Here is a 65,047-nt window from a genome sequence, read left to right as displayed (position 1 = left end):
ACAACAATTCCCTCTTCTCTGGTGGTGTCCCAGCCCTCACACTGCAATCACCTCCACAGCAGACATGGACATGCCAATACTTACAACAGCAATGGATGGTTCTGTGTCCTGGATCTAAAACCAAAAAGCTTTAAAAATACTAAATGCTGGTGTGCTGCAGAGACCATCATCCATGTTTATGATAATGATGGTGTTGAGATGAGAACAGGATTCTGAAAATAAGGAGATTTGTATCTAACTTGACCATCAAAGCTTGGTTGTGGAGCTTCACATACAAGAGTGTTCAACTTTCACACTTAGTTTTCTTAACAATGAGCTAAGAAATTAATTCCTGGTATGCTTTTGCCTTTCCACCTTGCAGTAAATCAATTATCACTTTGATAAAAGTTTTTGACAAAGTAGACAATAGAAATTACAATATATCAGGGTAAACTTTGAAAATTAGAGCTTTATTTGTAAAATACTTTTGGCATTATAAAATCTGAACTCCACCAGTGCCATTGACAACAGAGAAAGAATCTTGATTATGTAAGGGGAACTGAGGCTTTGATTCAGATGAAGCTATTAAAGTATGCAAATAGTAGCATAATTTTTGGATGTGGAATACACAAGTCCTCATACTAGTTCTTCTCCTGTTGTTTCACTTTGATTGTAGTGGACTGATAGTACAGGATTGCTGTGGCATCCCAAATGGGAAACAAGGGAATGCACTCACCGCAGGAGCAGTGGCTGTGCTTGGATGGCCCCAGGGCAATTTTCAAGTTTATTTTGTTAATAGTCTCCCTATAAAATTCATTGTACTGTCATCCAGTGTGTGGCTGGGAAAAACTTCATTCAGATTGATTTGGCTGCTGTAACTGCCATTTGACATTAACTCAGTGTGAATTGCAAGGATTCTCCAGCTCACAATTTGAGGTGTGGTGTAAGGGCCTCATGATATGGCAAGTGCCAGGTCTCTGGTCTTGGGCACTGATTTGTACTTCTGAGGGACCTGAGTCCAAGTTCTAATGATCAGGTTTATAGTGAGGTAATAGCTTTTAGATAGGGACATCATGAGCTTTAATTGCATTTTAGAACTTGAGGAGATGTTTTCTCAGTAGTAAGTCAGTGTATGACAAGAAAAGTTGATTCACTGGTTATTAGGTTCCAGTGAAGTCCAAAATCTGTCATTGAAAAAATTCATCTGTCATTTTAAAAATTCCCTTTTTCAGTTTGCTTTCGGAAGTGCCTTGAAGAGTAGGACAGCATCCTCTCTGACCATGGTGACCTTGGAATGGGCTTTCTCGTACAATGTCACGTCATCATTGGAACAGGATGAGAATAGTGGAGAGTAGGGCTAGAATAAGGAGTCGAGGGGAGTTGGAAGAGTTGGAAGAAATCCCAAGGATGTTCCAGCCACAAGCCAAAGCACAGCTGAAGTAGATTAGCCCAGTCTTTAAATACGAGCTGTGAAGTTTCATCAAAACACCTGTTTGCTTTTAACCCTCCTCTAACGTGAGTTAGGTAACCCTTGATAGGGAATCCCAGGTGGCACTATAGGGAAACCAGCACAGTGAAAGTGCACAGTCTTTCTGCAGAGGAAAATTCTCCTTGCTCTAGCAGTGCCATGAGTGGGGGAGCACATGAGGAAACACTACAAGACACCAAGAGTTAGGGGGGCAGCAGCAGCACGACTGCAGCCTGCCCACACTGCTGTGTGCTCCCAGCTGCAGCAGGGCTCTGGCACCACAGGCTCCATGATCCAGCACCCCTTGGGTCCTTGGATGGACTTTCCATCCACCAGGCTCTGTGCCTGTCCAGGGAATGCCACTACTTCAAAGCTGATTTGGGTATGCCCTCTCAGGCTGCTGCTACAATGCAGATGTGCTCTAAGGCTGCCCCAAGTCTTCCTTGCACTGCGTTCACTTTACAAAGACCAAGAATGCTATCCCTGCATGAGAGGAATCAGTCTCCCAACTAAGCACTGCTTTCTTCAGTGTTAAATGAAGGCAGCAAAAGCTACCAGTGTTGTTACCAACCACAGCTGGTGAGTAATGCACAGTAGGGGAGCAGGGCTGGGGAAACAAAATGAAAATTGTAAATTACCCATATCAATAAAAGGAATGAAAGGTGGCTGGATAAGTTTTTTAGAGCCACTGGAAAGAAAGACACCCCAATGCTCACTTAGTTCTCTATCCAGACCCAAAGAAACCATGAGCAGCATTTTTATAAATGTGTATGGAAGGCATATCTCACAACTAGGCTTTTTTGGCAAGGTAAGATTTCTTTCATCTTTCTGTTTTGGTCTGGCTACTCCATTTTTCTCAAATATAATTCCTTTGCTTTCATATAGCACAGCCTTTCCTCTAAGGAACAACAAATAACTAATATTACTTAGGATTACTAATTCCTGCCTTTTTTTAATGTTCTTTAACCATTCTCCTTTAAGAAATGTAAGGGTTTGGTTTAGTTTGGTTTGGGTTTTTATTTTTTCTATTCACTGACTTAAACTACTTGTTTAATTTTTTTTTTATTGTGAAGTTACACAACAAAATCATTGAATTCTAGAGTTCTTGTACTGCTAATGAAGTATGACATGTTATAAGTGGATAGAATATGTCTCATTATGGTAATGAGTACTATATTTTCGTTGGTTTCTGTGTAAAAAAGGCTCATGTGATCGTTTTGATTTTGTCTGCTTGTTTGCTTCTCCCCATTCACATGGTAATTTTAAATTTATTGTCTACTGACAGATAGGAAGAAATCCCAAGGATATTCCAGCCACATAATTCTCAAGAAATTTTACACTCAGGAAATGAGGCGGTTGAGGATTTTGTCCCAGAGCTGCACTTACTAAAGGGCTGTAGTTGAGCTCATATCAATTAAATACCAGATAATCCACAAAGATGGGAAAGATTTCTGCCCCCTTTAGTTTAGTTACTCTCTTGAGCAATTGCCAAAGCTGTTTATATCAAAGGGATTTACTCAAACACACTTTGTATCAATCCTTCGCCCCCTGGTTCTGTGTTTCAATGGCAGTGTGCAAAGTGAGTTGTCCTTTCTCTTTTCCTTCTAATTGATTGGAATTAACCCAAAACAATTTCTGATCGCTTATCAGAAACTTCTATTTATTGATAACATCTGTAAAACTTCGTTTACTGAAGTCTCACAAATTGACTTAGTACAAGGGACTTTTGCAATGCCTGATTATTAAAATCCCTGCTTTGTTTCCAGCAGTGTGGCCAGGCACATCAGGTTTTCTTCCTGAAGCAAACTCGGGCAGTCACCGAACACAAAAAGTCCTGAAAACAAACCCAAGCTTCCTCTGACTTCAGTAGCAGCAACCAGCAGCTCAAAACAGCTCAAGTGTGAACGAAAGCCGGAAAATTAATTGACACAGAAGAGTAATGGGAAATCCAATCTGAAAATGAAGTGGTTTTAATTAAGAGACACTCTCCAGAATTATACAGAAAGACACTCTTTCCCATTTAAAATTTGGCTCTTCCTTCCTCAACAAGTACAAATCACCGGTCTATAATTAGCACTGTTGTGGAAGGAGTGGCTGAGAGTCTGGCTGGAGTCAGGCCTGGGACTGTGGCAGGGAGGGCAGTCGCTGTGCTGCAACACATTGCAGCTAGTTTGCCACTTAGCATCCAGTTTCTTACAAACGTTTCTGTTATAATCTGTTAATGTTATCATATTTGTTAAAAATGAAAACAAAGTAAGGGGGAGGGTGCCTCAATTCCCAGCAGCATGACTCCCTGGCACGGTGATTGTCAGCTTACCTGTGAGCAAGTCCAGCTCCAATCCCATGCCAAGACCTAATCCAACACTTTATGTAATGATTATTTAATAAAAATTGCATAAATGCTCACTGGTGGGGAAGTCAGTACCCACATGTCGTCTCTCTACCCTTATTCTGTTTGTGAAGCAAGGTATGTCTCTCACTGTGCTCCTGTAAGAGATTGGTAACATTTCACTCTGCAGCTGTGAGCCCAAAAGCAGATCACAAACGTGATGGAGGGCAGGAAGCTGACTCTGGTCAGCAAATGCAGAGCTGAAATCAATGCAAAGAGGGTGCATTAGGAACCAGTGGGGAGGCAAGGGTTGGAATACACTGTGGTACAGGTCCAGCACCATGTCCTAGGCCTGGATGCTCAGGTGTCTGTTGAAGAATTTGGGTGTCTCAAGAACACCTGCTAAATATGGGCACATTGAATCCAGAAAGGAGTGCACCTCAGGTTTCAAAAGCTGTGGAAATATTTCCTCCAGTCTCATTGCCTTTAAAAGAGCTTTTCAATGCCCTGTCCATGGCATACCTGGACTTGGGAATGTACTTTCCCACCAAGGAATATTCAGCAGCTTACAGGCAGGAAACAAACCCAGGGAGCTTTCTGAGAGATTAACAAATTGAACTGGCTCACTGAGGGGCCAAGGAGGTAGCAGAATGGGAAAAGGAACAGTCAAGACCACATAGCCATGAGTACTTGGTGGCAGTGGTGCCAACCCCTTGATGGAAGTGAAATGTTAGATCAGCTCAGGAATGCTGTGAAAGCTGTCTTTGGCATAAATGTCTGGATGCTTTTGAATGGTGAAGCCCAACCTGATGTAATCACTTTCTATCAGGGCAGAAGAGGATGTATAAATCCAACACAGTAGGCAAGAATAAGGATGCACTTTCCTGCTTGGCATCTCTTATTAGCCCTCTTATGCTAATCTAATGACATGCAAATTTCATTTTAAGTGCCTAACTCTGTAATTTGTTGTTCCTCTTGGTCTTGGATCCTCGCTCCAGCTCAAAATATGTTCTTTGATCCTGTTTTGGTTTGGCTTTTGTGTTCCCACAGCTGTGATGTAATCCAACCAAAAACTTCTTTCATGGGATATTTTCAGTCAAGTTGGTTTCCTAACCTAACTAACAGTACAGTTGCATAATCACTGATTTTTAACTCAGTGGAGGTGGTAGGACTGTTCCTTCTGGTGGATGTGTAAGGACTTTGATCACCTGAGGCAGACCGTGAAATCACAAACTATCACTCTCTGAGTTTTGCAGGAAGCTTTAAACCCCTTTTCAGCACTGAATTCAATTTCAAGCTCTCTTCATTCAGCTTTCTGTGAGGCTGACTGCAGAAAATGAGTTGCTAATACACACTAAACAGCAGGATCTCAGACCTGGAATGCTCTGAGCTGTCTGCTTCTAAAATCATGCTCATGAGCTTGGGGATGAGCACATGGAGGTACAGTGGGGAGACACACCCCTTCCATTTGTATCCTTCTAAAAGAACAATTCAGGGCTCCTTCATGTGTCACTTTTCAAGATATTTGGAACATAAAATTGCACTGCATTTGCCAACAGAAACTGAATTTAATAAGAATAGTTAGAAAACAGTAAGAATAGGGACAGAATGAAAACCTACATTCCCCAGAAGTTGTTAGCAAAGGTTTTCTGTCTGGCAACAAGCAGACACTTGTGCGAAGGACTTTTGAACTGCGGCATATTTCAGGAACTTGCTGCTTGAGTTGAAGTTCTTTATCGGGTTTTTTACATTCCTTTGCATTTTAATCAAAGCATTTTCAAAACGATGATATTGCTGTCTATTTGTTACAGTTTGTTCCTACACACTCCAATTCTTTTAGAAAAACCTTGTCCGTATATTTACTGGTAATGGGCATAGTGGGTTTTTTCCTTTCCTCCTCCTTTGTCTGTATGGAGAGTAAGAGTGACGACTTTTGCTCATTAGCAAAAAAAAGCCTTTCCGGATCTTTGCAAGAATCAATGACTGTCAGCGTCACTGTAAATGGTGAGTAATTAGACCTAGGAAATGAAGAATTAGACGTGGGCTCCAGCTGTAAAGTATTGATTGTTTTTTTAATAATATAGAGTTGCGTCAGTGCTGTGGAGTATCTTGGAACAGGAGACCTCGACAAGTGGATAGGGAAGCACAGCTATTCAAAAAGAGGAACCTTATTTCCTTAGCAAATCCAAGCAAGCAGTCCTCAGGTAGTTTTCCTAGTGGCCTCAAATTATTATTTTTCCATATTGAAAGACATGGATTTTTTTCTCCTCTAAAAATGTAGATACTGTCAATGCGTCGCCGCTTATCTGAACTGACTGAATTGCTTCAGTTAAGCAAAAACTCTACTTTTTATGTATGCTGGGAAAAGGTTTGGCATTTGCGTGTGTAGCTAAAAATCTACTGATAAAAGTTTGAGAAGTGTGGAATCCAGTGGGATTCCATAGGGAGTCCCACAGGAGCAGCATTTTCCCGGCGGGGCCGCACGAGGGAGCCGGGCAGTGTCCGGAGCTGTGCCCCAGCCCTGGGACAGAACCAGAGCTGTGCCCCAGCCCTGGGCAGTATCCGGAGCTGTGCCCCAGCCCTGGGACAGAACCGGAGCTGTGCCCCAGCCCTGGGCAGTATCCGGAGCTGTGCCCCAGCCCTGGGCAGTATCCGGAGCTGTGCCCCAGCCCTGGGCAGTATCCGGAGCTGTGCCCCAGCCCTGGGCAGTGTCCGGAGCTGTGCCCCAGCCCTGGGACAGAACCGGAGCTGTGCCCCAGCCCTGGGCAGTGTCCGGAGCTGTGCCCCAGCCCTGGGCAGATGTCCCGGAGCTGTGCCCCAGCCCTGGGACAGACGCTGTGCCCCAGCCCTGGTGCCCCCAGCCCTGGGCAGTTCAGAACCAGAGCTGTCGCCCTGGGACAGAACCAGCGTGCCCGGGCAGTGTCGGCTGCGGCTTGCCCCAGCCCTGGGCAGTGTCCGGAGCTGTGCCCCAGCCCTGGGACAGAACCGGAGCTGTGCCCCAGCCCGCCGGGCAGAGCCACCCTGGGGCAGCGCCACTGTGGACCGGGTGTGCGAGGCACACAAAGTGCTCGCTGAACATAGCAGTGATTTGTTCTGCCATGCTCCAAGAGTTACAACTGAACACACACACACACAAAAGAAACAAAGCTGGGAAAAAAACCCCAACCATTTTAATGCTTTTCTTACAAGCTTTGTGTTCTGTAGAACCATTTGTGTGTGCATATACATATTTTACTACTGCCTACTAAAAACATGTAGAGCCCGTAAAATTTTGCAGAATTTTATTTTGCTTTGTTCCTTAGTAGATGAGTCAATAGCAATATTCACTCCTTTAGAAGCCATGTGCCTGCACTCTTGTTATTTCAAATTGGAGGTGTCTGGAATAATTTGTATCTCCACACATGATTTCTTTTGTGCCAGTTTTCTGGAAGTTGCAGAATTTGGACTGAACTTGTTCAGGGTGCATGATCACATTTTGAGTAACACAGTTTACCCTGGTTTTGGTACATTAAATATAAAGCTGTAACTACTAAAAGATGGTATGAATAGAACTTTTAAATTATTCCCAGAAGCTTGATTGAAACAACTGATTAGTATCCATTTAAAATAAGCAGAACTCAAGTAATGCCTCTGGTCCTTACCAGAGTGGGAAAGGTACTGGCTGTTTGTGGTGGTGGGGGTTACTCTTCTGCCAGGACTGGCTTGTCCTGCTGCAGTGGGGAATCTGTGTCCTGGGAACTCATTTAGCTCTAGTGCCATGGTTTTCTATCCTCCTCATACTTGTAATCTGATGGGGTGGGGGACAGTGTGGATCTCAAGGTTTTGCTTTGGTTGAAGTGCCTTAGTTGGAGTCCATGGTAAGAGACTACAGCCCTTAGCACACAGTCAGGGACAGGTATTTTTTGCACATAACATGAAAAACAACATCCCATGGAAACCAAGAATATTATTCTACATCCCTTTAACATTAAAGCAGAGAACTTACAAAAAGACAGTAAAATTCTGGATGTGAAGGCCTGCCAACAACGGGTTGACCAAACTACAAAAAGACTACCTAATTAGGATTAATCTTAAAATTAGACTCCTCAGAAGAGTGCAACCTAAGAATGGTATCCTGGTAAGCTGACTTGTGCATTGCAACAAATCCAGTTGCAGAATCTGGTCCTAATGCTTCCGCTGCCCACCCCCTCTCCTGTCCAGTAGTTAAATACTCCACAGTCCTTTACTCGCAGGCTGTTTCTGTAACAGTCAGAGCATAAATATCTGTGTACCTAATGGACTTATCCTTAACACCACAGTGAGGGAGGGAAGCGGCATTAACCTCATTTTGCAGATAAACAGTGGAAGCCCTGATAGCTGTCCTGTGCTTCATCCTATGGAGCAACTGCCTGCATGCAGTGAGTGTAAAATGCTGTCAGCCTGAATGTGGCTTTGGCACATTCTCTGTTCCTCTTTGCTCAGAATACACATACACTAACATTAATTTCTCAGCTACTGATTGCTCTGCCTAGCTTTAGAAGAAGTGGAGGCCGGAGCAGGCCAAAGTGTTCAGCAATGGGTTATGGGGTTATCTCACCAGTGTAGGATGGATGGTGCAGGGGCCTGAGCGAAAACCTGTCTGACCAATGTACAAGAATTCATTAAATTCTTCCTTACTGTGAGATGGGAAATGTCACTAGTCTCTGAATATTTTGCTGGAACACAAAAGGGAAATATTCTTTTAATAAATATGAAAAACTTCTTTAAACAGTCAGAATTGAAAGCAGTCATATAGTAACAGGCCAAGAACAGTACATTTAAGAGCCCAGCAATTCTTAAGTCTAATCATTGCTGTAGTTATATTCAGGCTGATGCTGCGGGCCGGTGCGGGAGAAAGCAGCAGCCCTACGCTCTCCTGCGCTGCCCTTTGCTTTGTGACCCGGCGCCTCCTGAACAATACGCGGGGGCACTTTCGAAACTTCAGGGCGTGCACCCAGCGCGGGCGGCAGCACCAGGAAATGGGATCCGCGCGCTGCTGCCTTATGTAAGCGAACCGAGCGGCGGCAGGGTGACCCCGGGGGCTGCGGCGCGGCCTGCGCGGGCCCGGGCGCTGTCCGGGAGCGCGGGGCCCGGCGGGGCGCTCAGCGGGCCCTGCCGGGGCGCTCAGCGGGCCCTGCCGGGGCGCTCAGGCCGGGCCGAGCTGCGCTGAGGGGCCCGGGCGAGGCCCGGCGCGCGCACCAACGGTCCCTGCCCGCGCGCGCGCACGACACGTCACGCGCGGCTCCGAGCGGGCGGGGGCGGAGCCGCTCTCCCCGGGGCCGTCACGTGACCGCTGCCCCCCAATCCATCCTCCCCCGGCTCGGCGGTCCCGTAGCGGCGGTGGCGGCGGGTGGAGGCGAGCGGAGTTACCGCGGCTTCGGCGGGAGGCGGCGCGGGGCCGGCGGTGAGCGCCTCGGTGGCGGCGCGGGGGAGGGGAGGGGCGGGCCGGCGGCGGGGCAGGCTCGGGAGGCGGCCGCGGCTGTCGGTGGAAACATGGTGCCACACGTGAGGCTTATGTAAAGTGAGCGGCGGCCCGCGCGGCCAATGGCAGCGGGGCGCGCCCCCGCCCCCGCCCGCGCGTCTCGCAGGCGTCACGCGGCCGCGGCCAATGGGGGCGCGGGCGGGGCGGGCGCGCGGCGGCCGGTCACGTTTCTGCCCGTATGAAGCCCGAGCCGGGAGGCGCGGGGCCGGCGGGACACGGCGCGTGCGGTGAGTGGGGGCCCGCCGGGCGCGCTCCCCGCGGCCCGAAGGGGCTGGGGGACCCGGGGGGAGCGACGGGAGGTGGCGGCGAGCGGCGGCCGCGGGGGGCACAGGGGCTCTCCCGCCTCCCCCGCCCGCCGGGCCGAGGTTACATAACCCTCGCGCCGGGGCTCTCCCGTTGCCGGGACGATGCGCGCTCGGGTCCCTCTTGTGCCGCGGGGTCCGTCCCGCTGCCGGCCCCGGCCCGCCGGGGAGGGGGCGCGCGGGGCTCCCTCCGAAGGGCGGCTGTGACACGCCCCCCCCCACTGCCCGTGAAACCGCGGCGAGGGAAGCGGCGGCCGGCTGCGAGTCGCTCCCCGGGGCGGGGTGCGGGGCTGAGTGCGGCACGGCCCCCGCCCGCCTTGGACGGGGAGAGCGTCCGGGCGTGGGGGCACAGACACCCCCAGCGGGGCCGGGCCGGCAGCTGCGCTCTCCGAGGGGGCGGCCGCTGGGGCCGGGCAGGGGCGCGCAGGGGGCGCTGGCCCCGGCCCGGAGCGGGGGAGGAGGCGGCGGGGCCGGACCCGGTCCCCTGGCGGGGCTCCGCTTTGCGGGCTGCGGCCACGTCTGTGCCCGGGGTGCGGAGCGGGGGGAACCGGCGGAGAGCACGCGTGTCCCGGGGCGCTGAGCGGCACCGCGGGGGCACCGAGCTGGGCCCCGCCGGGCGGGCGGGCTGCTCCACGGGGGAAACTGTGTGGCAGCGAGTACCGGAATCTCAGCGCCGCTGAGATGTGCGAGCTACAGGTAGAGTAGGCAACAGGTGCTGTCCATTTGTTTTTTGAGCTGCCTGTAGTTGTAAGGACAGTCTGTTCCTTGAGACGGTGTGGCTGTGCTGCTGTTCACATTAGGTGCATAGTATTACATGCATGATTACAAAACGCTTTATGTAAGTACAGTTTCATGCAAATAGGTGAGCAGCATGGTAACAGTCAAGCTGACGCTTTACATTTGACTTTTCGTAATAGGGTAAGCATTTTCATAATGGAACAGCATTTCTCTGTGTACCATAGGAGCTTAAAAAGGCCTCCCAGGAGGTATGAGGTATTGGGAAACTACAGTGCTTTGTAAGTGTAGTCCAGTGAAAAAGTAACTTGACTGAGACAGTGCATTGGTTTGGATTAAAGAAATAGAACCATTAAGTTTGGAAAAGACCTCTGAGATCCTGAAGTCCAACTGTTTCATCCATATGTCCAAGCTAAATCTACCCTCTTGCAGTTTCAAACCACTGCCTTTCATCCTGTCACCATATGCCCTGATAAGAAGTCTTTCTCCATCTTCCTTGTAAGCTCATATCTTTCTTTTCCAAATGCAAGACTTTGAGATTTATTGTCGTGGACATTTGAGATTGAATAGCTTTCACGAGTAAGGGGAAAGAAGTGGAAATTCTCTAATGATTCTAGTGGTAAGAGTATCTGTCATGTCAGAAGTAGAGTAAAAACCTGATTAGTGTAGTGAGAAAACCTTCCAAGTTGCCAGTATTGTTTCAGCCACAGTTTGATTGATGTTAGGGAGAGTGCCCACATTGTTGCACTATAACATCAAGTTCCTTCTTGCTTATGCTTGTACGTGTTTGAGTGCTTTTATGATCTTTCTGTTTTGCCTTTGTCTCTGAAACTTGCGTTGTTTCTGCAAAGTGAGGAAGTTTCACTGTAGGACTGGACTGTGTCCTTGCTCCATGCAGAGCTAGATGTTAGTCTTGTGATGACAACACTGTCCTGAGGTGTGGAGTTCTGATTCTGGACTGTGCAGGTTGCTCACCTCACTAGTAACATGTAGAGGAAAAGAGATGGCCTTTGGCCTGGAGTAGACGAAAAAAAGTCTACCAAAACTTTCAGGTTTTGTTGAGGTTTTGGCCATTTCAAGTCTGTCTTTCAAGGTAGAAGGAAGATATTGTAGTTGGGTGTCATAAATGTCAAACACCGCAGTGGAAGAGGATGGTCTGTCTCATGAAGAAGTGGTTTGGCTTGATGTTGTTCAGAAGGCAAAGGCATGGAAAGCAGGTTTTTGGCTTTTGGGCACTTCTTCAGATTTGGCAAGGGTTTCTTTTTTTGTTTCATTTATAATTCAAAGAATGCATGGTTTTGCTGGAATTTTTCTTTGTCTATTGGTGGGACTTGTTATAGACTTCCTGTATTCGTTTTAGCAAACAAATTCTGTCGGTGAAAATCCAAGTAATTTTTATGTTTACAATTTACTGTTACTCATTTTGGATTTCCACAGAGAGGCATTAAAGAGGCAGCATAGTCTTGGCATTATACCTTGTCTGCTTTTTCTTCCTCTAGTCATAAGATTAAAGTATGTAACAACACATTTTACTTAATAAACTTATTGAGCCTCTCCTTGAACAATACGCTCTTACATTAATAAGCTTTTCTAGTAAACGGAGATGTTGATGGAGTTTAGTCTCAAAGTATGAAGATAGAATGAAGTGGGGAAAGTGATTGGCAGTAGAGTTCTGGCTTCTTCTACTTCAGACGTTTATTATGACCAGGAAGTGTTTGGCTTAGATACAGACTGATAAACAGTTTTCTTTTTTCCTCAGTGCTTGCCACACCCTTATTTCTCTAACATCTTTACAGGATTAGAATATGCTTTACTGCATTAAAAAAATCTTTTGCTGCATAAAAGAAAAAATCTTTTTTTCACCCCTCAAAGAATAAGGAAATGAGCAAGTTACCATGGGATGAGGTATATTTGTTGTCGTTTAAAAGCAAGAAGATTACTGGTAGCCAGTAGAACAAGTAAATTATCACTAGTCTAGATCAACTGTAGTGTTTTCCATAGGGTTGCTATGGTTGGCCTATGTTAAAACGAACGTCATGTTCTTAGCAAGGCCTTGTGTAATAGCTGGCATGAGTGTCCTGTAGACACTGTATTATACTCATAACATTACCACATCATAATTACCAGATAATCAGGTGTTTCTGAAAAGGAATTTTTGTCTCCAGTTTTGATTGCATGGCCTAGAATTCCTCTGTAAGGATGGTGGATTATTGGGATTTTTAACTGGATTGTCTTACTGCATTCCACATTCAGTTATATCCCTGTAGTGCAAGTTTTAAACTGCTTAAATATTTATTGTGTTAACTTAGCTTGTCAAGCACTGAACAGCAAAGGAGTCAATTAATATCCCTGGTATTCTTTGTGATACTGTTGTATTACTCTGAAGAACTTGTTCTTTTGGTTATGGATGAAGTTGAATGCAGAAAGTGTTGGTCTTGACAGTAATGCTGCTGCTGTTTTGTGTCCTGTGTAAGAAGTGTCTGTCTGCTTGAACTGCTGCCTTAAACTTAACCCCTGCTGTGGGGTCAGACTGCAATACTGTTGGTTAGCAAAGAAAGCTTTTTTAAAGTAGAACTGACTTTTTAAAAGTAGAACCAAAGCTACATTGCCTTTGCTTGTAGAGCTTGGCCTTCTGAAACTTAGAGCTTTGTTTGTGAGGGGATAGGGGTGTTTCTTTTGAGACTTCTCTCTGTGAAGTATTGTGAAAAACGCCAATCACTTGTTTTTAGAATTCTAAAAGTTTAAGAGTAATAAAATGGTTATAAAAATAGTAATATGATTAGAGTAATAATAATTTGGACAATTTGAATTAGGACAATATGAGACAAAGAGTTACGGATGTCCGGGTACCTTTTCTGGGCAGCATGAGCCCAAAAAAGGACCCATGTTAACAAAGGATTAACCCTTAAAAACAATAACTTGTTGCATATTTAAACATCTCATACATGATGCATAAATTCCATTCAAACACAGGATTCTGTCCGATCATCATAAACTTCTTCCTTCTAATCCTAACAGCGCCTTCGAGGTGGGAAGAAGTTTGTTTCTTCTGATAAGAGGGCAATAAATTCTTTTTCTCTGGAAGATTTAGGTGTCCTGTGGCTGCTATCTGGTGCGAGTGCCTCATTCCTTTCTTAAAAAAAATCCCACTAACATAGTTCTTATTTTAACTACAAAAGTTACCTTTTAATTACAAGACTATGTTTATCATATTATTAAAATGTTAATACAGCACTACTAATCAATACATCAAATTACATATGGAAAATATCTGCGTAGAGCCATATAATATGCACTTTTCACAAGTATGTTTAAAGGACATGGGAAAAGAGAAGGTAGAGTCAAAACCACAGTTCAGAGGGTGAGAGGTTTGCTATCTCTTGCGGGGATTTCTTGCGGCCCCAGGCTGCTTTTGTGAAATAGTGTGGCAGAGAAGACCAGAAGGAGAAAGGTGGGATTGGAGTGTCTGTAAAGCGAGTGGAGATGTCTGCAGTGCCTCTGAGCCCGTTCTGTGTGTAGTAGGCAGCAGCGAGCACATGGGACCCCGCATGCCTGGTGGCCACGCCGGGATGTGCTGCTCTAAGTGGCTTAGCACATCGGCAGGCACGCTCGGGCAGCCTGCTCGTACTGCGCTGCTGGGACACTCTCGGGAGCTTGCACTTTATTGCAGCCCCGAGACACGTGAGAGGTCTCTGTTTCAGCACCCACATTCAAAGAATGAGTCGGAGTTCTTCAGTTCTCGGTCTCAGAGTTGTTTATTGTTTCTTATCTATAAAAATTTTTCTCCTGTCCAGCCGAGGTCCACTCAGCAGGACAGACAGACGCATTCTGACTGCTCCCGGGGCTGTGTTATCTCTTTATACTACAAACTACATATAACATGTTTACAATCACTTTCCAATACCTATCACCTATGTTATTCAGTGAACTTCTACTCCAATCCAAAAGTGCCAACATCACAGCAGAAGATGGAGGTAGAGAAGAAAAGAAGAAGAAAGGCTGGACATGCCCAAGTCCCTCCATCTTGTCCCCATAACCCCCATACCTAAAAACCTAAAATCTACCCCTTCACCTAGTGATAATTTTATTATTACACTATCTAAACTTCTGTGGCTTTCAGGTCTTCATACAAAACTGGTAATTTGCTCCACAGGTCATAATCAAACCCACAGGTGTTCTGGGCTGTGTGAACACAGGGGTCCCGGTGACTCTCCACACCCGGAGGGATGCACCGAGTTCCAACAGGACACGGGCCAGCTCTGGGCCTCTGCTCTGTGTTCTGGGGGTACCTTCCAGTGTACATGGGGTCTGTGTCTGAATGGCTGTAGCTGTGATAAACAGGGCCAGGAGAGCAGCTCCTTTCAAAAGGCCTTTATAAAAGAAGACTCTGGGTGGGGAACCCGAGGGGTCGCACTCACTGCTGCGGCTCCCACAGGAGGACACTGAGGAGGAGGAGGAGGAGTGCAGCTTTGTCTCTTGGCAGAGCTGGGGCTTCCATCCTCATGAGAGTCCTTAGGAAGACAATGTTGGCTTGTAGCTTAGGGGTATCCTCCAAGCTGAGTACTATTAAAATTTTAAAAATGAAAATAAAAACTATAAAGCTATTCTGGTGGCAGGATGGAATCCAGCTCTGGTCAAGGGTGGGTGATTTAATGTGGTTCTACTGGGTTAAAATCAAAGTTTATGTGCTGGTTTGTTGTTTTGAGAGGGTTCATATAGTTCCTACAGCCTCTCATTTAAGTTCAGTCCGAGTGAAAGTCCTTCTGGGAGCGGGGGAAGTGGTTCCCGATGGAAAGGGGTACAAACATAGAGTATGACTGAGAGAGATACAAATACAGGGTAAAATAGTAACACTTAATAGCAGCAACTAAAGGCAAGTCCTATGAACTCTAACATTCAATATTTAACAGCAGACCAACACTTCAAATTAAGACCCTATCAACTTCATTAACATCAACTAGCAATCATTGCTCTGAGAAAGAGCTCTCATCTCCAGGGTTTCATATCTCACAGCTGCACTGGGCTTGCACCAGTAGGGAATCCTCTTCCTTGGTCCTCTGTCCCTCTTGAGGGGTTCCCAGGGGACAGCAGCAAGGCACTGGGTTTCAGTGAGCTGCCCAGCTGTGTTCTGAAGTTTTCCTGCTTATCCACGTATGAAAGGGAGGTTAGGTGAATTTGTGTGTGTGAAAGCTTTTGTAAAGTCAAGAAGTTTTTGTACAGATGTTCTCAGCTGCTGGAGATCTGCAGCTGAAGTAGTGTGTGGAAGTCCTAGAGGAGCCTTATAAGTTCTCTGATGTTTTTTGGTAGGCAGCTTTGCTTGTAGAACACAATCAGAGGTGAGGCTAAATTTACCTTCCTCAACATATATAAGCATGGAATTTGGTTTCATTTTTCCTTAATTTTCTTAATTTTCCATAATTTCCTCAGTTTTCTCCCAGTAAGAAGGAAAACTTTATTGAGGATGCTGAAGGGGTAGTGACTCAACATGTGGTTTACATGAGTGTACTGAAATACACAGAAAGCATTTCTTGGGGCAAGAGGATGAGGAGATTCTGCAGATGGTGTGAGCAGGCTGCAGAAGTTCTGTACAAGCAGTACCAGTGTTGATCCTGACAGGATTTGGTGGTGGGAAAGAAACTTCATCTGCATGCCAAAATGTCTGGGAAAGACTTTAGTTTTTCTTCCACCTGTTTTTGAGCATACCATGGAATTCTTAACTCTTGATTTTTCTTACAGGTAGAATAGTTAGAGAAGGGCAGAGATTTCCTGGTGTAGATGGCTTTTTTTAAAGTAGAACTGACTTTTAAAAAGTAGAACCAAAGCTACATTGCCTTTCTAACATCCTGTCCTGAAACAGAGGCAATTCACTGTTAAATAACACCTGCAATTGATTGTAATTGAAGCTTAGGGAGACAAGATGAAGTGGTGAGGATGTCTAGTACTTGTCTTTTTTCTTGATTTCGTTCCTATCCTCCTTATTCCTTGCAGCTTTTGTATCTTAGTACAGTTTTTGTGCTTGACCTTATTACGTGTACTTTTATGTTTCTGCTTAGTTTCTTTAATTGTACAAAGATCTTCAGTGTATAAAAGCACTTACTTGATTCCAGTTACATCTCTGCCATGGTTCTCCTGTGACTTGAGCTCTCATTTCAGTACTAATACATCCAACTCCTAGGACAAGTACATGGTGTTTGTAAGGGTGCTGCACTTTTTGGAGTGGATTACTGATGTGATGGGGACAAGAATTTATTTGGCACAGCATCTTCCAGAAGGGGACTTTGATTCTGGCTGAAATTTTGAACAGGCTGTGAACCACAGCAATGTCTGAAGAGCAGCATTAGCCTGGAACTACAGTAAATGTGGTGCAAGTATGTCCTTTTCTTAAAGGAGAGGAGGAGTAGATATGCAAATGTACTGCTTAATGGGGATGTCAGCAAACTAAAGTTGATGTAGAGTATTGAGATACTTTTAAATCTAGTTTCAGCTAGAATAAAAGGTGAAATATATGACTGGTGGGACATTATAATTTTTCTCTCTTTTCTGTGACAACACTTGGCAATCTCAAATGTATATTTTTTTCTCATTTTTTTCAAAAGGAGCAAGAATTGACATGCTAACTTAGAGTTCTGATTATTGATGTTGTGCTTAATTGTCTCTCCAGTTCCACTTGGGAAGACAGTGACATTTTCTGGTTACAAAGGAAATAAGGTGTTTTTTAAAATTCACACTGCATACAGATAATTTTCCATACCTTTAAGAAGGCACCTTTTTTTAAGACTGGAAGCTGGAAAGAAGGATGTCTAGAAATCAGCATGGGGCATGTGAAGGAGATGGTGTTTAGTGTCTGTAGAAGATGTCTCAGCACAGGCTGCTTTTTTTCTTTTTAATAGCAAATACCCAATCTGTTGGCAATTAAACCTGGCTCTGGGCCAAGTCTGTTATTCAAGGTGAAAGAACACATTTGAGAGACAGTTTCTATTTGTTCTCAGGGATGATCAGTTGAAAGTCACTATGGAGTCTTGAGCACAGGTGGTGGGTTTAACAGCCCAAGGAATACTTACCTGAAAGGGTAAAATAAGCTTTATTTCTGCTCTGGCCGAAATGAGAATTTGGGGTGGTTTCTTACATTTATAAAGGGAGCAGACTTCAGTGGGTAATTATTCTGGGCATTGCTCAAGGAACCAGTTTAGAAGTTAGGTTACAATAATAAATACTTATATCAGTAAAATTTGGTTGCATTTCCTCTCATCTTGTATTTGTAGTTTTTATAATTGTTCTTCACCTGTGGAAGATATATTTTGCATGATTTGACTTCTGTTGCATTATGAAATGGATTTGATTTATCTTTTATAAAAAATTTTTATCTTGCTTACAAAACCTGATATTCTTTTTCTTTTTTTAATAGGAATATATTGATGACACTTTGAGATTTGGAAAGACCATGATTAGTACATTCATTGAGGTGAGTGTTTGATGCTGTACCCAAGAAAGTGATTTGTGATATCAGTTCTTTCTTAATGACTCTGAACTTGGGAGGATGGGAGGTGTCTCTGTGGTTTTGTTATTGCTCTTTTGTGTACTTCCTTTAAAATGTAAGGTCAGAATGCCCAAAAATAGGGATCTTCAGGGCTTTACATTTCCAAAGACCTGTTGCACAAATCATGAAGTACATGGAAATGCTGTGGCTTCTCTAAATCTTTATGAAACTGGAATTTAGTGTAGTGTCAGTATCAAGTGCTGCATCTGCATTGTTTGTGCAGGTGTTTATCAATAGCTTCCAGTTTTTTGATTGCTCTTGCAGGTGGTAAGGAACTTTGAATTATGAGGAAAATTTTAGGGTCCAGAAAACCTCTACTGTTACTTAGATAATCAGGATGATAGCTCAGGCAGAAAAGGGAAAATATTATGCTCCTGAGCTTGAATTTAAAAAAGCAAATCGTAGCTTCCAACAGTATTTTTTGGTCAGTTGTGCTCTACTTTGGAAAGAAAGAAATGTTGATTGTTATTGGAGCAAAAAAAAGGAAACATAATTAAAGGAGTATGGTGGAGGAATGTAATCTGTGATGTGAAGAAAATTTATAATGTGCTTTCATTAAATGTGATCTGATGATGCCAGACCACAGTACTGGCCCTAGACAGGAAAGACAGATGATGTGGATAGTGCTGTAATATTGCAGTACAGATGGAATTGTAACTGAGATTTTGAGGATTAACACTACAATGTCTGTTCAGGCTAAATGGTTGAGGAAAAAAGCCCAAACAATCCTGTTTTTCTGTGGTTGGAAAATGTGATCTGAATGGGTTCTAACGGCTGACTCTTTTCAATGCTGCAGGTGTGACTTCAGTTCTCTGCAGAAAGTGAAGTTGGTTCAGCTTGGTCTGCCTCCCATATCACAGGTGTGTTCCTACAGCAGGGTTTTCACTCCCTTCTAGTATCTGAAGTCTTCTGTGCTTAGAATAGAGATATGTCAGTGTGAAAGGAAATGAGGAAATGTCACAAGTTCTGTCTTCCTTGGGAACTGAACAAATTAGAGTTCCTTCTGTGGAAAACACTTTGCTGGAGATGCCATCTGTAGATGGAGTCTTTTAGTGTTTTGGGACTTGGACATATTCAATCACCTGTACATTTCCTCTGAAAAATAATAGAAAGCAGGTAAAATTGGCTGCCTCTAATTCTGTTTAGACTGTTTAAGTACAAGTCATTCAAACCAGGCATTTTGTTTCTGATAAAAATCCTTTTGGTGTAGATTTGCCTTACTTTCCATTAAATTGCAGAAAGGCTTATCATGAGAGTTTTTAGTAGTTTACAAGGACTATTTTTCTTGATGTTTTAATGTCTTCTTAAATGTGTTAAATACATGAAACCAATATGATACACAATTAAAATGGTACATGCTGCCACTGTGAGTATATCTTCAAACTTAGACTTTTGAAAACCTTTTAAACTTTTTTTATAATTGAAATTTTACAGGGAGTTGAGTTAGTGTAAAGGAATTGCAAGAGCTGTCTTTAAACAGGGATTTAACTGGTGCTGAAAGACATTCCACATTTTCCATGTTCAGGCTAAAAACTGTGGAATCTGCAAGTAGTTCTGGCTACAGTAATTTCTAATGCTTCTTCTGGTCAGAGATAAAGCCTATCATTTAAATCCTGTATTATCAGTTTATGATAAAAACAGAAGCAAAACATTTCAAGAACCAGTGCATACAGATTTCTATCATAATTTGAGTATTTTAGAACTTGTACTGGCGTCACAACGTCACGCAGGACGGAACGTTGTGAATAAATTCTTCCTTTAGTCTGGCCAACACAAGTGTACTTTCAACAGTTGTAACAGTTTGCAGCATGTTAAATTAAGGCATGCTAGCATGGGCTGCCTTCCAGAGTGCTTAGCTTGGGATTTGAACACTGTTCCAAACATTTCTTCTGCGTATTCAGATGAAGCACTTACAATGATGTAATTGTCTGCTACACAAATGTTGGTCTTCTGAACTTCTGATTTTTATTCTACCATTTATTTATGCCACATGGCAGTGGCATGCACCAACAGACTTAGTTTCCTAGATTTCCTAGAAAAACTTTCATTTTTTTTTTTGTTTTTCATCGAAATTCCCAGTGTTTCTCTTGAGAAACTTATTATTAGGAAGAATAATAATGTTAATGGAGTTTGTTAGTACAGACTTCTGACCATAAATAAATAGATTTTTTTACTGTGAGAGGGAGTGAGCACTGGAACAGATTGCCCAGAGAGACTGTGGAATATCCATTTTTGGAGATAGCCAAAAGCCATCTGTTGGTGGTCCTGAGCAGCCTGCTCCTAGGTGACTCTGCCTGAACAGGGACTTGGACAAGGAACCCCCAGAAGGCTCTTTTGATCTCAATCATTGTGTGAACTGAAATTTGATAGCTGCCTGGTAAAATCTGTAATGCTCTTACCAGTCCTACTGTGACAGAGAGCCATAAAATGATATTGCAGCCAGACTTGATGAGCACTTGCAGCTCGTGCTGACCAGAGCACATCAGGCATGTGGCTCTGTGCCCTGCTGGGGAGGCCAGCCCTGTGTTCCCAGTGGCTGTGCCAGCCCATGCAGACTGTACACAGTGTGATACCACGCTGATTGTGAATCCTAAGGGTTATTTTATCTAGTGCAGAACATGCTATTACTTTAAAATTCTTTAAGACCTTACTTCAGAGCAAAAGCGTTTAAAATGTAAATTTGTGTCTTCTTCCTCTGCTGTATGACAGTTTCATGTTTAACCAACATTTATCTGCATAGGAGTGACATAGCTGTGAGCATCTCTCTGGTATCTGTTTGAAGAGGACACTGTTGGGGGGCCCAGGTATTTCTTTTATATTTTATAGTTATAGAGGTGTCCGGACTCTGTAATGGTCAAAGATTTCCAGTAGAAGAGGATGAGACAAGAATTAAATGCATGTGGGAGACTCTGGACCTAGGCACCTCATGCTTTTGATGCTAGCTGGGAGGGAGCTTGATATACACTTTTGCCACCTTTTCGTAGAAAAAACAGGTAAGAAACACACATAATTATTATGATTCATGCTAGTAGAAAGATGCTTCCCCTCCTGCTCCTCTAGAGCTTATGCAGAAAATATATTGTTCTGTGTTTGTTATCTTTAAACTGGGGTTTCAGTCATATGTATGTACTCATTCAGAGCAGTGTTTTGGGTATAAATGGGGAGTTACTTTATTTGAAGCTAAAACATTTTTTAGCCTTAAACCATACTTATTCTTAAATTTAGGTTTGAGTTTCTTCAGCAAGGAAACAGTGTGGTTGGAAGCATCCTCACTGTGGATGCCAGGGCCCTGATCTGATGCTGACTTCTTCCTGTGTAGGTGCTGCTATAAATTCAGGGTGGCACTCGGAAGGTTGTGGAACAAGGCTGTGTCCTGTCAGTTCCCTTTGTAAAGTGGCAGCTGAAAGCAGTGGTTAATGAAGATGACCCTTATAAGGCAAATAATAGTCTCGTGTTCAGGATTTTCTTGAGCTGAAAGGTGAATCCTGATCAAAAAGTTGTGAAATTAATATTGTGAAATTCAGATTTTATGGGAACCTTTGTGGTATACTAGATGTTGATAATTGTATTGACATTGACATCTCATTGCTTGTTTAAAAAAAAGAGCAAAACTTGTTCATGATTACTTGGAGTAAATTAAGTAGTCAACTAAAAAAATTCCCTCTTTTTATTGAAAAAAGTCTTGCAAGAAATTACTGAGCATTTTTCTTACTGTTTCCTATAATCTGAGAATATTGCCATCTTTTCTTTCCCCCCTTCTTAGAAAAGTCCTAGTGAAGGTATTCTGTTCATTATTCTTGCCAGGAAAACACAAACCTCTCAGTGTTGAAGTTGCACAGTTGAACAAGTCACTTCTTGGATTATTGCTTGTTTGCCAACATTTTCTCTTAACGTTTTTTGACTCCTAAGCATTTAATTATTGTCTAATTGCACAGAGAGAATGCATTCATTGTAGATGTTAATTTTTAATCATATCTAGAATTGCGTGATCTGACTAAACCCTTGCTAGTTTTTTGTCATCTAAATAAGAAAACTTTTATCATTTTGCAAAGCAAAAATCCAGAAGACGTTTGGAAGCCCTTGTTGTTGACAAGATCTTCAGTAAAATTTAAACCTGATCATTAAAAATGTCTCCCATAGGTTCTAGTACAGTTAAGAGTACCTGAATATTTACATGTCTTTAGGCATAAAATGTAGTGTGGTTCTTGCTTTTTTGGGAATATTTGGAATAAGTTGATAGTAGTTGCAAATTTAGACTCAAATCATGAGATGTTTGCCCCTTACTCAGTTCTTGAATTGGATAATTTTGATTCTGGATTGTTAGTTTCCTTTATATACCAGTTAGTTTCCTTTATATACCAGTACTAAACATGATAGTTTTTGTGTGAAAAGAAATTTGGAAAAATGTTCTCTGAATATAACCAGATCTCTGCTGAAACAAGATTTTTGGGTTTAATGTTATTATTTCAGGAGAAATCTGCCTCTTTGGTGTTCTACAACCCTTCTTAAGGTTGTTTTTCAAAAACAAGCTCAGTTACTTCTTTCAGCATTTGTCCATACATATTTTGGTGTGGTTTTTTGGCCATGTTCAAGTTCAGGCTGTTTCCTTTGTCTTGCTGTAGAATAAAGGAGCAACTGTAGGTAATGAATAACCAGAAGACCTTTGCTGCATATCTAACCTGGCAAATCAATGCCTGCATTTGTCCTTAGTGCTCAGTGGAATTATGGTGCCTTTCCCACACTGCATCAGGATCTTAGAGAGCTCTAGTCTTTGCCAGAGGCAATAGAATGGGTTTTTGTGAGCCAGTTGCTGTAAAATTAAGCTTAGCTGGTGCCAGTTTAATTTTAAATAGGTTTTTATTTATAGAGTCAAAATAGACATCCCTTAAAAGTTTAGAAGGTGGAGCAGAAAATAAAGAAAAACCTGGCTTCTTTTGATATCAAACCTAAAAGAGCTCTTTGTTGTTTCCATGTTGAGATGCTTACTGCACTTGGTATGGGATGTAATTACCTTCCTCAAACTGGTAACAAGAGAGAACCTCACACTGGGAAAACATGCAAGCTTTTGCCTTTCAGTGTTGTTTGGTTGGTGATTGGGCATTTATTCAAGCATATGAGTGGGATGAATATGTGCAATTTATTATGTCATTTTCCCTGAGATTAGTTTCAAAGATAATTAATCTCTCTGTGCTGTCTGACCGTCTGTGCTCCTGAAGGGTTCGCACAGTGCTGGTGTCTGCATGCAGATGTTCCACTTAAAGGCCTTTCTGTGCTCACAGTGAAGGCTGGCCAGCTGCATCACTTCTTATCTAAATTGCAGAGCGTGGTGGAGCGTTATTGCCAGCCTGAGCTTTTTTCACAGTTACTCCTCTCTCTTCTAAGACAATGTCTCCAAAGTTAGGGCATATATTAACATCACATTATAAATTAAAAAAGCGCCAACATTCTCCCAAAGAGGTAAAGTCTTGTTTTAGAAAGGCTTCCCTGTCTGCAGAAGCTCTTGCAAGTTTATCATAATATTTTTCTTGTTCCTTCCTCTTTACTCTTCCTGTATTCCTTACTCTGGTATGTGCCTCTGGCACTGAGGCTTTTGAGATTTTGAAACTGAAGAAATTTTGTGCAAGACTGACTTTCAGTGACGTTAATCTTCCAGTCTTGGCTAAGAAAACCATTCCAGCTCATGCTGAGCCAGTTCTTTTTAGAACATACCTTTAAAGATGACAAACTTTTGTTTTCTCCATTACTCAAATACTCTTTTTATTTTGGATTTTTTTTTCTTTTCTGGTTTGATTGTCTTTGTGATCCAAATTCTAGTTACTCTAATGTAGTTATTAGGTGTGGAGAAAGCTGCAGAAGTTCTGGCATGTTGTTAGTTAGAACCAGAAGTAACACGACTGAATTGCTTCTTGACACAAATTTCTGCCAGGTATCAAGAGGAAAAAAATTCACATAGTGTCTCCTAAGGGTCAGTATCTATTTATTTTATATTGGTGACTCTCTTAATTTGTACTCATTGCTTAAAATAAAACTGTTTTTTAAAACCCTAAAAGCTTTACTGTCATTGAATCAATCAACTCTTGTTTCAGGAATTACAGGAAATTCCTCAAAAGTTACTGGATAGCTTACAGATTTATTTATTTATTTTGGGGACAATTCTCTCCCGCCTAAGGAAGCACTGCTGAAGTTTCCTACAAATACCTGGCAGAAGCTGGCCTGGGTGTCATGGAAAGAAGGGAGGAGATGAGACAATAGATGATATTTGGAGGTGGAAAAAATTACTCACCAGTGGTTTAACAACTCAGAATTTCAAACTGTAAGACTCTACATGTTAGCTATGGCACATTTTCATTGCCTCTTAGACTTCCAAAGATTACAGAAAATACTTTGGGAAAATAATTTTCCAAGGAAATGTTTGTCAAAAAAGTATTTGTGAACAATTCTCATGGCTGGAAATAGTACAGCACATGTAATCCTCTCTGGCATCAGAATTCAGGAGAAGAGGTTTCTTGTGCCTAAAAACTAAAACACAAAATATTTACATCAGAGTAGGAAAGCTGTGGCACAATCATTGCTCTTCCTATAAGCAGCACAATTTTACTGCACTGGGCTAATTACCTTCAGAGAATTTAGGGTTATTCTGAGGCTCTGTCTTTGGTAGTTCATGCTTATAAACCTATCAGTAGTGATTTACAAAGTTTTCTTTATAGGAGTAAATATAGCAGCCCAAAGTTGGGTTTTTTTTTAGTTTTTTATTTTGTGAGAGCTCTTTTCCCCCATCTCTAAAGAAAACATCATTTCCTAACAGATACAGTGGTGTTTTGATTATGGCAATGTTTTTTTCTCGTGTATCTAAAGCTCTTTGTAAAGTAGCATTTTGTCAGGAAAACAGGAAGAAACTCCAAAGTTGGGTACAGACTATAGGATGAGAAATTGTAGATCTTGCCTTACATTTGTACACCTCAGGCCTCCTTTAAGGTGATGCTGTGAGTGCATTTTTTCTTAAAGCTTCATTTGAACTGTGCTGGGGTTAATTACCTTCACTCATGGAACTCTCCATCAAGCTTTACAACCTGAGTGTCCTCTGAGAAATAACAGGATAAATGACACTGGGAAATGGCTTTGGAGAGTGGCTGCAGTTATCTAAGCAGACATGCTCTGATTTACACAGCAGTGGCAAGAGCATCCCCTGGGTGCAAATGGATCAACACATTTATGTGTGAAATGAATTTGTGGAGAATCCTACAAGATGGCCTTACAAATAGGACTAAATACTTTAGAGAAATATGTGAAAAACGCCAGTCACTTGGTTTTAAAATTTTAAAAGTTTAATAGTAATGAAATGGTTATAAAAATAGTAATATAATTAGAGTAATAATAATTTGGACAATTTGAATTAGGACAATATGGGACAATAAAAACAAAGAGTTACGCATGTCCTAGTACCTTTTTTGGGGCAAAATAAGCCCAAAAAAGGACCCACGTTAACAGAGGATTAACCCTTAAAAACAACAGCCTGTTGCATATTCATACACCTCATACATGATGCATAAATTCCATTCAAACACAGGATTCTGTCTGGGCAGTGTCAGCTTCTTCCTCTGAATCCTGACAGTGTCTTCAGGGCTGAGCAAGGCAGGAAGAAGTTCATTTCTTCTGATAAGGGAGCAATAAATTCTCTTTCTCTGAAAGATTCAGGTGTCCTGTGGCTGCTATCTGGTGCAAGTCCTTTTTTTAAAAAAAGTAGCTTACATAGCATAGTTTCTATTTTAACATTTGTTATAACCTAAATTTATATTCAACGCAGTACTTAAGAAAATTAATACAGCATAACTTTCTAACATAACACATATAATATTCATTTTAATATTTGCAAAAAGCCAGTCATAAAATACGCATTTTTCACAAATAGAACTATCAAAGGTGCGTTGTAGTAGGACTCAAGAGAAGTAATTTTAGTTTATTGGCTTTAAGACATTTACAGCATGGTGTGGATATAGCTGATAGGCCAAGAAAAGCTTATATAGTGTATTTTAATTAAGAAATAGTTGACTTCTGATTGTGATGGCATGAATTATAACATCTGTATTGTCTCACCCTTCATGTTAGACTGAAACTGGAATAAAAATGTTTAAAATGCCTCTCAGTTGCCCCATCTCTGAGTCAGAAAAGAGCTTAATGTGACACATTTCTAGAGCGCTCCTCCCTGTGCAGCACCAGGAGGTTTGTCCGTGCAGGAATTCCTGTGCCACGTTCCATGCTGGCTCTCAGGGCAGCTTTTGGTCCCTGTCCCACCCGGCCAGGCTGGCTGAGCTCAGCTGTGGCACTGCTGGGACAGCCCTGGGCTCGCAGAGCTTCACTCAGTGTCCCCAGAGAGCAGGGCAAGTGTCAGCTCCTTGTGGCACTGAGATTAGATCAGAGATGAACTATCTGACCCGGTTAATCATTGGCCACCAGAGAATGTGCCATTGTGACATAATCCTGCAGTTTCAGCTCAGAGTAAATACTCTTTTATTGCTGTGGTTATGTAATTCTCAAGACAGAAGTGGTTAACCTTAGTCCAGGAAAAAACTGTCAGAGCTCCTGAGGGGTAATTCAGTGCCTGGGATAGAGCAGCATCACAGGAGGTCTGTTTTATCTGCATTAAAATGCCTGAAGGGAATACCTGCCGAAGGAAAAAGTATCTTTTTACTCTACTGAAAGGCATTTTTCTAAGTGAATTATAATAATATAATTATTAATTACATTAATATAATAATATAATTCACTTAGAAAAATACATAATCTATAATATAATATATAAAATATAATATATATAATATATATCTTATATATAAAATAGGCATAAAGGCATTTTTCTAAGTGAATTCTAATATAATTATTAATTATAATACAATTCATTTAGAAAAATATATAATGTAAAATATAATATATAAGATATATATGATGTATATAATATATCAAATATATTTTGTATATGATATAACATATATATGATATACAATATATAGCTTTTCAAGTGAATTATAATAATATCATTCACTTGTGAATTATATACGTCTATAATTATTCACCTGTTATTCACTTGTGAATAAACTTGTAAGGAAAGAAAATTATTTATATCTTTATATCATTACTGATAGCTGAAGTGAATGTCCTTAAACTATACTTTTAAATGAAAGCAGATATCTCGCATATTATTTTGACCAAATGAGGAGACAAGTAGTGTTTTCTGGAAAATGCAAAATAAATGTAAAATGCCTGGAAAAACATCAATTAGAAGGGTAAGAAAATAGCTTCCATGTGGTGTTGCTTTGGAGGGAGTTGAATCATGGTGTGTTTTAAATTACTGTTGTGAATGTTTTCCATTACAGTCTTTTCTTAAATACCTAAATACTTATTTATTTGTGTTTAAGACAAAACTGCTGTAGTTAATATTAACAAAACTTGGTTGTTAATTTTTTTATTCATTGTCATTACTGTCAGAGGTTTATTAGTGAATAATTGTAATGGTGAATATTTTAAAGGAACAAAGAGGAAGGAACATACATGGTTCTGTTGTCTTGAAAACTACAGAGATTCTCAAAAAAGAATCTTTAGTTCATAGTTTTACACTGTTGTTGTCTCTGAGTTGCTGAGATGGATGAGGATGTGAGTCAGATTAAATATGATCTTTTTAAAAGATAAATAAAGTTGAACTGCTCTCCAGTACTTCTCTTTTGATGATACTTCAATATTGGTCTGCCCTTGATTCACCTCTGTATACACTCTGATTGTTGAGCCTGGTGCATCAGAATTTGATTTAAAAGCAGGGATAGAGGGTGTTTTTTGTTTTAACCTTCCTTTTCCAAGGAATTTTTATCATACCCCCCAAATTAGTAGTAATTAGTAGATAAAATTCTTCTCGGGGTTATTCATGCCTTAGAATCTTTGGTGCTGGTGATTAGGTGTGTTTGTGTGTTTAGTTTCTCTGATCCTGCTGTATGTTCTGTCTGCTCACCTACATGGCTTTTGTATAAAAAAAGAAATTAAGAGTACAGTATTGTTCCTTCCCAACTGATCTTAAAAAAAACAAACCCCAATATAAAACAGAAGACCAACCCAAATTACCTCCAAACCAAATAAGCAATGCTCTGATGTCTGAATAGAGTTTTTTTCCTTTATCAAGGTAAACTGAAAGGCAGTGGGATGGTTTCACTGAAAATCATAATAGCTATAATCCAAATCTAGACAGCAATACTGATAAGTATTAAGTAAGGAAATAGAAAACAAGGGAATATGTGATCTTTTCAGGAGTTTTTCCATGTTTCCCTTCAACTTTCTTTCTTATATGTGGGTTTTTACTAAAAAATAAATACCTTTTTCATGATAAAACATTGTGAGATTTTTTCAATTTAACTGAAACATTTCACCATGCAAATGCTGAATATATTAACCATGCATGTCATTTTTTACTTGTTTCAGTCAGTGCAAATTCCAGTTTGTCAGCAAGGCAAACAAGAAAATAATTTTTTTTCTTCCTTCCCTTCCTCCTCAGATTTGTGCATCTGTACTTCCAAACAGAGTTTATACAGAGGGAAAATTCTGAATATGGCTTGATTTGCTCTTGGTCTTGGCAGTGTTTCTGATGAGTGTCCCACGGACTCTGTCAAGTTCTGGGGGTTCTCCTCTAGCCCTGAGGAGCAGAACCCTGAGCAGCAGCCTGGCATCAGTGGAAACCTTTCTCCATCCTTCTCCTTAAAAGAGCAGCTCAAGATGAGTGACTATTCTGGACTTCCCACTGACCACAGCCAGATGATTGCTGAAGACTCAGAAATTCAAGCAAAGCCTGAACACTCTCATGAAGTTCTTCAGGAAGATATTGAAATGAGCAGTGGCTCCAGTGGGAATGACTCCAGTGGGAATGACTCCAGTGGGAATGACACAAATGAAAACTATTCAAGTGGGCATGATTCTCATGGTCATGAATCTGATGAAAATGGGAAGGATTCAGCAATGCTCATGGAATCTTCAGACTGTCATAAAAGGTAGTAGCTGTTATTAAATACATTTCACTTTTATTTTTGCCCCTAAAGACTTTTTACATTTGAATCAATATTTCTGAATAATAACTAAGGTATAAAGCCTCTTCAGCAGGGGGCTGAGTGTGCTGCTTAAGTTGTACTCATGTGGTGTAAATTATGTAGTATAAATCTTAAAGAAGAGATCTCTGGTGTTGGTGTTTGCATTGCCAGCATAATTTGCATCTTTCTTCTCGTCATTGAGTGTTTAACTTGCCTTATTTATTTATTTATTGTCTTGTAAACTAACTTCTGTAATTGTATGTCAAAACCTGTCAGTTAATTCTTATGTGTGAGGGTGCAACCATGCTGTTTTAATCTTTTCAGTAGTAGTTCCCTGGACAGAGCAAAGCTATGTTAAGAACCATCTCTCTAGTAGTCCTGTGAGGACCAGGGTGTTGGGACTCAGTGATCCTTATGGCTCCTTTCCCACTCAAGCTATTTTGTGCTGCTTAGATAAATGTTTGCAGCTTTAGTGCCCATTTGTTGTACCATGCAGAAGCTTTTAAAATTTGGAGTTGGGATTTCAGGGTTTTTGTGTTGGATTTTTTTTGGGGGGAGGGGGTTCATGTTTGGTTTGGTTGGTTGGTTTGGGGTTTTTTTGAGGTAGCCAGTCATTAATAGGAAAGTAAGCTACAATGAACAAAAGTTTTTTGTTAGGTTTTCAAATATTAATCTTTTAATCTTTTTCTTATTCTAGTTCAAGCTCAAATGCATTTAGTCTGATGATTGCAAACTCTGAACACAATCAGTCCAGCAGTGGATGCAGGTAAATTAATGGGCATCTATTTTTCAGTAATATGCTAAATGCTGAAAAGTAAATAATGTCATATTTTGGTTTTTTGTTTTGTTTTGCCTCAACCTGCATGACTACACAAGAAATCCTGTCTTTGATTTCTTCCTGTCCATAATCAGTAGCATCTCATATTAACCACTTGATTAAGTTAGAGTCTTTTGTTGCTGTTCCATGTGAGTTGTGTGGTAACCTTTGAAGTCATGTTACTTTGTTTTGATTTGGTGCCTTAAGTCTGTAATTTTGGTTTTTTTGTGGGTCCCTTTGAATATTGCTTTAGTTACAGTGGGGTTTTGTAGCTTTAAATTTTTTTTTTTTTTCTCTTCAGAATTTAGTCTGAATTTGGTGGTGTGTTAACATCAGAATCCACCATTGAGCTGGGTTATTCCTGGTGTCCAGCAGCTGTATCACCTGCCTCTCCTGTGTTCCATTTGCTGGGATTCAAGGCCCCAGGGAGTAAGGATAAATGATACACAAACCCCAGCTGCAGGAATGAATCCCTCTGTATGAACTCTGCTTTTGTCCCTGGTAGCCTTGAAGAGCCTGGTAGCTTGAAGGCTCATATTTACACACTTCCTGCTGCACTTGTTTTAAGTCAACTTTTTTTAAGTCAACTTGGTGACTAAGTCAACTAAGTTGACTTTTTTAAAGTCAACTTTTAAGTCAGATCAGGAGATCAAAGCTTGGTCCTGAGCAGATCAAAGATATCTAGCCTGTTGATGTTAAGACCCATATCTAAGACCTGCCTACCTGAATGTCTTTCTATCTCATGCAGTTCCTAGAAAAGTGGCAAATTCAAATTACTCCCATGCACCATTTGGTGTGTGTTCACCATATTTTCTGTGTCTGCCTTGCATGCACCTGGAAATTTTGTTCCATGCTGTATTTTCAACTGGAAATTGTGATCCAGACTTTATGTTGCTTATTGTGAAAGAGTGGACCAAAGGCATTTCTTAATCTTTATTTCCCATTGATTTAGTTTTCTTCACTGTGAAATTTTGGATGGGTTTAGTTACTACAAGTATTTGGTGTTTCAGTTCTAAATTTTATTAATAGGTCTCTGCTCAGAAATAATTAAGAATCCAGATGGTAGTGTGTTCTCCCCAGCCATCAGGTACTGTGCTAGAGGGTTACAGAACAAAATCTGATCATTTGGGAATGGAAGACTGAAGATATCTAGAGAATGATCTTCAAAGAGAAGACTAAAGTAGACTGACAAGCTACTTACCTTTGTAGGCTTGATCTTTGATTCAGACTGGTGGGGTTTGCATTCAGTATCAGTGCCAACCAGCAACTCTAGATTAATATCTGTAGGTACCTTTCCAATTTGCTGCCCACAAAAAGCAAAATTAAAAGCTTCTATCTTTATAAACTTGCTTATTCTGTCCTGTGGCTGCCTGCTGTGCCTGATGCTCCTGCTCTCTGGAAAAACATTCTGGAGTTGTGTAACTTATTTTCCAAGCATGTCCATCTTCTGTGTTTGCTGCTGCTGTAGGCTAATTTGGAAAGGTTTTTTTCCTTGCAGAAGAATCTGACCACTCTCATGAAGCAGTCTGTACTCGGAGAGTACAAACCAGCAGTATGCTCAGTTATTTCATAATCTTTCCTCTCTCTTTTTCCCTACTGCCAGCATGAAGGGTTCTTCTATGAAACTCTGTTAACAAAGCCCTGTTTGATTGCAGCAGTCTGAGCTGTCAAACCACGTTGTACACATGATTTTAATACACAGCATGAACATCATGTTTCCCAAGGGAGTGCTGCAGTCTTTTGTTTGATCCCTTGCCATTATTTCTTGGCACAAAGTGACCAGTGAGTAAATGAACGCTGTGTGTCTCACAGTGCTCTGTGGTGGAAGCAAGAACAATGTGTATTCTCTAGTACAGCTTTGTCACTTCGCAAGCATTTTTGGTGAAATACACCCAACACCTGTCAGACGATTTATCTACCTTTTCAAGCTCTTAAAACTTCCCAGAAAAATGTTCACAAATCCTCTTGAAAATTACTTGGCAGCTGAAGCTGCTTTTCTGGCCACTTCAGTCAGGCAGTGCAGTTGCCAGGACTATTGTTTCCACAGCAGTGCCCAGGGTAACTTCTTACAGATTGCCAGCCAGGACAATCAGATGTTAAGAAAAGACCTTCCTTTGGAAGGGAAAAAAAATTCAGGAAGATCTAAGAACAGGTCTATAATCCTTTTGATCATTGTGAATGATCAGCTTTTAAAATCTCCAATGCGAAAGGCAAGTTGACTTATCATTTTTAACTCCTTCCTACCCATCTGCCATCCATCTTTGCTACCCTCTCCCTCACTTCCCTCACCTCCTTTTCTCTTTCTTTGTGACTGTATCAGCACCTCTCAATAATGGGGAGAGAACCCAGGAACTGGAAAGGAAGGTGATAACTTTCTGATACTGGCAATGAGAGTCTGTAGTTTGTCCTTCTCCACTGAGACAGCTCTTCTGAACATGTGCCTGAGACCTGTGAATGCAGCTTCTGTCTCCAGCCTCCTCTGATTCTATCCCTTACAAATTTAGTCAGAGTTTCCTCATCTTATTTAATGTGTTGCCATGCTTAGATGGGATACATTATTCAAAGGATTTCTCCATTTGTTTTGTTAACTTCATGCTCTCCCACTGCCATTCCCTTTTCAGGGACCTTTCTTAAGGGAACTTGCTTGAACAGGAGGTGAAGGGTTGAATGGACCTCCTGCTTCTCTCCTTTGAAGTCCATGAACATTTCTGAGTTTGATTTTGAAAGGAACTAAGGAAAATACCACTAAAAAGGGAGGAGGGGGACTGTGGCAAAGAAAAAAAAATAAATTCTGTGGTGCTTGGACATATGTACTGTTGCACATACAGAGTCCATTTTACAATTACATTCCAGGTGGTGGTAAATCTTTCATTTTAAATGGTCACATAAGAATTTCCATAAGTTCTGGAACGTGATACTGAGTGAGTACTGGTAAAGTTAATGAGGCTGGTGATAGAAATTGATGTCAGTGACAAGTGCCAGAGTATGTTTGGGCTGCTCTGAGGATGATGTGTCACTTCAAGCATTCAAGTGATGTTGTGGTTTTTGTTTTTCATCTGACAGCAGTGAGCAGTCCACTAAAGCCAAAACACAAAAGGAATTGCTGAAAACACTGCAGGAGCTGAAAGCTCACCTTCCTTCTGAGAAGAGAGTCAAAGGCAAATCCAGTGTCCTAACGACATTGAAATATGCCCTTAAAAGCATTAAACAAGTTAAAGGTAATAAAGTGTGATACTGCCTAGATAATGCCAACCTGGCTAAAGTGAAACTTTCAAAATAGGAGTTTAAGTAAACCTAGCTCTACAAAGAGAACTGTACTATGGCTGAAAACCAGATATTTTCCACCTAACCAGATATTTTCATGTTGTTCCTATTTGTTGGCTTTGTTAACTTTTGTTCCTTTGGGAGTTGAAGCAGCTCTCTAGAGGCTTGATGTTTTACTGCTGTTTGATTGAGTTAGAAAATTGATTTGAAAACAATTTACAGTTTCATACTGTTTGAGCCGTCAGACTACAATATGTGACCATTCATATATGGGTAGATTAAGATGTGTACTCTTGTTTGAGTTACTGATGAGGAAGCTCTACCAGGGAAATTGATGTATTTGGAATAGTGCCTGGATTTCCCAACTGCCAACTTCACAACTTCTGCATTTATGCCAAAAAATATTTTTGCCATTTACTGCTTCTGGGCTGGGTGTTTATTGATAATCTTGATTATAAATTGTTTGTTGTTCTCATGTAGCCAATGAGGAATATTACCAGTTGTTGATGATTAATGAATCCCAACCTGCTGGTCTCAATGTATCATCTTACACAGTGGAAGAAGTGGAGACTATAACCTCAGAATACATCATGAAAAATGCGGTGAGTATGCTGCCCTGAGTCTCTGTGAGGACTGAAAATGTTTCCTGGAACTGCAATTCTCAGGCATGCCTCCTTCTTACAAGGGAAGGGTTGGTAGCTAGGCCACAAAGCTGAAGAAACTGCCTTTTGGCCCTAAGGGGATGTTAAGAAACTCTGAGCCTTTTCAGACTTTACAAAGTTGTTTCTGTTGGTTAGGTGGGAAATAAGAAGTTTGACCTCCCTGATCCTCTGAATGGTTCCTCGTGCCTGGAGGTGGTGGTGTGACAAATCTCTGTGTCCATGTGATACAGAGCACTGAGACACATCATTAGGTTTCATTTCAGTGCAATTGCAAAAGTTGGAGAGCTAAATTTTTCCAAATTTTGGTCAAGGCACACAGTGAATCACTTCAGCTTATTCTTATACTAGGGGTCATTTGATGTTTCACCAGTTTTGTGTTAGTGTGACTGAAGAGTGACAAATTATTGGAATCACTGTATCCTTTTCTGTGGGATTTGCCTGGTTTTGCAGCTGGTGCAGGCTTTCTGTGGGGTTCAGTGATGCTGTGTTCTCATAGAGACAGGAACAGCTAGGACCATCACTGGAGTTCTAGCAGTGGAATGATAACCTGAATGATTTTTTAAATTATATTTATTTCCATATTATTAGTATTTTAGGAATAAGTTATGGAGTCTTCAAAAACTAATGGCATCTAAATGTATTAGACTATCTCCTACTATTGTTTTGGGCTGCAACCTCATTGAATATATCAAGTCTGAACTCTCTAAAACAAGAACATGGTGGGGGATGTTCCATAGCTTGAAGTAGGTGGGTTTTGTTGAATCTGTGAATAGTAAAGACTGCCCACAAGGTGAAATAAATAGGAAGTGTAGAGTACAACTGAGAAATTAAGCCACATATCATAAACATTGTTCAATTAATGTGAATATCTGTTTGTGAAAGCTGTGTTGTGCTGGCAGCTCTTCAGTTCCTGTGCAGTGTTTGTGAGTGCAGCACTCAAGGTTGTGACGCAGGGAGCTCCTCTGTGGCAGGAAGAGAAACAATACAAGTGTGTGGGACTTCTTCCCACCTGTGTACTCATTATTTTTTACCAAGTGGTTTGGAGCCCTTTTTTCACTTTTTGTGGATGGACCAGCTAACACAAACAGCCTTTCAAAAACGCCTGAATTTCATACATGTAAATCATGTCTGCAACAAGCACAGGGAAAATGTGAAGTTATATAGCTGGAAGGTCATTAATTCTTAATTTTTAAATTCATTCTGCATCACAGAACTATAGACAATGATATTTAGAGCTTGTAACCCAGATAATAGTAGTGTATTATTCTTACTGCATAATTGAAAAATATTCTGTGTCTACTTAATGAGCAGATTCATTGTGTTCAATATCTGTAATAAAATTAAATTTCCTTAATTCTCATTTTGAACTTATTAATGTTTTTATATCATAAATGTTTTTCTCAGAAATATATGCTGCACTGAAGAATGTTTCAAACAGTCTAAATAATTAGAGATTTTTGGTTTTAGGATATGTTTGCTGTAGCTGTTTCTTTGATAACTGGGAAAATTTTATACATCTCTGATCAAGCTGCTTCTATTCTCCGCTGCAAGAGGGGCTATTTTAAAAATGCCAAATTTGTGGAGTTCTTGGCACCTCAGGATGTCAGTGTGTTCTATACTTCTACCACCCCATACAGATTACCATCGTGGAACATCTGCAATAGAGCTGGTGAGTGGGCTCAGCAGCAGATACTTCTCTGACCTTCTTGCAGTCACACAAATGCAAATAATTGATTTTGGATGTCCTTCCATCCTCCCCATCACTTCCTGAGGGTATGGCACAGGGGCATTATTAGAACACCTCTGAACAACACTAGGTGTACAAATCTATTCTATAAATCAGCAAGACTTGTCTCTTGGTTAAAAGTCTTCTCAATGTCATTATTTATCAGTTCTCATTCCCCTTTCAGCCAGATGATGAATGAAAACAAAGTAGGAATTCATGCTGAATGGTGAATTTACTTTCCACTTGTGCTAGCAATCAAATGAAAACAATTTTTCTTCACATTTTCTCTTCCTCAAGTGTAAAGGGGACAATAGTCTGTCTCCTTCCTTTTAAACTAGTTATGATTTGAGTACTGGACACCTTGATTATGGTGTAGAAAAAGGTGTTTCAGCTGTCATCACTGACACTCACCAAGTGTAATCACAGCTCTCTTCTTCTAGCCTCAGAAAAATTATACTAGGATAATTAATGGTGAAGGATCAGATGTCTCAGGGCACTTGATATTTATTTATGGTAGGATTGTTTTACTCATGTACCTGCAGCTGATAGTAATTGAGAAATATCTGCCAACTGCTTCAACTAAATACTTGAAATTCAAGGTCTGCTCTAAATGTTTGAAATTCCAATGCATTGCATGCTAAATCTGTGAAGTAAAGCCAGGGTGTGAGCCATATTTAATCTGAAGAAACAATCGGCAGTAAACATGTGCTAAGCAATGCAAACATAAAGCAGGTCAAAAGGGACCTTGTGAGGTCTCCAGTGCAACCTCTGGCTCAAAACAGGATCAGTGGAAAATTATATATGATCCTAATTACTCAGTTAGGTAGGAGGTTTTTTGGTTTTGCTTTCTTGAAACATTTTCTGTAGCTTTATTATGTTTATGTCAGCTTCAGATTTAAAAAATGCATCAAATAGAAGTGTGCTCACTCTCTCATGTATGAGTTGCCAAACAATATAATCTCCAAAATATTGTGCACTGGAGGCCTTTGAAATTCCAGAGCTTCCCTTGGGAATCAGTGTGTGGCTACTCTGGAAAAGGAGGGAAATTAGCTTAAAACATGAGAGGAAGTCTTCAGGAAAAAGAGAGAAGAGGGGTGCTAGGAAGTGCATTTGGTGGTCACATTTTGGGTCCTAGGAAACCAAACATTTTTTGGTCATTGGTGTAAAGTACTGTGAAAATGTTGATAAGAGTAAGCAGCTCAAACTGGAGAGCTGTTTAGATATGTTTAAAAAAAAAGACTTGATAAACCAGGAGCTGTGATTCACATGCCAGCCTCAGAATCTGAGTGATGTTCAGATTTAGTTGCTTATGATGTACATTGTTTAACCAATACATATGGAGAGTTCAGGGAAAACTTAAACTTTAAAAAAATGTATTATCTAAGAAAAAATTCTTACACTAAATATCATCATCTTCTAGTAATTTGTAACTTGTTATGAAATATGTTTAATATTTCTAGAGTCTTCCACCCAGGATTGCATGGAAGAGAAATCTTTTTTCTGTCGCATCAGGTAAGACAATATTGTAAAGCTTAGTGTTGTGTTATGAAACCAAGCATTACATAAGTATTTGACTTTTATAAGAACCATATGGTTTGAACATTTCGTGCTTATTCATAATGTGATTGTAAAGCAAAACATATGCACATCCTTGAGTTGATGAACTGTAGCAGCTACAGAGAAAACTGAACTGATTTCAGGAAGTTCCATCTTGGGAGTTAATCCCTGTGAGTATTGACCTTTGTGCCATAAAGGAAGGTGGTACAGCATCTCCTCCTGCTCTGGAAAGCCTTTGGGTCATGTAGATAGAACTGTTCAGCACCTGCTTCAGTCTCCTTCATTCTGAAAAACCAATGGCTCAGATTTATCTCAAGTATCCCCTAGGAAGATACTCCAGGGTTACTCGACTTGTCTCTTTTGTCCTCTGATTAATAGAGGACACAATTCTTTGGTTTGCTTTTCTTCCTTCTTTTCCTGCCCAATCACTCCTCTTTAGTTTTGGGGTATTTTTATTTATTTAGGAAAAGCTGGCAATTTAGTTCATGTTCTTTCTTGTGCACTTTGATTTCTTGATGCTTACTGCCTCTCTGGCAGCATTTCTGAAGCAAAAATAGTGGATCCAATTATTTAATTACTTCTGGACTAAATAAATACTTATTATCGAGATATGAATAAATAAACTTGAAATGAATTGGAGGTAATGCAGAGCTCCAGAGTGTTGCATTGGATGTATTGTAGAAGTACTGCTTGTGTTACTGGAGATTTTGTGTCCAACTACTGCTTTTAAAAGCTTTACTTTTATTTAGCTCTGCTGTTATAAACTTATTACAACTGATCCTTCTTTGGTCACTGTGTAAATGGTTGTTGTTCTCATTACTGTGTTTGCATTCTGGTTAAGCAAACACCTGTTATTAGATATTGAGCCTTCACTGCTTCTAAACTGGAATAAATATTGATTAAAAGATGACCTTTGTGTTAACTCAGGGGATATAGCAATCTTCATTAAAAAGCCCTGTAAACTCATCCCTCTGAAAGAGAACAAAGTAACTTAATGTATTTTGTGAGCTGGTTTTCTATCAGACTTCCATGTAATGCTGCTGTGAGTATTGTTTCAGGCAGTAGAGAGAACAGCACAATCTTACGGAAGTTGGTATGCAGAGGGTACCATCAGAATTACGTTCTCTTCCACCAAAAAAAAAAGTCAAGCTAAGATCTTGGGTGCTATTTTAGTAGCTAGCATGCAGTTCTTGTGTCATGAGGGAAATACAATGCATAAATTAAAGTTGTGTTCAGTGTAAGATGAATCTGTTGAAATAATTATCTCTCTGTAATTATTAGTGCGGGAAAGGAGCGGGAAAATGAGATTTGCTATCACCCATTCCGGATGACTCCCTACCTTATCAAAGTGCAAGATCCAGAAATAGCAGAAGACCAGCTTTGCTGTGTGTTGCTTGCAGAAAAAGTCCATTCTGGTTATGAAGGTAATCCTTGAGTGCACAAAGACTAGCTTGCTTTCCTAAAAGTAAGATGTGTTCAAACTTTATTAAAATGATAGAGAATTGTTTCCGTTCTCTGTCCTTGCTGCTTTGCTGTATGCTCTTGGCCAGAATTTTGGAGTGGCAGCTTGAAGATTATGTATGCAAAACCCCCAGTTGCTAATGTGCTTTTATTTTTCTCTCAGCACCCAGAATTCCTCCTGACAAAAGGATTTTTACAACTACGCACACACCGACCTGTTTGTTTCAGGATGTAGATGAAAGGTAACTTACAAAAATTATTTTTAAATTTACTCATGAGCAACCTATCCAATATCTTTGCAGGATTTAAGGTGTCTCTATGGGGTTAAAAATTGTGCAACTACTGAAGGGTGTTTAACCTAAGAAAAGCATATCCTCCCCCCATTTTCACTATACACAAGAACACATTACACTGGTATTTAAGTGTCTGCTAACAACTTGTTCTTCCACTTTCCTTCCCTCTTGGGAAATTCTGGACACAAATTTAGTCAATGAACCCATGTTCAAAAGAATTCCTGTGCTGCCAGTTATTACCTGTATGAGACATTTAGGTGTGGGTTTTTTGGATTTTTAAGTTTGATTCAGCAAATATGCTGCTGTTGCTCTCTGCTGGCCCAGGGACAGCTAGAGGTACAGCTTTTGAATACAGCATTAGATCTTTTAAAAAAATGTGTATAAAAACGATTCCAATTACACTGGCTGAAGGCTTCAAATTGCTTTGACAGTCATAAAAACTGGTTAGAGTAAGTATTTACATTCTAAATTAGAAAACAAAAACGCCACCCGTGATCTTAATGTATATGCAAGACTTGGGAACTGAGGTCTAAGCCAGGCTTTCATAGAATCGTTTAGGTTGCAAAAGACCTCTAAGATCATCGAGTCCAGCACTGAGTGCTGTCCCTAAATGCCTCATCTGCACATTTTTAAATGCCTGTGGGGATGGTGACTGCACCCCTTCTGTGGGCAATCTGTTCCTTGACAACCCTTTCCATGAAGAAGTGTTTCCTAATAGCCAATCTAAACCTGCCCTGAGGTCATTTCCTCTTGTCCTGTCACTTATTCCCTGGGAGAATCAACTCTCTCACCCAGTTTGCTGTTGTCTGCAAACCGATGGAGGGTGCTCTCTGTCCCCTTGGCCAGATCATGGATAAAGACATTAAACCCAATCCTGAGCCCTGGGGACTTGACTTTAAAAGAGAATTCACCTATTCCTGAGTTGAAAACACTGCCTTTCCCCTTCCTTTTCCACTCTCCTTGATATTTCCTTTGTGATGGTTTCTGATATTTGGGCTGTATATGGTGCTTTGTTTTGATTTTTTTTTCTCCATAGCAAAACCCAAGTGAGCTGCAGCGGTAATATCTGGCTGCTGAGATTCTCCCATTTGTTTTTAAGCATTCTAAGAATGCTAAAATTTTCTTTGGAGGTTGAGATGGGGGGATGTCTTCAGACAGAGCAGGAGCATAATGGACAATTTTGAGATTCTGTGGTATTTTTTGGGTAGAAATCTAGTTTCTAAAAAAATATTTCATTCTTGGCAAAATCCTTAAATGCAGCAGAAGAGAGGGGGATTGGTGAAAGGAGGTTATTGTGATGTTTGACTAAGATGGAGTCAAGGTAAAAAGAGCACTGCTTGACTTCTGAGACAGTTTTACCTGTAGAGAGGCAGATGTTGTGGCTGAGTTCCTGTAGGACAGACAGTGAAATGCTGACAAACTGTTTTTCCATGCTGTGCTTTATACAGTCCCTCTAAACAGCTCAAGTTGATAAAAGAACTACTTAATCCACTGTAGTTCTGTCTTCTTCATGGATTTTTCTGTCTCCTTCATTTCCACACATGCTTCAAGCCAGCTGCAGAGTGGGTTTATCTTTACAAAGAGGCTGAGGGCACAGTGCAAAACTTCTGTTCCTCTGTGCATGCACAGCTCAGTGATCTCCAGCAGTCATTTAACAGAAATGGCAAAATTGCTGAGTGGGGAGCCTTGCCCTTATTCTTGGGCTTGAGTGCAGCAAGTCCAGTAAATCCTTCCTTGAGAATCCTAGGGAAGCTTCTTTTCTGTTAGTTTGATGTTACCACTTGTTCTCAAATACCATTTTCCAGCACTTCCAGTGAGGGTTGATTGCATCTTGGTCTGAAATTAGGACTTTGTGTCATTTATTTCTGTTCTTGTGATTATGTAGTTGATTTTGCTTTTAATTATTTAACTCCTGAGAGCATTGGCAGCCTGATAAATGTTTACCAAGATATGCATATGCAGTTTGTTACTCTTAAGCTCTCCAGGGTTTGGTGGAATACACAAAACACGAGATTCTTAAAGAAAGCAGAGTCCTAATATTTGAAAATGTGCAACTGAGCACCTGCTGTTGACTGAGTGTTGTTCATAACATAACCCTGAAACCATTGCTTGACTTGCATAAAGTTAATTTCTGTAATCAGTACGTGTTCATGGGTTGGAAAAATGCATATTTGTCTGAACTCTGCAGGTCAATCTCTGCACAGAGTATGTTAAGTAAAAATAAATATTTTCTTGAAATCAAATGGATCATTCCTACATATATTTGCCTTAATATATTTGATACTTCACATGTTTAATGGGTGTAAGTTCATAGTGGAATGATCTTTGTAAATTAACTTAAAGCAGTTTTGTGTGTAACTTACAATAATAATATAAAGAGATTTCTTATTCATGTTTTCTGACACTTTAAATGTCATTCTATGAAACACGAACTAAACTTGGCAGCTGATCTCCTCATCAGCCATTCTTATGCCACTCGTGTATTTGCATTCATAAAATTAATTTATTAACTTAACCTCTGAATTTTTATGAGGAAGCATAATGATGCCAAGATATTCTCAAATGCAGCATTATATGAGCACTGAAGGGCTGGAGGTCTTGGTTCCATCCTTTTGCTTGAAATGAAATCTTGCCCAGTCCTGGCTAAGGTCAGCTGTGGCCTTGTCTCAGTAATGGCTGAAAACTTTCAGAGACAGAGATGACTCAGTCTGTATGGGAAACCTCCTGTGCTGCACTGCTCTGTTAAAAACCTTTTCCTAACATCCAGCATCAGCTTTCCAGACTCCAGTCTGGGACCATTGCCTGTAGTTTTATTGTCTGGCACCATGAAGAAAATTTCACTCCATTTTTGTAACTCCTCTTTCCAGCAGTGTGGGAAGTCCTGGATCATCTTTTAGTTTCCTTTTCATCAGAGCAGGCAAGGCCAGCTCAGTCTCACATTCCAGATCCCTGACTTTCATAAAGCAGGTGGCAAACAGGAGCAGTGCTGAACAAAACCTTCTTGTGGTTTATTTGATGAAGCCCTGGCTGAAGTTGTTTGGAGTTGACTGAGATTTTAAAGTCCTCTAGCAGCACAACTTTTCTCATGTGCTTTGAACTTGGCAGCACTTCTAAATGTCAATGTGTCAAAGTGATCTGGTTTGGTATGAGTTCCATGCCACTTTCTGCTCTGTTGCTTTAGTTCATCTACAAGCTTTTAAAACTGATTATTAAGACTGATTATTAAACTAATTGCTTTGATAATAAGGCATTAGTTGCTCTCCACTTTCCCCTCAGCCTCTTTGCTGGAAGGGTATGTTTGATGTTTTGGGGAACTGATGTAATTCCAGTGGGTTGTTGGAAGTGCAGTGCTGAAGGCATTTGCTGCATAATGCTTTGGAGTTCCTGCCTGACACACATCCCCTGTCTGGTGCACTGGGGCTGAGTTCTCCATTAAAGCTGTTCAGATATCTCATATCTCCCTGCCCCTGGGCCTTTGGCAGTGAGTGGGGCTGGGGGAAGATGTACAGCATTTTGAGCTTACAAGAGGACTTGTTGGCATCTGGCAATTTAAACGTCACTGAGTAGTGTTGACTTAGTAAGTTTTTTTTTCCAAAGTACATTTTCAGTTGTTAACCGTCAGGGTAAGGTGCAGAGTGGTATTTGTGAACTTTCACTCTTTATCCTTAATGCAAATGCTTGAAGTGATCAATAAAAATTGTTTTGTCACATAAATTAGTTTTTTCACATCACTAGAAGTGGTCATGGATAACATGCAGGAATTTAGTACCATTGCTTTTAATTCTCTAGTTAATAAGCTTGCTCCCTTGCAGCTCCTCTGAGCTGAACTCTTCACCTGCCTGTGAGAAAGTTGTCTTCAGTGCTGGTCAGCTCCCCTGGTGCTGGTTCAGCTGTGGTAATCCTGTGATCCTTAGCCATGGCTCCCAGCCAAGGGATTGGGCTACTATTTACCTTCATGAGAGTTTTACAAGATTAAACTTCATTAATGCTCTTTTAAAATTGGGGTAAATATTTATCCTCTAAAGTTAGGCAGCAAAGAAAAGACAGAACTGCTGTAGCAGACTCCTTGATTTGGTCTCAAACACCATCCCAGAAACAAACAAAGCCTCCCTTGCCCTAAGTGTATGACTGTTGTTAACTTGGCACTGCTTTTTCACCAAATGTAAACTTAAAATTATCCATTCTCTTCATAGGAAAAGCAGCAAAGAAAGCTTCAAATGCAAACATTTCAAATATGAAATGTACATTTATTCTACTTGATTTTTGATATGTTTTCTTTGTCTTTCTTTCTCCAGAGCAGTCCCTCTGTTGGGATACCTACCTCAGGATTTAATAGGAACACCAGTCTTGGTGCATCTTCACCCAAATGACAGACCCTTAATGCTAGCAATTCACAAAAAAAGTATGTAACTTCTTCCTGTGTAGAAATAATTTTTTTTCCTTGAACTTAATTATAATGACTACAAAGACCTCAACAAGTAGTAGGAGAAAATTGATTGTGACTTTGATTTTTTCCAGAAGTAAATACTGAATCTTTTACTGCACAACTTGATTCTTAATGCAAATCCATGAAAATGAGAAATGACACAGTTTTGTACTTTCTAAGAAGCATACATATCGTTAACAGATGGACTATAAATTAATATTTCATACATAAAAGTATGAAATGTATGAAATTAATTAAAAAGTATAAAGAAAAGTATGAGAATGATGTGATAGAAGTTGTCATATCTTACATGTTACTCTCTCTTACTTCGTGGAGAAGAAAATAAGAGCCATTCTGGCAGTTTGTAAAGCCACTTCTTCAGCCTTCTCTAGTTTGTTGTATTCTAAAGGTGATTTTCTTGACCATAGTCCAGTAAATTATGAAGATCTGCTTATTCTGGTAGCTCAGTATTTCTAAATACATCAGTATACCCAGTATTTGTTCCCTCAAGTATCATCTTCCTCCATAAAGTACATTGAATGTCCATTCCCTCCATGAATGTACAGTTCATTGTAAAATCCTGAATTGTTACGTGGAATTGTGCAAACATTAATCTGAAATTCCTGTTTGATTCCTTCATTGCAGTTCTTCAGTATGGAGGGCAGCCTTTTGACTATTCACCAATCAGGTTTTGCACTAGGAATGGAGATTATATCACCATGGACACCAGCTGGTCCAGTTTCATCAACCCTTGGAGCCGAAAAGTTTCATTTATTATTGGGAGACACAAAGTTAGGACGTAAGTCAGGATGGTTTTGTTTTCCCTTCCCTCAGGTTTACATAGAGATCCTTAAGATGAGGGAACAGAATAAGCATTAAATTCTGTGTAGGATATGTAGGTGGTAAATTGAAACCGATCTCTGTGGTTGAAACACTTGCATTTGCAGTGAGCTGGTGTATGTTTGGTTTGTGCAGGGGTCCCTTAAATGAAGATGTCTTTGCTGCTCCCAACTACACAGAGGACAGGATCCTGCATCCCAGCGTTCAGGAGATCACAGAGCAGATCTACCGGCTCCTCCTGCAGGTACAGCAGGGGCTCTGCCCCTTCCTTCCCTGCTCACATCCTGCTGGGACAGCCTCTCTGGCTTGCTGTCACAATGTCTGTAGCTGCTCCTACTCTACTGGAGTTGTTGGCCCCAATCCTGGGAATTCCTTGCACTCATCATTACCACACAAGACCTACTGAAGTGCATTAAAGCTCCAGTTGATACCGTCAGAATTTCATGTACTTGTGGAGTCCTTCAGACAAACAAACAAAAGAAGACAAAAAGAAAAAAAAAAGAAAAAAAACCAACAAAAAACCAAAAAACCCCAACAAAACAAACAAGCAAAAAAAAGCCCAACCCAAAACGAAAAAGAAAAAAGAAAAAACAACAAAAAACCCCAGGAAAAAAACAACCCAAAAAAACCCAAGCAACAAGAAAACCCAGCGTAAAATAAAATCACTTTTCCTGACATGGAATTACTGGTGTCCTGAGGTGGGTGTGTGTATACCATACATACATAATACATACATATATATATTTTTTATGTTGTTTTAACAGCCTGTACACAACAGTGGATCCAGTGGCTATGGGAGTCTGGGTAGCAATGGTTCACATGAGCACCTGATGAGTGTGGCATCCTCCAGTGACAGCACAGGAAATAATAATGAAGACACTCATAAGGACAAACCAGTAGGTTTTTGATTTTTCTCTTTCAAGTATGTGGCACAAAACAAACTAAGTGGGGATTTTTAACTTTTAGAATAATGTTTTCAGATTAGAAATATGAAAAAGAATAAAGAAAATGCCATCTTTCTTTTTTTGTTTAATACAGAAAAACCCTTTTGTCTGAGAGAATAAGCATTTCTGGTGTAGATGAAGCCTCAGGGTACTGAAGCACAGTGATAGACATGAAAGTCAGTGTTATAGAGAATTTAAACCTGTACAGTGTGTTCACTTAATGTCTCTTACATGTATATGCTGTGTTTCTTGGAAAACCAGCCAGATATGTGAAAGCAGTTTCTTTTGGGAGGAGAAAGTCTGTAATTACTGTTTTCCCAAATGAAAGTAAGAAGATTAAATGCAGTAATACCTGCAGAACCAAGGGATAGCTCAACCCTGATCACTTTTAATGTTGCAAAAATACAGCATTTACATAGAATGAAATAAATTGAATGGAATAAAACAATTTTGTAGTTTGTGCTTAGAACTTTACTTTGCGTTTAATTCTGAAAGCCAAAAATTTTCCTTGATAAGTTGTATTGCTTGTAGGCTAATTCTCCCAAATCTGATTTGTGCTTCTGTGATCAGACTCTGCAGACTCCTGCTCTTGCCAAGGTGGTCACTTTCCTGGCTTTCAGTTCTTAAACACTGGTGGAGTAAGCAGATGAAGTCTCAGGATTTCTTATTTAACAGGGAAATAGATGCCTGGCATTCCTTCACTATTTCCACAGACAGTGAAGGCTGTTACAGTCCAGTTCTGCAACATCCTGTCAGTGCTTGGTTAGATTTCTAGGGTTTTTTACCAAGTGATAGGTTTGGTTTTTTCCTGAAGTCATCTTTGTAATGGATATTTTATATTTTCCTATCCAAGTTATTCAAACAGATTAAAAGAAATACAGAGTAATTGTTTACAGGAAACATACTTTAAATTTCTTCTCTTCTCAACTCCAAATTTCTGTAGCTGCACAATAGAATTGTATACATATTTCTCCTGTGATCAAAGTAATTGCAAGATAGAGATTAACTGAGGTTAGATTTAGTCTACTGAGGAATCACTGTGCATAATGTTTTATGTCAAAATTTTGAAATAACTGTTCTTCCCAAACTGCTTTCAGGAGGTTTGTCAGTATGCCCGTAAGGTCAAGAATAAAGGACAGCATATTTTCACTGACAGCAAAGCAAAACTGGACTACAAGAAAGAGTCTTTGGCAGGTAAGACATGAGCAGTTCTTAGTCTCCTGTGCTGATGCCTTGGGTAATATGGCAGCAGGACTTTTTCTAGTTGAGCTCTATTCAATGCATAAAGACAGCATTTTATCAATTCAGGTTTTATTGTCCTGTGTCTCTCTACTGTGCCCAGGAAAATCCTGTGTTGGGCTGTATTGAATCAATAGTGGTGTAACACAGTTAAGGCATGGCCTAAAGCTGTTGTCTTGAAATAATTTAAGTGGGCACTAGAGTTGTCCTCATCCTGAGTGGATTTCAACCCTAATTATATATATTCTCTTACAGTCATAGTGTCTATTCCTTTTGGATCCATATGCAATCTAATTAAACTTTATAACTCATAAGGACAGAAAAATGTTTACATAATATTAATTTATTGGTGCATTACAGTGGTTAATTTGTGACCTGCTGAACATGTAGAAATGAAAAACCTTTACTACTGTTGCTTTTTGGGGAGTTTGTAAGGATTTAATGTCTTAATTGCATAATAGCAGTCTCTCTTTCCACAGAAAAACAGAATACTGCTGGTGGCCAGGTGAAAGGTGTAGGGGGAAAGGATACTGCAGGAACAGTTGCTCCAAAAAATGTGACTACTGAAGAGCTGGCTTGGAAAGAGCAACCTGTGTATTCCTATCAGCAGATCAGCTGTTTGGACAGTGTCATCAGGTGAGCAACCTGTGAGTAAATTACTCTTGACCTCTGGACACAGGACTAGTATGTCTAATATTGCAAAATCTTTATATTTTAGGTACTTGGAGAGTTGTAATGTGCCTGGTACGGCAAAAAGAAAATGTGAGCCTTCAACAAGTGTTGCATCACTGAGTTCTGGAGTTCATGAACCAAAAGCAGCTGATAATTCTATTCAGCCTTTGGGAGGTAACTCTACATCAGAGCTTTTTCATAGCTGAGTTTTGCTGGCAGGCAGTTGGATGCTGCCTCTTTGCAGAATAATGACAAGTGTATCTCAGGCATGACCTCATAGCTTCTTTCTCAGGATTTGATGTTGGTGATTTAACTTTTATCATTAGTATCTTCCTTACAATGAAAATACTGAGTAGTTGATGCATATCATATGCATATCTGGATTGTAGATGCAATAAACTAGTTTGTACTGTGCAAAATACAGTAGGATTTTGAGGTTCAGGACTTGAATCATTATCAAATGTAGGAAGTTCATTTCACAGTTAGGACTTGTAAGAGCAATCAGCTGAAGAACCTAGCAGCTAATTAATTGCAACAAAAATACACATCTTAGTTTTCTGCTTAAAAAAAGGAACAAGAGAAGGTAAAATACAGCATTGGACTGTTCTGTGTATTGTAAGATGTTAGAACCCAGTATTCATCCATGAAGACAAAAAGCTGGGGATTACTGAGGCAAGCTGTCTAAAAAGTCTGCTGCAGGCAGAAACATTCAGTTCATTTTTTAGGCCTTAGATGTAGTATTTACATAGTCCCTTGTCTGGATGGGGAGCTGAGTGAAGATTTGTAACTGGTTAGTCCAAGGACTGTGAGATTGGTGAAGAGCTGCATGCAAATGAGAGATTGGCTCATTCTACCTTGTCATTATATGAGGCTGAAGGGAGAGTGTCCAGTGGAGTTTCTCAAAAATTGGTTTTGGGAATGATCTTGGCTATTTGATGAGCTTCAGAAAGAAGTTCTAATGCAGCTTTTAGAATCAAATTAGAAGGTATCAGTAGACCAGGAACAAAGAGTCCTCCAGCAGGGGTTGAAATGCTGTAATTTAGAGTCTCTGTGGTTCTGGTTGGCAGGAGATGATGTGGGTCACCAGCTCTTTGCTGCACTGGTGCCCGAGACAGATGAAGTCACCAGTCAGGAAAAAAGCAAACTTTAGATCTTAAACATGTGTTATGGAAGTATTCCTATGAGAGCAGGAATGTTTTAATGCTGTTTTGTGAGGCACTGCTCTGACCTCTGCTGGATTACTGTGTGTAGCTTTCAGGGGAGAGAATTTTAAATAGCTGGATGCTCAAAACAAAGCTCTTACAGTAACGAGCTAATGAAAGAAATCAGTGTACAACCCTGTGGGAGCTGGGGCAACTTACTCTTGGGCTTGAAGAGGCTAGACAATTTCTTCCAAAATTGTGCCATGAAAGAAGAGTGAAGACCAGAAAAAGAGGAAAATACCCCTTTTTGAAAAGGTTTGGTTTGGCTGTATATGGGTCTTAGAGGATTGCATTGTTCCTCCACAGTCATTCTATTCCTGGAATGTATAAAGTAAAAAGTTCACTGTTTTGTCTTGTCAAGCACACTTTGGCCTTTACTGCTTTGCAGCCCTAGCAGCATGTAACTTGAATTTGCTCTTGTTTATGTTCAGTAAGCTGCAACTTTATTTCTTTTAACAGATCCTGCTGTGTTGAAGGCATCTGGTAAATCGAGTGGTCCCCCAGTGGTTGGTGCTCATTTAACATCTTTGGCTTTACCTGGCAAGCCTGAAAGTGTTGTGTCTCTCACCAGTCAGTGCAGCTACAGTAGCACCATTGTTCATGTTGGAGACAAAAAAACACAACCTGAATTAGGTAGGATTTTTGCTAATATTTTTTCTTCAAGATGGCAAGTGCTAGCAAGTTCAAATTTCAAACGTGTACAACTGATGTCTGCTCATGACTTATATTTTCTTCCAGCCAAGGTGGCCTTAGGAAATGGAATAAATAGGGATGGCATGTGTAATCTTAAACTTGCAGCAAAATTATTACAGAATTGTAATACCTTAAAAATGCATGTACAGGGTTTCCTTTGCTTCATCTTGAGTATTTTGCCTTCTGTTCCTGTAGAAATGATAGAAGATGGTCCAAGTGGAGCAGAAATCATAGATGGCCAACTTCTTGCCCCTCCATCCAGCTCTGCACACATAAATCAAGAAAAGGAACCATTTAAAAAACTGGGACTTACAAAGGAAGTGCTTGCGGTGCATACACAAAAAGAGGAGCAGAGCTTCTTGAACAAATTCAAAGAAATAAAGAGATTTAATATTTTCCAATCACACTGCAATTACTACTTACAAGATAAACCAAAAGGACGGCCTGCTGAACGTGGTATGGCAATAGTTTTCACCATAGAACTTGTATTTATATAGCAAGCAAATCCTGTTGGGAGGGCATTGCTATTTTTAGTGGTTTTGTGGGGCCAGTGTGAACCGTGACAGTTGCATGCTATTTTCAAAACCAACAGAAAAATTTTCTGACAAATCTTGCTCAAAGATTAAAGCAGAATATTGCTCTTAGTGTCACAATGGACATTTTAGTAACTAATATTTTGATTTTTGTCTGTTCTCTGTACTATTACTGCCATGCATCTACTCTCGAGGGACAAAAAAACCTTCAGAATGTTTGCTTTACTGTATTTGTGCTTGTATTCCCTTGCTTTTCTTTTCCTTCTGTCTTGCCATCTGTGTTTTGTTCAGATTTGTGGTTTTGTTTTGTTTTCAGCTCCTTTGTTTTCCAGTTTTCCCCATTCCACTGTTGTGTAATTGGTGAGACAATCTGATAATTGTTGCCTTTAAGGTAATAATGTGATCAGCAGGATGGAAATGGCAGAGACTAGCAGTAGTGGTGAGATTGTTTTGTTTATTAGGCCTTGGAGCTCTGGATGGCATTTTCAGAAGTGCTTGATATGATCTGTCTTTGTTCTCATTTCAGTAGTGACTTGGAACAGAAGTCAGACACTGCTAAGCATTTTTTTTTAGATTGTTATCTTAATTTTTTAATTTAAATAGTTATACAGGTCCTGTATAGCTGCATTCTTATAACCTTTCTTACAACTTTTCCTTTTGCAGGTGGCCGTGGACAAAGAAACGCCACGTCTGGAATGGATCAGCCATGGAAGAAGAGCGGGAAGAACAGGAAATCGAAGCGCATTAAACCGCAGGAATCCTCAGACAGCACAACTTCTGGGGCTAAATTCCCCCACCGCTTCCCCCTGCAAGGGTTAAATGCCACAGCCTGGTCACCATCAGAGACGTCCCAAGCCAGCTACTCAGCAGTGTCCTTCCCCACTGTCATGCCTGCCTATTCCCTTCCTGTTTTCCCAGCAGCAGGGACGGTGCCACCGGCTCCTGAAACGTCGCTCTCTGGTTTCAGTCACTTGCCAGACTCTGCAAACCCTTGCCCTGTGGGGCCATCCCAGTTCTCTGCACCCTTCATGACCCCTGTGGTGGCTCTCGTGCTCCCCAACTACGTGTACCCGGAGATGAACAATAACTTACCTCAAACGCTTTACCCCGGCCAGCCCAACTTCCCTGGCCATGCGGCCTTCTCCTCACAGCCGGTGTTCCCAGCACAGCCCCCCTTTGCCACAGGCAGCCCCTTCCCACAGCAGGCGTTTTTCCCAGCGCAGCCATTCCAGTACAACCCCCCGGCAGAGCCTGAGAGGGCTCCGGTGGCCGAGCCCCGCCCCGACCCCTCCCGCTCCTGCACTCCGCAGTCGCCGCCTCCTCAGGACCAGGCTTCACCTCCCCTCTTCCAGTCCAGGTGCAGCTCTCCCCTGAACCTCCTGCAGCTGGAAGAAACCACAAAAACTGCAGAGAGCGGGGCTGCTGCAGGGTTACACGGAGCTCTGGCTGAGGAGGGAGCCATGGGCAACATCAGCACAGCAGACAACGGCAGTGGGAAGGAATCCTTACCTGTGAGTCTGGGTCACACCCCTTCTCCTGCCTCTGCTGCATCATTTCCAGTCCTTTCCATTCTAGGGCAACTTAGTAACAATAGACAGAAGTTACATAATGCCTGGAGCATTACAATTGTATTGATAAATTCACAATTGTAGTTGTGAATTTATAAATTCAGACTTGAGCAAACTGAACAAAACGTGAAGTACAAACAGCTTCAACCTTTAAAAATTAAATCTACTTCATCATTCTTCTAAAGTTACACTAGGAAGCTTGGAAATACACCCTGAAAGAGTTTTGTTCCATTTCATTGAAGAAAATAAGAATATGGATAAGCCCATTGAAAACCACTGAAATAAACTAGCACTTTATTTTTAGCAAAAACTTTTGTGCTAGTGAATTTGTGTGCATGGGAAAAACAGTCTGCAAGTGGTCTGAAAGAAGCTGATTTAAATTAAAGCTACATCTGTGTTTACAGACAAACAACCAAAGTAAATGAAGAATTCATTTCTTGGAGACCATAACTTCATTTTTGTTTTGTTTGTTGCACTAAAACTGTGCTGAGCGATTTGGTAACTTCAGGATTTTTTTATTTCCTGGCTCATTTCAGTTTGATAAATCAGTCTAACAAATAAATTGAGCTGGAGTAATATGTCTGTAAAGGTTTCCATGGTAGAAATATGTAAACTATTATTTTTGCTTTCTAAAGGCACCATGGAGTATCATTATAAATGCTGATGGGATGGAGCAGCATCCTATTTTTTTTTTGGCTGCCTCCTTCCATTATTCAGAAATGTGTTCAGGGTAAAGTCAGTTCTTTCCATTATTACATGTTTTGCTAAGTTCTGTCAGCCTTAATTGCTAATATTGAATCTTGAAACTGATTTGCAGACAAGTTTTGATTCGGTTAAAAATTAGTGTAGTTAATGCTCCCTCCCTTCAAAATAAACAAATCAGTGATCTTGCCTGGGAAGCACCTGGGAACATTTTCTTACTACTCTCAATGCTACTCTTCTCACCTCAATGAGATGGAACATCCCAACCAACAGAGGGATTTTGCTGCAAATCCTTTGAGGTAGATTACAGTAGGAGCAATTGTTAGTATGTTGTGAGTGGCTTGGGTAAAATCTGACTTGTCCAGGACAGTAGGTGCTGCCAACAGTGAACAGAAAATACATTTCTTACTTTCTTATGACACTATATTATTAACTAAATTATTAATTTGAAGAGAAATTCAGTTGGTCTTACTGAAGGACCCCCTGTCTGCCTGTCAGTCCATTCATTATTTCTTGGCATATGTTATTGGTCTTTGAATAATCATGTCAACATTAGAATATGAAGTGAAATGGATTTATTACTAATCATTCACCTGATTAGTAATACAGCTATTACATTTAGTAATAAATGCATTAATTAATAAGGCTCATCTCATATGCCCTTCTTATGCCAGTTGATCCCATCCTTTTTGTTTGTCTCCTCTAGTTTTGAATGTAGGAATTTTTTTTTCTAAGAGAAATGTTGAGCTGATTTTGTAAGATGGTCTTGAGTTAAAATACATGGTGATGTGTAATTATATAGAAGTGCTGACAACTTTGTAACCTTTTATTTAAATGGACACTGCAAAACTATGAACTGTTTATTACCTTGAAGCATAATTTCTGAGAATTTATTAATTTGAAGTAGCAAAACTATTACATTTAGCAATAAATAGCTTTGATTTTTGGTGTTTGGGTTTTTTAATTTTATTTTTTCTCCTTATCACTAGGCTGAATCTCCAATGGATGCTCAAAACAGCGATGAGCTCTCCATGTCCAGTGTCCTGCTTGACATTTTGCTGCAGGAGGATGCATGCTCAGGCACTGGCTCAGCCTCTTCAGGGAGTGGTGTGTCTGCAGCTGCAGAGTCCCTGGGCTCTGGGTCCAATGGCTGTGGCATGTCAGGGAGCAGAACAGGTAACTCAGGCAGCCCCAGCCCTCCTGGCATTGCTGAACAGTTTGAGGTATTGCAAATACTGTGAGCAGCAAGTGAAAAGCTTTATCTTTACTCCTGTTGCATAGTTTATTCTTGATTTCTTTCTTACTGCATTGTACAAATGTTTTTCTGTTGTGTTTGATTTGCAGAATAGAACCTTTTCTAAGTGTGTGTAAAACAGGCATTAAGATATTATGCAGGTATAAAGGAATAATAAAAAGACCTTACTCCTTCATGTTCATTTAAAACTTTTGAATGAAAGTTAGCGAATTATTCTGTTGAAAAATACTGGAGATTTTATTTAAGAATTTGAGTTTTTAGAAGATTAATGCAGTTACTCAAGGGTGGAAGTTCCCTCTGTTTAAAAAAAAGAACTAGAATTGTGGTTGTATTTACACATTCAGTTCTCTTTAATCTTCTCTACAGTCAAAAACATCCAGATAATCCATGTATTGGACAATTTATAATGAAATGTTAAATCTCTGTTTACAGGTAGCAGTGAAACTAGTCACACCAGCAAATACTTTGGCAGCATTGACTCCTCAGAGAATCATCATAAAACCAAAATGAAGACAGAAATGGAGGAAAGTGAGCACTTCATCAAGTATGTGGTCCAGGATCCCATCTGGCTGCTGATGGCCAACACAGATGACACAGTGATGATGACTTACCAGATCCCCTCCAGGTAATGGCTCTGGCACAGCCCCTCACACATCCTGTGTTCAGGGGAAGCAGAATGTTCAGGAGGAAAGATGTATAGGAATCTCCATCTCTGCAGAAGTAAACTGGTTTTCATGTTTAGCTCAGTGCCAAGAAAAATTCTTGCTTCCTTTATATGTTTTGTACACTACACGAGAACTTCTCGAGAAGGAGAAATTGTTTAATTAGGTTTAGCTGTATTTTTAGGTCAATTTCCTGAGTTGAAATGAGCTGTGTGTATTTTTTGGAAGCTGTTCTATAGTTAGTGATTTGTTACGACTTGCCCAGAAACCCCTGGTGAATGTGCTTAGATCTGGGCATGGTCTGGCTGGAAGATCTCCAGTCCTTGGCTCTTGTCCTTGAGATGCCACATTCACTGGAATGCCGCTCTTGGACTTGTGGATTTTTTTTCTGGGTTGTTAACTTCCATGTGTTCATTCTGCTCCATAAATTAGGACAAGGAAGTAGAAGGTAAAAATCACAAGGCTTCTCATAAAATAAACTTATTGTAAAAAATAAAAAACTCACTACTTCAGTAGCAAAGAGCAGATACAGGGGAAGAAGGGGTGACAAGTCTGGATTATTTTTTTCAACCTACTTGTTTATATTTCTTGGGAGCAGTGAATGGTGTTCTGAGAAGAAGTGGAGGTTTCAGTAAAGACAAGCCTTTGAAAGGGCAGGTAAACAAGCTTTCAAAATACAGAAGCACAGGCATGATGGGGAAAGTAAAGAATACATTGTAAGAACTTTAGTGGGGGTTTTTTCCTAGTTTTAAAAATACTTTGACATTTCTCAGTTTTTATAGTCTGAAGTGTTGACAGCCACAGGTGGGAATTCCAGTAGCCCATAAAAGCAGCCAAGCCTGCCAAAGAGCAGGATATTTTGGTAAGAAGAGTAAAGCTCATTGTCAGAATGTGGTGCCCAAGTAGTGAAGTGTAACTCCAACCTGCTCTTAGCTTTCCTGTAAAGAAAAGAAATTATTTGGGGTTTCTTGGAGCTTGCTTTCTATTGTTGTCTTTTATAGAGGGACACAGCTCATAAATGTTGCTGTGGGATGGGTTTTTGTAGGTTTGAATGGAGGTAGGACATTTGGAGGGAGAGAGAATTTTAGCTGCTGAAACAGAGCTGTTTTCTAAAGTTCAGTGCATTCTTGGTGACCTTCTTAAACACATCTTGCTACTCCTGCTTTATCTCCTGTGCACTGAGTGTCTGCTTTGGGCTGTCCTCCCACTGGAGGGGGCTTGGACCTGCAGCAGCAGCAGAGGGAAACTGGAGCTTTGCTGGTTTCACTGGTGCTGCCTGAATTGCTCTAAGAAAACTCTTCTCACTGATGGGATTTGAAAAGACAGTGAGCCAGCAGAGATGTCTGCAAATGCAGAGAGCAGCTGGAGTAATCACATTTCATTTTCTTCCCATATAAGATTTCTAAGCATAACATTCTGCAACAAAAATAGTCTTGAAAAATGTTAATATTTGACTGTGTGACCTCACGTAGGCAAGAAGCCCAGAAACTGATGAAGCTCAATTTCTAAATATGTTTTATTTTAGGGATTTGGAAACAGTTTTAAAGGAAGATAAGCAGAAATTAAAGCAAATGCAGAAACTACAGCCAAAATTTACAGAAGAACAAAAAAGAGAGCTTATTGAAGTTCATCCATGGATCCAGCAAGGTGGACTGCCAAAAACTGTTGCTAATTCTGTAAGTTTAGTGGGTTGATTACTTTTGCATGTATAATAGTGCTTAAATTATTAGCTGCCTATGTTAGACTCTTCCTTTCCTGTTGCTATGAAAGCTTGGTCAATTATGCATAGGAAAAAAAAAGAAACTCAAACTTCCATGCAGTGGTTTCTAGCTTGATTCAATTTAGCATAAATCTCCTTTGCAGTGGAGGAAATTAAAGTACTGGTGAACACAGCACAAGAAATTTCCTTCCTCTTTCTGAATTTCCATGTCTGTGTTTGAAATGCTTTAGCAGCACAACAGAAACTTCACTACATAAAAATCTCTATGTGCAGAAATGGATGCCCATTGTTTTCAGAGTACAAAATGAATGGCAATATACTGATCCTTTTTTCTATCAGACTTCTCAATCAGGATTATGATTCCTCTAAGTAGTTTAATGGCTTGAAAGGGAAAAAAAACACTCCAACAGAACAAAGCATCCATGCAATTTTATTTGTTGTCTGTGTATTTTACTTATTCATACACAAATACCTGATTGCATTTTCTTTTCCCTAAGCTTTCTATCATTTGTGGCCTTTTTGCACAAAAGCTGTCAAACAGAGAGGCTCTGTTTGCACATGAGAGTTTCAAAAGTCACTGTGAAGGAATTGCAGTGGAATCCTAATTGAGGTGTCACTGCAGCACTGATCCTACAAGCACCCACCTTGTGGCACAACTGCTTCTAGTAGTGTTCTCAAGTACTTGCATGGATTTATTGCACTTTATAAAACCATGGTGTGTGGAAAAGTTGTGGAGTAAAATATATCTGGTAGCTGCAGCCCAGGTGGAAAGGTTCTCTTGGAATCAAGGATTGCATGCAGGTGGACTGGTGCTTGGAAGATTTTTTAATTTTACTTATGAGTGCTTCTACTCTTTTTTTCTTTTTAGGAATGTATTTTTTGTGAGGACAATATACAGAGCAATTTTTATACATCATATGATGAAGAAATCCATGAAATGGACCTTAATGAAATGATTGAAGATAGTGGAGAAAGCAACTTGGTTTCCCTGAATCAAGTCAGTGAAGAACAAACATAGCCTTTGAGCCTGTTGTTTTGAAAATTGCTTCAAAACGACAGTGAAGGATCGACAAAGGTTTTAATCTTTTTATCCAGCTGGATGAATGCAGTTCAAAAAAGCAAATGTGTTTTTCTTGCTCTAGAAGAGTCATTTGTGAATGAATCTCTTTTTAAATGGTGGCAATCTCTTCCCAGTAAGGACATTGTTGAAGATGGTATAGCTTTTCTTTAAAAGACTCATTTTGCACTTACATGCCTCAAGTATTTCTTTATAAACTATAGAAACTTTCATTGATGCCTACTGTTTTTTGTAGGGTGGGTTAAGAAGTGCTGCAAATCTCCTCACGTACATACGGTTCTTCAAATCTCCTTTTGGTGATGGTTCAGCATTATCAATTGTTGAGCACTTCTGCTTAGTGGCTCTTTAGCATTGTTCTTAATATTTGAAGTGGTCCAGCATAGTAGAAGAAATAACCTTCAAGGAAATCAATTCACACTTGCCCTTCTCATACCAGTTGATCCCATCCTCTTTGTTTGTCTCCTCTAGTTTTGAATGTAGGAACTTCTTTTGTCTGAGAGGAATGTTGAGCTGATTTTATAGGAGGGTCTGGTATTAAAGTTCATGTTGATGTGTAAGTACAGAGGACTGCAGACAACTTTGTAGCCTTTTATGTAAATGGACACTGCAAAACTATGAACTGTTTATTACCTTGAAGCATAATTTCTGAGAAATTTTTACTCAAGAAATCCTTATGCTTAAAGATTTTAAAAACTTAAGACCACAGAGGATGAGTGGCCATGCTCCAGTGGCTGTTAAACAGACCTTAGGGTGACTTCAACCTTTACTGCTGACTTGTTCTGTCAGGAGGTTGGCCATCACTTTTTCCAATGTGGCTAAACAAACATCAAATTTGTATGTGGCAAGAGAGAATTAGATGTGTCTTGTCATTTGAAGATGGTTCTTATAAAAAAGAAGTGATTTTGAGAAGAGTGTTGACCAACTCTATTTGATTTCCATAATCTCAAATTTAGCGTGGCTGGAATCCTTTGCTGTCGAAGATTTCATTTTAATGCCTCTGAGATTGTATTGACTTGAATGTGTGTTCTTTATGTTCCTGTGCTCTTTATGTCTGTTGAATGTGGGAAGAGAACATGAGAGAACAACTGTCAATGTGTGGGTTAGTTAAAGGACTAATTTAGTCCTTTAAAGCAGTTTAGTTGCTGTATTGCCGGATGTCAGCTGTAAGTCTTGGGGTGGAAAATGACGAAAGTTAATTCAATTAACTTCAATATGTTTGTCTTAAAATACTTTTCATGGGAAGCATTTCCTTTTTTAGTAGGATAACATTTCTATTCACTGAAATGTAAGGTTATTTTCATTCTATACAAATATTTCTCTTTCTATACAGGGAGGATGTGAAGTTAGATCTGGCACCAAAAACACGCAAAAGTGACTGGTATTGGCTTAGCATAAGAAATAATTTGTTTCAAGTAATTAGTTATTAATTGGAAAATTTGCACTGCAGACAGGTTCTACAGGTAGCAAAGTGTGTCAGCTTGTGAAACAAGCAGAATCACAATTTTAAAGAATGACTAAGTATTTTAAATGTAATGTGAAGCACTGCCCAGCAAGATCTGATGCCTGTCTTTAACAGCTCAGCAAGGTCAAACGTAAATATTTGTAAATACAAAGTGAATGAGAAATTTTCCAGTGTTGGTGTTCACGTCCGATGTATTAAATGTTTTAATCATAAATGGAACAGTGCAGCTATACCAGCATAGTAAATATATTTCATTTTTACATGGAGACACAAACATGGACCAGGGTTTGGGAAAAATGAAAGCTTTATATAAAAGGAGTGCATCATCATTATACAAATAATTTTCAAGACTTCTTGACCACTTTGAACTTCTTTGCTTTAGCATGCTTTTTTTTCCCCCCGTGTCTTTTTTTATTTGTCCTCATTTCTTTTATTATTTTTTTTCAATGACCATCTTGTAACCATAACTTAGTGAAAGGAAGAGAAAAGTATATTTAGAGCATTTTGTGGATGTGCTTACTTATGGACTTAATCTTGCATCCTTAAAGTGTTTGCATTTACAGGGTGGTATTAAAATATTTTCCTGTAACTTTAAATCTACATGCCTCCATTTATAGATAAGATTCTGAAGCTGTAATTTTTCCAAACTGTTGTAAGATGATTTATTTGTGATGACACTTTGTCAACATGTCAACAATGTTTTCTGTACACTGTGCAATATATTTTGGTTTTGCCACTTGTGACTAATTTTTATGACTTTGCTTTTTAGAAAACTGGTAAATAAAACAGATATATTTTTAGTTGCCTTTTTGTTCCTTGAGGCTTCTACTCCAAGTAAGAAGTCAGAGTATGTGCTTTACTGCTGGTATGTGAGCTGGTATTTCAGACTGCAGAGCTTGCTGTGGTGTCAGCTCTGCCTTCCTGTCCTGGAGTAAAACTTCTGCCAGCTTTTCTGACCTCTGAGTTTAGTGGTCACATGGAAGATTGAATCTTTATATTGAGGAGTTGTTCTGAAATCATGTCCAAATTTCCTGGAAGAGCACTTGCAGCTGGGCTCTATGTTTTTAAAATCTGCCAGCTACCTCTGGTGCTTTTTGCTTTGTTCAGTGTGAGCTGCAGCCCCTGAGCTTTACAGGGCTGGCTTAGGGACAGAGAGCTCAGTCATGCCCCTTGGCTTTGCTCTGTGCAGTGATTTTCAGTCTTCTCTCGAGGTGTGAGCTGTTGTCTCTGAAGGTTGCTAAGCTTCCCAAGCTGCAGTGCTGCCCTGTTCATGTTCACTTCTCTGCTGAGTGAGCGGTGCTGGAGCTCAGGGCTTGGGCTCCTTCTGTTCAGGAGGGACTCAGGTTGTGAGACCTTCATTAGTTCTTTTTCTCCGTGGCTGTGTTGTGAGAGGTTTGGGGAATTTTTTAAATGGAACAAGCTGATTTGGTCATAAAGGCCCCAGATCCTTCTGTAAGCTGCACAGTCAGGGTGTTTGTACCACAGAACAGTTCAGGGCACAGAGGAATTGCCTTCACACCAAGGGCACAGTGGTGGTGGTGTGCACTTACTGCCAAGAGCTGCATTTTAAAACGTGCCTCTTGAACACATTTTCCAAGCCTTTTTGCAATCCTCTGCATTAACCCTAAATTTGTGTGCAGTTCTGTGTCTGTCTGGAAACACTTCTGTCCTAAAGCCCCTGGGTTCCTTGCTCAGGTCAGAGAGCAGAGATGTGTTGGTGGAGCTCTGACAGAGCTCCAAACCTGAGTGTCACCCCCCTGTGCCACTGTGTCACCCACCTGAACCACCGTGCCACCCTGTGCCACTCCAGAGGTGCTGGCATTTGGATGCAAGCTCTGGTAACTGGTAACAAGAACCTTGGGAGCACTGAGGTGCTGCTGGTGGGATAAACTACCAGGTAATGTTTCACACTCATTTCTGCTTTTGGTAATTTTTTTTCCCAATTGTAAATGTAATAAGGGTACGAGTTAAACGTGGTTTCAGGTATTCACGGACTCCTCCTTGGTGAGGTGTCTTCTGCCAGCACCCAGAGCCGAGGGCTTGCCCTGCAGAGCTGTGGGGAGGAGCCTTTGTCCGGGTTTTTCCCACCTCGGCAGCCCCTAGATGTCACTGGTGTCCTGGGATTATCCTTGGCAGCATTTCCACCCGTTTGTCTTTATTCAGCTTCCTGTACACTGGGGCTGTGGAGTTTGCCATGACATTGTTTGATGTGAAGTGAAAGCTCTGAGGCTTGAATTTCAAATAAGACAATGAGAAATTCATACTGAAGAGCTGTTGGCCCAACGACAGTGAATGCAAACATAAGCTGTGCTTGGAAAAGGGAAACGCTGCTGAACAGCTGTCATGAATATAGAGGTGGAAAAAGATGCTGTCCTTACTGAGAATTGAGATCCTTGATGGTTGTTTTGTCTCTAAGAAGGGTGGAAAGAACCCAAGGCATTGAGGAGCCTCTGACCCAAAGAAGAGCATGGTGAAACGAGTTGCATGTTTCTGGCAAAGTAACAAACAGATGGCTTGAAGGAGGATAAGGTTTGTAGGTGTAACTTCCAGAAATCCCACTGTTTAATTGATCATAAGTGCTTAGGAGCTTCAGAAATTTATCCAGTACATTGAACAAGGTAACCAACAGCTCAGGAGCTCCTTTACTTTCAGGGGTGCTACCCGAGGTGTGTAACAGCTGAGTCTCTGCTTCACTGGAAAAAAATACCAGAAGAACAACAAACTAACCCCAAACTTCTCCAGGCTGTCCAAGTGGAAAAGTAACATAACACTGGGTAGAAACTGAGGCAACTGGACTCTTAATCATGGGCATTTCTCTTGGTGTCTGCTGATAAAACGTGAGCTCCAGCAGGCTGCTGTGTGTGTGGTGAGCTCCGTTCCCCAGGGCCTGTGGCTCTGTGGCTGCTGTGGCAGACATGAATAGTGTTTAACCCCAGTGGATAATGCAGTGTGAAAGCACTTGCCTCTCCCGTGGAGAGAAAATGCTTTTCACGGAAGGACAGGCTGTGAAAGAGGCCCCGTGCGGTGGGGCAGGTGCAGGGATGGGCAGGGTGGGGACAATGCTGTGTGTGAGGTGCAGGAGGGTTTGCAGAGCAGCACCTGCTGCAGCTGCCCTGGAAGCTTTGCTGGGGCAGCGCTGCACCCTCAGCCCCGGAGGGATCTGCTGCTTTGTACTTCATTTGTTTTCGTTTGTTTTGGAGACAAATACAGGGGTGGATTCAAATTTCCTGGTATTCCAGGATTTGTCAAGGTGTACTTCTCACTCCTCAGTCTGTAATAAAACAGGATATAGTGAATTTATTGCTCTCTTTAAAATGTTACAGTGCTCTAAAAGTAAACTGCTTGTGCTGCTGTTGCACTGCCTGCTGCAAAAATTCTACTTCTGTCCAAGAACTTACTGGCTGTGCTCTTCCTTTTTAAAAACCCTGACTATTGCTTGTCTAAGGCGAGGTCTATCTGGTGCTTTCCCTTCTGCTGTCAGCAGCTGCTCTCTTGGAAATCTGTGGCCTTTTTGCACCGGGTGCTGGATAAATTCAGCAATGTGCTTCTCTACTTGGCTGTAATCTTTGATTTGCTCAGCTGTGGGAAGCAGGAGCAGGGCTGGGTGGCTCAGCTTTGCAGGAGCAGCTCCGGGCCTGGCGGGATGGGCTCGGCCCTCTCAGCTCCAGCTGAGTGCTGGGGGTGGCACCCAGGATTTCCACGAGGATTTCACCTGAGCCGCCTGCCCTTGCTGCTCGCTGTCACTTCTGTTCCTCCTGACGCCTCTCGGAGCCTTTGAGCGTTCGCAGGTTTGTTGGGAGCGCGCACAGACCGAGGCTGGCACATGCACTGGGCTCAGCACTGCCTTTGTTCCTCTGTAATAAACTTCTCCCACCTCCTTTAACACTCAGCCTCAGTTTTGAATACTGGCAGATCTGTCCTCACATATTTTGGAAAACGATTCTTTTTGTGGGTCGCTTGTGTTTCTAAATTTGGGGCAAACCAGGGGTTTCTGATGAAAATGGTTTGTTAGATTGCAGAGTAACAACTTTGTGCTGAGCAGAGCTACTGTTGGTTTCTTCTAGAGTCCTGAAATACATCGTTTGTTTCTGCAGCAATACAGGATTCTAGGACATAAAACCACGTTATTTTTCTCTTGCAGTGAGAGAACGCATGTCATTTACTGTACCAACCAGTGTATTTCGGTATCAAATGGTATGTAAGTGAATATTTTTTTATTTTTCATTGTTCAATGTAATAGCTATCTTCTGGTGCAGTTTCACTTTTTTCCTGTTTAGGCTAAATGAGGTTTCAATTTACTTAAAGAAAACGAAAACAACAACAACAACAAAACAACAAAAAACCAACCAACCAAACAAAAACCCAAAACAACCCTCCCCCCAACAACAACAACAAAAAACGCACCAAAAAATAACCCAGACAAATGAAAAACCAGCTCCAGGAAATAATGGAGTTGAACAAAGATACAGGTCTGCCTCAGGGCGTGGAACACCCAGGGATGCCCCGGCATGGCTCTGGCTGCAGGAGGATCTTTGGGGTGAGCGGGGGCTCAGCCCCAGCCCTGGCTCTGCCTGTGCCCCGGGCTGTGCCCGTGCAGAGCTCCCAGCCCGGGCCAGACCCAGCATCTTCTCCGCTGCAATTTGTGCATTGAAAAAGCATCTGGCGTGTCCCAGTGCGGGCAGCAGTGACAATGGCAGGAATGTGGCCATCGGGAGTTGTTTCCAGTGTCCATATGCAGTTGTCTTTACAGGCCTCCTCTTTTTTGTGCTCTGAAGAGCTGTGCCTGCCTGTGAATAGGGCAGACTTTGTCCCAGCTGCTCGGGGAGGGGAGGTGGGCAGAGCCTTCTGCTCAGATCTGATTTCTGGTTTTCTGCCTCTTCCCAAATCCCGCATCCCTGAGGCAGCAAAACTTCTGTGCACTCCTGCTTGCCCCGAAGATGTTTTGCCTCTCTCCCTTTTAGAGACAAATCCAAGTATAAATATATTTATTATAGAATTGTGCTGACATTTTTAATTTTTAAATTTTTTAACTGCCAAAGCCACGTGGCAGGGCTCCCACACTGTGTAAAGAGCTTGGAAATTCTTCCATTGTCTTTCGCTTCCATTGTCTTTTAGCATACAAGAAGATGGTTACTGAACTCTTTCAGTAAAGGCTGCTAAAGCTTTGGATGTAGTCAGGCAGTCAATTTCATATTATTTTAGAAATAATTACTTTGTATTGCATGAACAGTGAATTTAAATGAGTTCAGCTATAAAGACCTGATTAGGAGCACATATATGAACATTGTTTTATTAGTCCTGCCAGTCCCCCTAAAATACCTGCCCTGTATGTGCTCTACCATTATGAGGTGATGCTTAGATCTTAAATTTTAAAAATAGAATTTCCAGGGAGTTCTGGCTTGGATTTTCAGGGAAAATCTGTTTGCTTGTTTGGCTTTTTAATTTTTTTTTGTCTGATAGTCTCTGAGCTAACAGTTGGGATAAAGGTGTCTGTGTCTCAATCTCAGAAAACCATTTACAGTCTCTCATCGATTTCATGGCAGAATGATATAAACTGAAGCAGACTGCACACTGTAAATGGTTGTAGAGGTTTCACTGACAGAATTAGTTTGAGGAGGTGATTTATGGCTGCCTTTACCACCTCATTTCGTGTTCAGAGCCTGTGAAGTTTATGGAGTTGTCCTTCACTCATTGCCCTGGCAGGGTGGCTCTGCAGGTCGAGCCTTTTTGGGAGGACTGGACAGGATCAAAGGGCCAAAGGCTCAGGAGTTGTGGCTCAGTGCCCACGGTGCCTTCTGAGGGGACAAATGCAGCCTGGCAGGGCAGGTTGGGGCACCCTGGTCCCTAAATCCTGCATGGCTGAAGGAGCTGCCGGGAACTCGGGGGGGAAGAGCAGCTCTGACCTGGGCTGAGTCTGGGAATGGAGGTGGAATTGTCACCTTGGTCATTCACACGGTCCAACTCACTTATTCAAGCGTTTCCAAAGAGCACGTGTAAAACTGTCAGATGTAAAATTTGTCTTTCAGCTGAGAAGAGAAATACGTGCTCTTTGTTCTGCAGGGGGTCCCGGAGTGGGGATGCAAGAGCCTCCCCCAAATCCTGCAGATTCCCTCAACACACAGCGCTGACCCGAAGCTGGTTGCCTCGTGAGTAAATGGCTGCAATTAAATGTAATTAAATGTATCCCCAGCCCTCCAAGCATTGTCTGTGCCCTGCTCAGGCTGTTGACAAGGCTGAGCTGGGCTGTGACACCTGGGCTATATATAGGAGGTGACAGCTCGCTGCTCTTGGAAACATTTGGGCTGTTGCACTCTGGTTTGTGACTTTCATGAAAGAATTGGAGGAAGAGGATAATAACCCAGCTCCAAAGGGCACTGCCTCTTTGGAACTGCTTAACAGTGCCTTTTGAAAAACAGCTTTATCAACAACAAAACACATTTTTTCTTTCTTTGGATGGGATACAGGGGTTCCTTGTTGGAGAGAATTTGAGAAAGAGACAAAGGTGAAATCAGTCTTGAGGCTTGAGGAGGTTTGGACCTTTAGGAACAGTTTAATTGAAAGGAAGTGAGGAGTTGTTAAAATACAAGCAGAAAAGAAGGACATGGGGCTGAATCCATGTGGGTCTGTAATCTGTGACCATAACAAATGAGAAAGCTGTCAAAACAGGGAAGGTTGGGATTGCCCTGTGCTAGACAAAAAAATAGAAATAAACGTTTGAGGAGGACAGAGAAAAGTGATGTTTAGGGCTTTTGGCAAAAGAAGCTGGAGCTGCAGAGCCCAGCCCCACGAGGGGCTGTGCTGAGCTGCACTGCCAGGTCACTACAGAGGCACCAGGAGTCAAATCAAAACTGTGTGTCTTTGAAAACCAAACCCCAGATGAGTAACTGGGCTGCCTGAATCTCTTTGCAGATTTATTCAGAAAAATGTCAAAAATATCATTGTCCAAAACAATGCTTAATAGCCAGTGTTCTCTGAGAACAAAAGAGTAAATGACACTCTTTTGTTCCAGGGGAAGCACAGGGGAAGCGGAGCCCTTCCTCTGGAAGGCTTGTGTTTGAGGTGGTGCTGCTGGGATGCCATGGCTGCAGCACTGCAGAAACAAACCCCAGCACCAGCTGGGCTCTCCTCTCCTCAGTGCCCACCTCCCTGCCCATTGCTGAGATTCTGGCAGGAGCTGCAGCCAGCCTGAAGCCTCGTGTGTTTCAGCATTAAAAAGGATCGGAGGTCAAAATCTTTTTCATTTGGGCCAGAAAGCCAAATCTCCCCATTGCCCTGCAGGATTCTGCTGCATTGCTGGGGCATGCAGAGTGGGCAGCAGCTTTGGTTTCGTTTGGAGTGGTTTGGTGTGGTGTGGTGTGGTT

General features: G+C 41.0%; 1 protein-coding gene across 7 annotated transcripts; it reads left to right on the top strand.

The window, feature by feature from the left end:
* Window positions 1-8,721: 8,721 nt before the first annotated feature.
* On the top strand, window positions 8,722-58,486 carry PER2 (period circadian regulator 2). Of its 7 annotated transcripts, none has more exons than XM_030954236.1 (26): window positions 8,722-8,799; window positions 17,719-17,775; window positions 18,647-18,710; window positions 20,683-20,843; window positions 28,385-28,874; window positions 29,608-29,676; window positions 32,791-32,945; window positions 33,472-33,593; window positions 35,121-35,322; window positions 36,840-36,891; window positions 38,218-38,360; window positions 38,561-38,639; window positions 42,986-43,092; window positions 43,762-43,915; window positions 44,092-44,200; window positions 44,721-44,852; window positions 45,998-46,094; window positions 46,619-46,775; window positions 46,858-46,985; window positions 48,473-48,646; window positions 48,902-49,162; window positions 49,903-50,750; window positions 52,499-52,685; window positions 53,197-53,389; window positions 54,952-55,102; window positions 56,015-58,486. In XM_030954236.1, exons 5-26 carry the CDS (start codon window positions 28,603-28,605, stop codon window positions 56,162-56,164), a joined length of 3,942 nt encoding a protein of 1,313 aa, XP_030810096.1. In that variant the 5' UTR covers window positions 8,722-8,799; window positions 17,719-17,775; window positions 18,647-18,710; window positions 20,683-20,843; window positions 28,385-28,602; the 3' UTR covers window positions 56,165-58,486. The 7 variants fall into 7 exon arrangements, with proteins under 7 accessions (XP_030810096.1, XP_030810094.1, XP_030810091.1 ...); XM_030954234.1 differs by lacking the exon at window positions 8,722-8,799 and adding an exon at window positions 9,116-9,198; XM_030954231.1 differs by lacking the exon at window positions 8,722-8,799 and adding an exon at window positions 9,435-9,503.
* Window positions 58,487-65,047: the final 6,561 nt, after the last annotated feature.

The sequence above is a fragment of the Camarhynchus parvulus genome, chromosome 9, assembly GCF_901933205.1.
Source record: "Camarhynchus parvulus chromosome 9, STF_HiC, whole genome shotgun sequence".
Taxonomy (NCBI): Eukaryota; Metazoa; Chordata; class Aves; order Passeriformes; family Thraupidae; genus Camarhynchus; species Camarhynchus parvulus.
This window is presented reverse-complemented; position numbering and strand designations above follow the sequence as displayed.

Bases quoted from the DNA above. Each gene is read 5' to 3' on its own strand.
- PER2 (XM_030954236.1), top strand. From the start codon at position 28,603: ATGAGTGACTATTCTGGACTTCCCACTGACCACAGCCAGATGATTGCT. The intron at 46,986-48,472 runs GTAACTCTACAT...TTCTTTTAACAG, and splicing joins TTCTATTCAGCCTTTGGGAG to ATCCTGCTGTGTTGAAGGCA. The intron at 48,647-48,901 runs GTAGGATTTTTG...CTGTTCCTGTAG, and splicing joins AAAAACACAACCTGAATTAG to AAATGATAGAAGATGGTCCA.